At 45.0% G+C, this 60,948-nt stretch overlaps 1 protein-coding gene across 1 annotated transcript; it reads left to right on the forward strand.

Annotated features, from left to right (window-relative positions):
* The first annotated feature begins 25,403 nt into the window (after positions 1–25,403).
* On the forward strand, positions 25,404–54,334 carry CHGB (chromogranin B). The gene is made up of 5 exons (XM_048500193.1): positions 25,404–25,541; positions 44,823–44,869; positions 46,888–46,981; positions 49,962–51,637; positions 53,924–54,334. Exons 1-5 carry the CDS (start codon positions 25,490–25,492, stop codon positions 54,005–54,007), a joined length of 1,953 nt encoding a protein of 650 aa, XP_048356150.1. The 5' UTR covers positions 25,404–25,489; the 3' UTR covers positions 54,008–54,334.
* Positions 54,335–60,948: the final 6,614 nt, after the last annotated feature.

The raw sequence follows: 60,948 nt of genomic DNA on the forward strand, positions 1-60,948 counted from the left end.
AGTTTGGCAACAAGCTTTAAAAAACAGCTCCTTTCACAAAATATTCCAACAGTCAAATCTGTAGCAAATCTAATTCAGCTGCACAGTTCGCTCCAACACTGCTTTTGGCTCCTGCTTGTTCTACAGACACATTAATATTCCCAGCTTTTTATAGAACTTGCGAGCTTGGAATTGGTTTTATTTTTAAATTATCACTTCTGCAGGAGAAAGCGAGACGTTTCTTCTGCAGGTCTTAAGAGTAAATGACATAGTGGGGGTTAGAGCGGTACTTGCTACTTGGGGAATGGCCAAGGGGTTTGCGGTGACTGACAGCAATCAGACGGCAAGATTGGATCTTCGGGTTTTTGACTTAATGCTCTATTTCGTCGTGGGTTCGGCTTGCAGATAAAGCGACAGGTTGTCAGATGGCACAAGAGCTTGTCTACTTGAATATATGCAGCTGCCTTATACTGAATCAGGCCCTTTAAAGTCAGGTCCATTAAAGTCAGTATTATTTGCTCGGACTGGCAACAGCTCTCCAGGGTCTTGGGTAAAGTTTTTTCACATCCCCTATTTGTCCAGTTCCTTTAGCTAGAGATGCCAGGAATTGAACCCGGGACCTTGGGTCACTATCCACTCACCATAAGCCGCGGGGTCACCTCTTTAAAAGCCACGGGGGTCCTGGACGCTCCCCACATCTCCGGCGCTCACTGCGCGGCTGCCAGGGATTTACCTCTCTCCCGCCTCCTGGCTGCGCGGCAAATTAGCTCCGCTAAAAAGAGCAACTTTTAAAAAAAGCTCGCGGGTGCCGCGGGAGTTGTGGGGAATTTCGGCTGTTTCGCGGCGTGGCATTGATTTGCTGTGACGGCGCAGCTTCACGCATTAATCAGGGAACAGGGAGCGCCATCTTGTTAAGTAAAGGGGTGTCCCGTCTAAAAGTCGCGGCGTAGTGATGACGTAGACACGATGTCGACATCCAGTCGAAGTCACGGCTTCACGTCTCAACTTGTTCTCCAAAGCCCGGTGGCCGAGCAGAATGGAAAATGTCGGCGCCGAAAGCGAATGAGGAAGTACAAGAGGCGTGCAGTCGCGGTAGCTGGCTTCTGCTTTCACTTCCAAACACTGCTGATGACGTGTCTCCACAGAAAGCGCAGCCAACGATTTACTGCTGACGTCAGCATGTGCCGACGTCTTAATAGAGAGGCTGTTAGCGCCTCTTTGATGACGCGCTCGCGACTCCAGCACAATGCGAACCTCATCATAAAACAACCTCTTTCCCAGCCAATCACACTGGAGACTACCGCCCACCGACTGGTCACGCCACTTTCTCGTAACTCATGACGCACATGTTCGACGGCCAATCGGAGCGCTCCATTCCCCTCATTGCAACGGAACTCCCGCTCTTTGCTGCCCGCGTTATTTCAAGAATTGCAAACGTGTGGGGAACAAATGTCTCCGTGGTCAGAAGCCACGGAGGCTTTTCATTGCGGGGTCGCAGCGGCGTTGCAGTTTAGTGAGGTAAGTGGGTAGTGGCCCCTTCTGAATATGAGGCAGACACTCTACCAGTGAGCCACAGCCCCTCTGCAAATAGCAACTCTAGGGTCTCAGGTAGAGGTCTTTCATATCACCGAGTGTGGTGGTGTAGTGCACTCTAATCTGGAGAAGCGGATTTGATTCCCCGTTCTGCCGCTTGAGCTGTGGAGGCTTATCTGGTGGACCAGATTAGCTTATGCACTCCAACACACGCCAGCTGGGTGACCTTGGGCTAGTCACAGTTCTTCTGAGTTCTCTCAACCCCACCCACCTCACAGGGTGTTTGTTGAGGGGGAAGGGAAAGGAGATTGTAAGCCCCTTTGAGTCTCCTTACAGGAGAGAAAGGTGCAGTATTAATCCCAACTCTTCTTCTCCTTCTAATATCATACTTCCCTGCTTAGATGCTTTCTGTTTGTACCTGTACAACAACAGGGCTTGGTTGACTCATTAATATGCCATCTCTATTACTGTTCTTTTTTTCTATTTTCAATAAAAATTAGAATAAAATAAGAATAAAATCTTTTAAAATAAGGTGCTTCAAATATGGGAATCTGTCAGTTGATTATGGATCTGACTTGCTGTGTTGAATAGAGAGATGTGGATAATGTTTAATGGATAATGGATAAAGTTATCGCCAAGTGGATAACCAGCAAAAAGTCATTTGCTCTCCTCGAGCATTTGCCATCAACGCAATTACATCCAGGAAGATCTTTGATATAAAGATGAACGTAGGAAGGCATTCTTCCTGATTATTCTCATTTTGAAATCATTAAACCAATTCTGATGGCACCGGATGTCTCTCTTCTGCCCCATTATTCTCTCTATCACCACAAAGCATCTTTCCGTGAAACGTAGCATTTAATTTCCTGTCTTTGACACATTCTCCAAACCGTTCTATCTCAAATATGGGTGGATCTTACCTAGACTGACCAAAGCCTTCTGCCAACTTAAGTGATTCCTCCGTTGAAAAACGAGTTGTTTGTTGGAAGAAGGCTTCTTAAGCCAGATGAAGGCTCTTGGGAGGAGCATTAGATCATTACTACTTTTCAAAAGTCTTCTTCAAAGAGAGGGCTGTATCTAATATAAATGTCTGCCTTTCCTTGTGCTTCCTATACCACTGTTTCCATGTGTGAACTGGCTTGCAGGTGTTCTCTTAATTTGCCCCCTCCCCACACCCGCCCACTCACTCACTCACCCACCCACCCAATAGATCCTTCCTCTCAGTGGCGTAGATCCTTCCTCTCGGTGGCGTAGATCCTTCCTCTCGGTGGTGTAGTAGCAGTGGCATAGTGGTTAAGAGCAGGTGCACTCTAATCTGGAGAACCGGGTTTGATTCCCTGCTCTACCACTTGAGCTGTGGAGGCTTATCTGGGGAACTAGATTAGCTTGTACGTTCCAACTAATGGCAGCTGGGTCACCTTGGGCTAGTCACAGCTTTTTGGAGCTCTCTCAGCTCCACCCACCTCACAGGGTGTTTGTTGTGTGGGGGAGGGGAAAAGAAAGGAGATTGTAAGCCCCTTTTAGTCCCCTTATAGGAGAGAAAGGGGGGGTATAAACTCTTCTTCTGCTTCCTCATTCCTCAAGTATGCTCAAAACTTACCTACCTTTACAAAAACACCATTGATCTTGTCTCTCTTGTCAGCTGTCACCCTAACCCCCTATTCACTCTTAATCTCCAAGTCCTTATTATATTGACGTGTACTGAGCAAAGTTTGACGTCATCCTCCAACTTAAGGAACCTTCCTTCAGGGGAAGAGTCAGTTCATTTGAAGGAAAGCTTCTTAGTTGAAGGGATTTCTTCAACCTAAGGCAGAAGGCATGCCATCTTGTTCACTGCCGTCACTCATTTTTTTTGGGTTTCCTTACCCTGTCAGTCCTAGTGAATGCCTGTTGTAGTCTTTTGAAACTGCTTCTATCAAGTTTTCCTGTCATCACCTTGCCAATTCAGTTTTTAGACCTTATTCTTCTTGGTCTGACATTTCTTCCTTGATCTCAAGTTGGTTCCTCTCTAACTCAAGTTGGTGCGGTGAAAAAGATTGCAAACTTCTAAGACCTTTCTTTTCCCCCACCACTCTATCTACCAGTGATGGATACTGTTTCCTTCCTGTCGCACAATTCATGCCCGCTAGAATAATCTTTGATTCATCCATTTTTCTTCATCCTCCCATGCCAAATCCTGATCCTTTCTTTTTAAGATGTCTGATCTGTTTGTTTTTTTCATCTAAAGCTCTTTAGATGCAGCTTTTTGCATATACCCTGTTTCCCCTAATATAAGACATCCCTGAAAAATAAGACATAGTAGAGGTTTTGCTGAAGTGCAAAATATAAGGCATCCCCCGAAAGTAAGACATAGCAAAGTTTTTGTTTGGAAGCATGCCCGACGAACAGAACACAGAAAAATAAGACATCCCCTGAAAATGAGACATAGTGCATCTTGGGGAGCAAAAATTAATATAAGACACTGTCTTATATTGGGGGAAACACGGTAAGTATGGTGGATTTTGCATCAGTGGCGTAGTAGTTAAGAGCAGGTGTACTCTAATCTGGAGGAACCAGGTTTGATTCCCCGCTCTGCCGCCTGAGCTGTTGAGGCTTATCTGGGGAATTCAGATTAGCCTGTGCACTCCAACACATGCCAGCTGGGTGACCTTGGGCTAGTCACAGTTCTTCGGAGCTCTCTCAGCCCCACCTACCTCACATGGTGTTTATTGTGAGGGGGGAAGGGAAAGGAGTTTGTAAGCCCCTTTGAGTCTCCTATAGGAGAGAAAGGGGGATATAAATCTAACTCTTCCTTAATCTAATCTAGACCCACTGCATTTTTGAAGTGGCTTGCCCAGCGTTCATGCATTATATCTGTTTGTGCGCACATCTTCCCATGTTGCAAATATAAGCATTGCCCCACATCTGCAAAAACATTTTTTGCAATCTTGTTTTTACTTCTGCATTTTGCATATAAGTGTGGTGGATTTTGCATCACTTCAATTCATTCACTCATGTGTTGTGGCAGTCCATCCATCCACCATTCAAGTGCGGTATGTGTCTGTCATACTATAGTAACTTTTGTGGTTTCTTGCCCTTTGCTGACAAGCGTGCTGTTTTCCAGACTCTGCACCATGGTTTGCATGATGGGATACCATTCTAAATCATGTCCATACTCCACAAATGATTGACCTTGGGACAAGTGGGAAATATCTCAGGTTTCTGCTGACAGAAGTGACTGTCAGATCAAAATGACGATGCCATGTAATGAAAGGTCTATTCAGATCCTAATTCTTCATGATGTAATTCCCAAATGTCAGTACTGGGCCTAAAATTCTGCAATGGACTACAGCAAAGGTCCTTTGAAGTGTCTATTTGGATAAAATTTCTCCTCAATGGATATGAGTGTTGTGAATCAACAGTCTCAGTTGATTCTATGGTTTCCAATTCATGAATAAGTATACTTTAAACCTGGAAAACAAGATGTGTCCAGCTTCAAGATACAAATATTCAGGTGGAGGCAGCCAGTTCCTTTTTTGGGGTTGTACCAACATTTGACAGCACCCATAAAATATGAGGTGGTGTTGTTAAAACTGGGAACCAAAGGAAAGGGCACTGGTGGCATTTCACCAATGGTTAGAATTGCTGCTCAAGAACATGAAAGTGTGGATAACTTTTTTTCCCTTTGAGAGTTAACTGCAGAACCAGAGAACATGGGTTCCACTGACAGGCAACTTCCAGGTCAGAGAAAAGAAAAACAATAAAACATTTGCTTGGGAAATTGACGGCCGTTTTGTTTTGAAGAGAAGAGTGGATCTCTCAATTATGGTTTAATCTGCACAGTCCTGTCTTACTGCAGGTAAGTATGTTGACTTTTTAAGTACACTGAGACATCCCTTATTAAATTGATTTTTTAAAACATGCTCAAAAATCTGCTACATTGTGGAATTTCAAGGAGGTTGTGAATTGGAAGATATGAAGGCCAGATGTCAGGATTTTCACTGATTAGTCTGCTTATTATCTGATTTCTCAGGGTCAAAAGACTCATTAATGAGACATTCGGCGGCCTTTACAAGTCCCCACCGACACCTGGATCAGACATAGCCCTCCATGGTTTGGGAGAGTATTTTAAAAAACTTTTTCCATTTTGCTGGTGCAAAACCCCTTCTCCTGAGTTATTATTAAGTCCACCAGGAAGGGGAGGAGAAAAGAGAAGAGGAAGAAGAGTTGGATTTATATCCCCCTTTCTCTCCTATAGGAGACTCAAAGGGGCTTACAAACTCCTTTCCCTTCCCCCCTCACAACAAACACCATGTGAGGTAGGTGGGGCTGAGAGAGCTCCAAAGAACTGTGACTAGCCCAAGGTCACCCTGCTGGGGAAAAGAGTTACACCTTGCTCTAGTCATGACCCATCTGCAGTTGTAATTAATAAGTTGTTGCAGGTATATAGCAGGGCTAGATTTCTGAGGGATAATCCCAAAGAATGTTGGAGAGCAAGAGCTTTGCGCTTTGCTCAGGAGAAATTGGTACTCTTGATCAAATAATCTAGTCTTCAAGCGATGGTAAATCTCCGGAGCGGTGAGCATTTGTAGGGCCTCCCAAGAGAAGCCCAAAGAAAAGATCTTTTTTTCAATATGTAGCCACCATTTCGAAAGCTGAAGCTCTCTCATTTCTAACTGGGACAAACTGTTAGGGTCAGTGCAGAAACATGTGTTGGAGTGTACAGGCTAATCTGAATTCCCCAGATAAGCCTCCACAGCTCAGGTGGCAGAGCGGGGAATCAAACCCGGTTCCTCCAGATTAGAGTACACCTGCTCTTAACCACTACGCCTCTGCTGGTGCAATATAAGTGCCTGCCTTTTTTTTCTTATTAGGCTAATATCTGTTGGGATTAGGAGATTGATCACTACCAAGGAAATGTGTGAAAGGGTTAAAGAAATCTCCCTAGCAGCATGACCCCAATCCAAATTAACCCTTTGAGGTATATTTCTTAAGGTTTAAAATGTCGCAAGGAAAAAATCCATGTAACATGTTACTTGATCCTCAGACTTTGTTCCATATCTACATTCGGGCCTTGAGAAACAATCCGAGTAAGGGAACTTTTTCATCATTGACGCAGTTCTTTTACCAGAACGTGCTACAGATTCTTTCCCCAAATCCGGGATTCTTTTCATTGCCTGACTTGAGCATTGGATCTATCTTGTCCGCCCCAAATGCAAGGAGACAGCTGTGAAGGAAAACTAGGGAGATGCAGCCTACAAAAACCGTCTTCTGCTCTTTCCTGCAGAAATAACCCTTCCTTGCCATTCATGCCGAGTAAACATCTTTCTCTGCCTGCAGGACTTTGTAAGCCTCTGTCTGCATAAGGGAGGATTTCTGCCCACTCAGTTTTGAGATTCACTAAATTATACATTCATTTTCTCTCTGGCTCTCAGCCTCTGCACTCGATGTGAACAGATGCAGATATTTGGATAGTGGATGTTGCTGTAGCACTTTGTGCAGCTCTTGTCAAAATACTTGTGGGGAGGGTGCAAGCAAGACACAGAAGAACCTCCCAAAGGAAGGTTCCTTGAACGTTGTCCTGTGGCCCTTTGCCAAAGCTACACTTGTCGCTGTTTGAAGCTCCTATGCCCAAATTAAATGAGACATAGATGAAGGAAGGTTGGGTCTTCTCTTCCTTCTCCAAACAGGAAGCAGGGAAGGGTGGATAATTTGGATTGGGGGCTGCAGGTTTAACCCTCTGGCCAATGTTCTTTCCCCAGTCCCCAAATTTTAGGAATGTATCAGTTGTGATGGTTCAGATCTGACTTTGGGATATCATCATCAATATTTGTGTGTGGATTTGCAAAGAAGGAACTAGGACAGGGGTCTGCAACCTGGGGCTCTCCAGATGTTCATGGACTACAAATCCCATCAGAGGCTGATGGGAATTGTAGTCCATGAACATCTGGAGAACCTAGGAGATGTGAACTGGGAATTTCAGCCTTGTCCCATATCGTCAAAGTGTGTTATTTTAAAATCTCCCTTAGGTCACTTCTAGAAATGTGGGAGGAACTGATTCTTGCAGAGACTGCCTGATGTTTGTTAAGTAAAGACAGACTCCACCAGGCGACTGAGTGCTGATCTATTTGGGCTTTTTTTTAAAGAAGGAAAGTTCTAATGAAAGGGATTGCTTCAACTGTCTTCCCCTCGGTGATTCTATGGCCCCTTCTGCACGGGCCAATGAACACGGGTTAAGGGCGGGAAGAAACCCATGCTGGGCAAGAAGTTTGTACGGTTCCCACCCCTAACACGGGTCTAACCCGCCCCTCACCTGCACTAATAGCCACAGGGCGGGTAAATGACAATTGTATATCCATGATTCTTTCGGGGAAGGCCGGGCTGGAGCTGCTGCCAAGTGAACAGCCCCGCATGGGACCCACATTACTTGGCCGCGGTGTTCTTGTTCCCTCCCCCTCTTGCCCCTCTCCTGCGTAGCACCGACCTGGAATGGCTGTGGGGGTCATCTGTGGCCGTCTGCATTGCAACGCAGTGGAGAGGACCGGGGACAGCCACAACAGATGCGCCTCCGTGCAAAGGTGCATTGCCCAGCCGCGTTGGCTCCAGGGCCGCCCACCTGCCCGGCGCCATGCAAAGGGCCCAGGGCTGCACTGGCCTCATCTATCCCGGCTGCACCCCTTGTTAATTTTGCTGTGTGGAAAGGGCCTATTTTTTAACACTTAACAGTATTTGGCTATGCCATGGCATGTGGTTACTAAACTGAGCATGCAGCAGCCATCTTGCGCACTATATAAACGTATCCCCTTTCCATGTTATGTGCAGGCAACTCTTGATTAATTTTTAAAAAGACTCCTTTCAAATAGACTTGATTCAGTGCGTTCTTAGCGGTCTGCTATTTTTTTTTAATGCTGGTCTTTGGTAGCAAGTGCCTGCGCTTTGCATGAATGGGATCTGCTAAAGCAGCAAATGTCAGCTTTAAGTATTGAAGGATATAATTGCAAGCAGAGTTACTCCCTTCTAAATCCATCGGCTTCAGCAGATTTGGAAAGATGTAACTAAGCTTAGAATGGAACGGTAAGACCGAAGGTATAATTCAAGGAAATGTCCAAAATGTCACTGAACTAGGATGGCTAGATCCAGTCTTGGCCCAGTCTCTTGTTCTTTACACAGGCTTACATAAAACAAACTTCTCTGATTAGCAGCGGGGCTTTCCAATTCAGCTAGCTGAGATCCTCTTAATTGGGAAAATGGAGGCAGAAACTGTAATTTTCTGCATGCAAAGCATGCGCTCGGGTACTGAGCTAAGGGAGATCTTTGCAGGATCTATTTCTCCCATCTTATTAGTCAAATCACGAAAAATGTGCACGTGCCAACCCTCTTCATACACTACACAGAACATTGAATGACTTGAGTTGTATTCATAGAGATCTCCAAAGAAAGAACTGAATGGTAATATATACTGGGGTGCTTGCAGGCACCCAGTCTGGGGCCCAGACTTGGTTCTGTGGGTTAAGGCAAGAAGAAAATCTTTACCCCTGGTTATTGCTGTAAATCTACATCAAAAAGTCCCTAGAGCAGACCAACAGCCTTGGGTTTTGGCTTGCTCCTGGCATCCCACTGGTTATCCTTCCGAACACCAACTCTCCAAGAACTTTCCCCATAAATTAAAAAATCAATCTACCCCTAAGTCTTTGGTACCTTTTTTTCCATTTAATTTCATTTCATTACCTTTATTAGGCATAGGATAAAACAGCAATCAGACTGACAATAACAATAGTAGGAAAGGTTATTAGGTGATCAGCAGGAGTGCGCAGTTGTTGATAGAGCTGTTGCCAAAAACTTTGCTACGTCTGCAGTTCTTTTAGTTCGGCAGTCATTCAAAAGCAGACGTAGCTTGTCTTGGTCAGAAATGGCAAGACATGAGTTAATATGAGGTTCAATGTAGAGACTCCTGAGTTCTGTGTGGCGAGAACAAAACAGGAGCATGTGAGCAGTTGTTTCCACTTGGTTGGGCGAACATTGACGAGTTCCTGCTTGTAACAGGACCTGCAGGAATCTGCCACGGAGAACTTCAGAAGGGAGGACATTTAGATGAGTTTGCATAAAGAAGCATCTCAGCAATGGGGATGAGAGATTTTTGAAGTAGGCCGGAAGGGATCCATCAGGTGGAAGAAGGCCATAGCTCAGTGATAGTGAACCTTTTCGAGACCGAGTGCCCAAATTGCAACCCAAAACCCGCTTATTTATCGCAAAGTGCCAACACGGCAACTTAACCTGAATACTGAGGTTTTAGTTTAGAAAAAACGGTTGGCTCCGAGGTGTGCATTACTCAGGAGTAAGCTTGGTGGTAGTCAGTGGCTTTGCTTTGAAGCAACCGTGCAACTCTTCCAACAGGTGAATCACAACCCTAGGAGGGTTTACTCAGAAGCAAGCCCCATTGCCAGCAACCGAGCTTACTCCCAGGTAAAGGATCGTGTTTTAATTCTTTGCATGAAAATCAGTGGGGTTTAACAGCGCTTAACAGGGTTTCCTACACTGCTTCCCCAAAAGTAGGTCTTAGGTTTAATGCTAATAATTGAGCCCAACGGCCCAGGCCAGTTGGGGAGGGGGACACTCTGTTTGCGCGTGCCCACAAAGAGGGCTCTGAGTGCCACCTCTGGCACCCATGCCATAGGTTCGCCACCACTGCCATCGCTCAACGATGAGCAAGGCCTGTTATTTTTAGACAGCATTTTTTGTCTTTCCGAATCAAGTCTGCCAGTGTGGCTCACCAGATCTTTCCTTCTATGTGTGATTCTATTTACAAAAACACTTCCAAAGTCAAAGTCTGATAGAAGACCTTCATTTTATTTTTAAAATTCCACATTATATGTACAGGTGTGGTAGTGTAGTGATGTTCCTGGTAATGATTCAGCACGCCTCAGTGTACCTGTCAGCGTTACCATAACAGCAAGGCTTCTAATTTCATTAGCATGATTGGCCTCTCTTATATAGCTGTATAGAAGATAACTTGGGGGAGCGGGGAATTGATAGAGATCTCCCACACGGCTCCAGAAGGAACAGCAGGGATGGAAACTGTAATGCTGTTAAATCACAATCATCTGGTTCACATGTCATCCAGGGACATCATCCATCATAGAGGCAGGTGTTTTATATCTGACTTGGCTATTTTTGAACGATGCCCATCAGCTTAAGTGATGCTTGGGAAACACGTGTCTGTCTTGCAGAAAGTAGTAAATGTTCAGACAATCACATAGAATGAACAGAACTAAATACTCCCCACCCCCAATTTTATTGGTGAATGTTCTGTTTTTAGGAAATAAATGGGGATACCTTTTAGCAGTTGTGGGTTATGAGTTTCTGTCATTCTCCCTTGCTTCCCGTCCGTCGTGAAGTGGCAATTCAAAAACGGTTTCAGCCGCCATTTCCCTCACTGAGAACTTACCCACACAAAAGAGAAGGCAAAAATATCTATTGGAGCAGGCTCCGTTGTCTGAAGGAACAGAAACTTGACCTCCCCGCCCCAAAAAGCACACAGTTTTTTTCTACTAACAGATTTCAAAAGGCCATCCATATCCCAAAACTCCTGGGTTTCATGATTTCCTTTGCCTCTGTAGAGATGTTTGAATATGAGATGTTTGAATATGAGATGTTTACAAAACAAATTCCTCAGGAAATTCAAACCCAATGCTGATTCCCCATCCATACCCCGGGGGGTTCTCAGGTCTCTGCACTAGTAGGTATCTTGGGATAATGTTTTGAAGCTGTTGGCCTAGGCCAGTGGTGGTGAACTTTGGCACTCCAGATGTTATGGACTACAATTCCCATCAGCCCCTGCCAGCATGGCCAATTGGCCATGCTGGCAGGGGCTGATGGGAATTGTAGTCCATAACATCTGGAGTGCCAAAGTTCACCACCACGGGCCTAGGCACTTTCCCTCATGATCAAACAATCTACATGGCAGTCTCCAGTGGCATAGTGCCAACAAGGTGGGTGGGGTGTGACACCCCGGGCGCACACCAGTGCAGGAGTGTGGCAGGGGCACAGGGCACGTGCGCACCCTGAGCGCAGTTCCCCCTCACTCTGCCCCTGGCAGTCTCTTTATTGGGTTCGAGCTCTGCTATTCCCAGAGGGAGTTTGGAGGCCTGGTCGTGAAGGTGAGCTGTCTCACGCATACTGCCAGTTCCTTTAGAAATCAGGGCAATTAGATACAGCCTTGCATCTTTTTCAGCCACAGTCCCAGGAAAATGTCTGCTCAAGTTTTACATCAACAAGCAAAGGGGACGAGTTCCATGTCCCTCAGTGTCTAGGTCTCCCAATTATGGCAATGAGCCATTCAGTGCAATGTTTCTTGTCAGCCACCATGTGGCAGGAGAGAGCAGCACCACAGCAGGTAGGTATCCACTTGCAAATGGTCAAGGCGGAGGAAGGAAGCAGAAGCCGCCACAGGATACGTGGGTGGGAGCAGGAAAGGAATATGAGCATGGGAAGTTGGGCTACCACCATTCAAGAAGGATATTGACAAACTGGGTCTACAGGACAGCAGCCAAAATGGTAAAACATCTGAATTCCATGCCCTATGAGGAGCGGCTAAAGGAGCTAGGTATGTTTAGCTTGGAGAAGAGAAGGTTAAGGGGTGACATGATAGCCATGTTTAAAAATTTGAAGGGATACCATGTTGAAGATGGAGCAGCCTTGTTTTCTGCTGCTCCATAGACTAGGACAAGGAGTAATGGATTCGAAGTGCAGGAAAAGAGATTCCACATAAACAATAGGAAGAACTTCCTGTTGGCCAGTGGAATACACTGACGGTATGAGCCTCCCTTCAGAACAGGTAAAGTTGCATATTTGAAAGCTTAAATGTGCTTCAGCAAGGAAATGAGTCAAAGGCCCTTCCCGCATTACCTAAAATAATGCATTTTTAAATCACTTTCACAACTGTTTGCAAGTGGATTTTGCTATTCCGCACAGCTTCAAAGAGCACTGAAAGCAGTTTGAAAGTGCATTATTCTGCATGTGCGGAATGAGCCTAAACACTTCAGTGGACCATGATGGAAGTCCACTGTCGTATTAGTGGTGTGGGAACAGTGAATGTAGAGACACCCCCCCCACACACACACACACAGAGTTCAATTAATTAAGAGGCATGATTCTGGTTTTTTGAAAGGTGTGTTATGTGGCACCTCCCCCCCTTGGAGGCTCCCCCTTGGTGGTCCCCCTAACTGTAACATCTGTGGGACCTACCGCTCCCCTCTTGGGAGGGTTTAGCTGTTTGACCATATATTGTACACTAGAACACTGTTTTAAAATGGCTTTTAGCTGTTTTAATCTTAATAGAGCCATACAGATGTTTATTTATATTTATATTTTTTAATTGTTTATGTTTTAAATTGTGCTGTACCTATATAATTAAAATGTTGTGAACTGCCCAGAGCCCTCCAGGGGAGGGCGGTATATAAAACTACTACTACTACTACTACTACTACTACTACTATTATTATTATTATTATTATTATTATTATTCATAATAATAATAATAATAATAATAATAATAATAATAATAATAATAATAATAATAATAATGCAAAATGCAGATTGTGCAAAGAAGCTGATGAAACTGACGCGTCCCCAGCTGCTGCAAGTTATCGCCCGCACTCCATACAAACAGAGACACAACCCAGTGGCCAAGATGATCCACTCAACCATGCAAGAATTGCCAACATAAGAACAGCTGAAGAAACTGGCGGGGAACACGTCCGAGAAAGTACGGAAAATGAGAAGGTCAAGATCCTTTAAATATCGACATAGCAGTCCCCCCGTGACAGCAGGTCAGCTGAAAGAACACGAAGGTCACTAGATACCGCGATTTGAAAATTGAGCTTTCAGTGTCTATGGCACAAACCAGCTGAGGTCGCCCCAGCGGTAATCGACATGCGTTGGCCAACCCTAAAAAACACGAGGGCAGCACTGTTATCTTCTTTGTTCGACAAAATTAACATCTGTCAAATTCAGAAGGCAGCCCTGCTGGGATCCACACTAATAATACCGACAGTTACTGTAACTTCCAGGCCTCGGGTGAGGCTCGAATTGTAATGAAGGCCAACAACCAGCTAAAGATCTGGCAACTGTGAAATCTACAATGATAATAATAATATATGCTTTCCAACTACTTGAATAAGGATTCAGGGCAGACAAAAGAAAACACTTCTTCACACAGTATATATGGCCATATGTCAAGGGTGCTTAGATTCTGTATTTCTGCTAGCAGGGGGTTGGACTTGATGGCCCTTGTGGTCTCTTCCAGCTCTGTGATTCTATGATCCAGTAATGGGCAGAGGAAGGGAGGGGTCCCCTGAGCATTCTATGCCCGGGGTCCCCCAAATCCTGGCACCAGCCTTGGCTGCTTAGAAATAAATGCACAAGCTTCTCCCACGGATTGCTGGTGGGGTGGTGGTGCCACGGCTTTATCTTTTCACACATGCAGTGAGAAAGCTTGTGCATGAATGTGCTGTGAGGAAGAACTGGAGTGCACGCCTCTATAAAATGGAGGGGGTTTTGCCAAAGCTTTGCTATGACTTTTCGTTATGAAATCCATAAAAATCATGAAGGGAGAAATTGTTCCACAAAATGTGAGAGGAGACGGTAGAGAGGAGTGCAATGCAGAGCTTCAGTGCAGAGCAAAGAGCAAATAAATGTCGAGATGAACTGTTCTTTTAAAAAATGCTTATCTACTGAGCTCCTAATGGCTCCTGTGGAGATACTATGTTATGATGCACGTCGAGGTATCTTTAATTTACAGGGCTGAAATTAGCCTCGGTGAATCTTCTACCACAGTTTAGCAACTCTCCAAAGTAATATTATTCTTTATTGAGCCTCGGCCTTATTTAGAAATGAAGCTCTATAAATATTTAAATGTGTGAATTATGGAGGCAGCTTGGCTAGTGCAGGATGCTGAGGCTATGAAAAGGGAACTGGGCATTAACAGATAAATCCCTGCTACCCGTTGTCTCTGCCTAGATCACCAATCTGAAATAGGAAAACAGCAGTATGGTTTTGTTAGCATATCACCCTGGTACAGCGGGGGGAGGGGGGGTGCTTCTCAGGTCCCCCTGCCCACTTGCCAGCCTAGAAAGGTGATGGCATTACTGAGATGGGAGCCCCAAAGAATTGTTTTCTGGTTCTCTTGCTTTCAGCCTGTTTGTCATGTCAGCATATTTCCAGCTTCGCAGCCAAGAAAGAATGTGTTCTCAATATGATACAGCAGCCCTGCCGAATGAATGCTCATTTCATCCGCAAGACTCCTGATGTCGATGCCTCCCCTGATTATCTTAACACAGATACTCCCTTCTGTAACTAACTTCTTTTGATCACCTGACAGCTCACCTCGTTGTTTCTTCACCAATCCACCTGGACAATACAACCTCCTAGAGCCGTGGTGGCGAACCTTTGGCACTCCAGATGTTATGGACTACAATTCCCATCAGCCCCTTCCAACATGGCCAATTGGCCATCACTGTCCTAGAGTTATCCTGGCATTCCCCAAAGGCTGGCCTGACATGCCCAGGAGTGGTCCTTCCCCCTAAAAATCCCCCACCCTCCAAAAAAACCCTTTGTCCAGCGCCACTGACATCTTTCCGTCTTTATTGCTGCAGCCATCACATTGCACACCCTCCCTCAGAGCCAGATCGCCAATGTTTGAACCCCAATCACTTCAAGCGATCAAGTCAGATATTATCGACATGTTTCCTCTCGATTGTTAGACCTGCAGTCTGTTCATGGATTCACAAATCCCATCAGCCCCTCACAGCATGGCCAATTGGAATTGTAGCCTATGAACGTTTGAGAGCTGCAGGTTGTAGACCCTGCCCCAGAACCCTATTTCTATTCCAAAATCTATTTTTTCCAACCTATCTATATTATCTTAGGGACTCTGTGTGCATGTTTGCTGAACTGAATAAGATGCTTGTGAACCTCTCATCCCATAATAAAGACTGTCAAAATTTGTGTCATATTCTGTCTGTGGATTTTCTTCTGAGAGGTGATCTTTGGTACACTTGGTACTAAAGATTCATTACCCAAGCCTCTTGCAAATAAGGTCTGCTCTTAAGCTAATTTCCACCACTATATTGAAAGACTTTGTCTCCAACCTGTGTAACAGTCTACTGTACTTTCTTTTTTTTACAGATAATAGGATTTCCCTTTTTTTAGGACAGCAGCCTCAGCTCTGCCCATAAGAATCAGTGTAGTGCAGTGATTAGTGTCAGACTAGGATCTGGGAGACCAGATTTGAATCTACTTTCCACCTCATGGGAAGTTGGATCCTAGCAGCTTTTCCACTGGGGCAAGGGACGAGGGAGGTGTTACCCAGTTCTAACCTCATGGCTCTGCCTCAAAGGGCCTTTGGTCTACATGGGTTCCCCTGATCTTCAGCACAGTGATCAAAGGGGAATGTCCTTCTAGCTTGATGCAGAGGCTAAGAGCAGTTGAATATAATCTGAGAACCAGGTTCAGCTACCCGCTGCTCCACATGATGCCTAGTGAGTGACTTTGGGCCAGCCGCGAAGTTCTTTCTAGACTCTCTCAGCCCCACCTATCTCAAAAGTGCCTGTTGTGAGGGAGAGGAAGGGTTTGTAAACTATGTTTGAGAGTCCTTAGGGAGGGTGGTAAGGGTGTAAAATGAACTCTTCTGTTATTCTTCTTGTGACAGTGGGAGCTTTGTAAGAGCCAACCCAGGGACTGCTAGAGCTGCATCTGGGGTCTGTCAAAAAAGATCAAATAAACCTTTAATTGGCATTTAAAAATACAGAGTCAAGAACAAACAAATAGTGCAAGATTCTGAAATACAGGGGAGGATCAACATACCAGAACCTTTCCCAAGAAATCTGCAACCATCTCCAATATCACAGATGAGCTATTATTTAACAAAAAATAAGCCCAAGGATTAGGAACAGAATGCTCAAACAGAAGAGGTGGATAATACAACGAAAACCAGGGTCTAACATCGGGTGTATTTGGGACAATCAAATAAAATGTGCAGCATCGTCTCAGGAGTATTGGTGTAATGAGAGTAAACACAGTCTTGTTTAGGGGTCCTCGAAAAATCCCCTTGAATAAAGGCTGTGGGGAAAGAGTTGCACCCAGCTCTAGTAAGGGCCCATCTTTGTTTGGGATGGAATGAAATCTTTAAATAGCAGGCCATTTGCACTGAAGAAGAAGAAGAAGAAGAAGAAGAAGAAGAAGAAGAAGAAGAAGAAGAAGAAGACGGCGATGATGGTGATGATGATGATGATGAAGACGAAGACGAAGAAGAAGAAGAAGGCGACGGCGACGGCGACGGCGACGGCGATGATGATGAAGACTACGAAGACGGAGACGACGACTTTATTTACGGTCAATGACCAAATATGCACTTCAGTAGGAATAATACCAAAGTATGTAGGTGAGGATGGGACCCTAGCTCTTTGAACCAAGAGTTGAAGTTCTTGACTAAAGAGACAGGATTTTATAGTTTGGAATATTTCGTTTTGGACCAGCATGAGCAAAACATCCCAGGAAAGGCCTAGGGTGATCAGTTTGTTCTCAATACGGATTCCCCAATCGGATCGTTGAATCTCGGGAAGGGTAAAATAAAGATAACTATTTGCATCCATGGAGAAGCAGAGCCTGGTCAGGAATTTGAAAGTGAGGAGCCAGGCTCTTGTAGATGCCAGCTTCTAGACGTAAAGTTGCGTATGTCACGCAGCGTGGGACTCCAAAAATGTGATAAAGAAAGTTCGGTTGGATTTTTTTCTAGAGAAGGAGCCCAGCCACTGATCCACAGAGGGATCCCGTATAGCAGTTGCTGTATTATTTTTGCATTAAATAACTTTAATGCCGCTGGGATAAATTTGCCTGGGGTCTGTCTAATTTACAGGGTTTTGCTCAACAAGAAAGGCAGTCAGGGATGACTCTCCAAAGTGTATGTAAAGCGACATCAAGTCTCACCCCACTTACAGCGACCCTAGCAAGAGGCCTTCAAGGCAAATTGAGAAGCAGAGGTGGCCTGCCATTGGCTTCCTCTGCAGAGTCTTTCATAGTGTTCTCCCTTCCAATGCTGACCCTGCTCAGCTTCTGAGATATGACAAGAACAGGCTATACCAGTGATGGCAAACCTTTTTGAGACCGAGTGCCCAAATTGCAACCCAAACCCACTTATTTATCGCAAAGTGCCAACCCAGCCATTTAACCTGAATGCTGTTTTAGTTTAGAAAAAACCGGTTGGCTCCCTCTTCCTCCGCCCCACCCGCTCGAGCAGGGGCCAGCCTGCTCTAGCCTCCAGCAAGTCCCACGTGTACCACTCTGTGCCTCACTAGCATCTCTGCCTCCTCTGCACACACCCCCCTCAGGCACCAGCCACCCAGAGCACAGGCACCAGGCCCACCAGCCGAGTCCTCCCTGCTCACCGCAGTGCGCACATGTAGTGCTCAGTGGCCCAGGCCAGCCTAGATGTGGGTGTGGGTGTGGGTGTGATTTTCCACCCCCCACGACAAACTCTGTGTGCGGTTGCCCACAGAAAGGACTCCGAGTGCCACCTCTGGCACCCGTGCCATAGGTTCGCCATCACTGGGCTATACCATGCCACCTTTCTTGCCGGACTCTCTGATACTCTGGAATGAACAGGGAAGAAGCTCCATGAAGGACTTTCATTTTCTTGTGGTCCCAACAGCTGTCACTTCTGCTCGGGGAGCAAGCTCCTCCCTTCATAAAGGGCCTGACCCCACTTTAATCGGTCCTCATTATTTATGAGAGAGGCACAATTAGTGAGAGACTGCGCCTTCTCTCAGATGACTTCTGAGCCCTCATTAAATTTAAACCATAATTTATTGCTGTGTTAATACACTTGCTGGTTCAGGTTCCATGACAGGTTACGGCCTCTTTTCTTTTGTAAACAGATCACCTGATCTATCATTGCCAGAATGCAGATGGGGAAATTGGCACTGATTGATTCCAGACGTGACAACCCCAGATGTGAGGAAGATGTTTCTGATCAGATCAAACCACTGTCACACTGTAATAAATATAATTCAGTCTTTTAAAACAAAGCTGAGAAGCAGAACCCCTTTTTAATATCATTGGGGGGGGGAGTTAATTCTGACGTAGATCTCAATCTTTTTTTTTCCTTTTGGAAATCACACATAAGCATCTTTGCAATAAAGATGTTACATCTATTGCCCAGAGCAAGCCAACTCAGCTAAAGAGCTGTCAGCAGAAGATGTGAGAAATGGTGACATTTTTCAGGATCAAATGTGTTGAGAATAACGTATTGTTGAAGGCTTTCACAGCCGGATTCAACTGGTTCTGGTGGGTTTTCCGGGCTGTGTGGCTGAGGTCTGGTGGATCTTGTTCCTAATGTTTCGCCTGCATCTGTGGCTGGCATCTTCAGAGGTGTATCACAGAGAAAAGTCTGTTTTACACTCTGAAGATGCCAGCCACAGATGCAGGCGAAACGTTAGGAACAAGATCCACCAGACCATGGCCACACAGCCCGGAAAACCCACCAGAACCATGTCGAGAATACATTTCTGGAAATACTGTATTTAATTCAGTGAACTCCAAAGCTCTTCCTTCCTTCCTTCCTTCCTTCCTTCCTTCCTTCCTTCCTTCCTTCCTTCCTTCCTTCCTTCCTTCCTTCCTTCCTTCCTTCCTTCCTTCCTTCCTTCCTTCCTTCCTTCCTTCCTTCCTTCCTTCCTTCCTTCCTTCCTTCCTTCCTTCCTTCCTTTGTATTGTGGTATGGATTCACTGCCAGTGGATATAGTTTTGGCTGCAAGTGTTCTTTGCATTTGTATAGGTCTGCACAATGAAGACTGACAGCTTTACACCCATGCACCTTAAGTTTGCATCCAGTTTTATATCCATGCTGCTTGAGTTCAAAGATAAGATCTGTAACTACGCATAAGTTGCTATGTACTGGGCTGGATCCAGATTAAATTTTCCACTAGGAGAAGGTGCTTCCACAGAACAGAACTTCTGAAGGGCATTTGATGAAAAGATATACTTATTAGCAGAGATGCGGAAGTAACATCGGCTCATTCCGCACACGCAAAATAATGCACTTTGAAGCTGCTTTCACAACTGTTTTTGCCATTCCGCACAGCTTCAAAGAGCCCTGAAAGCAGCTTGAAAGTGCATTATTCTGCGTGTGCGGAATGAGCCATCCAGTGGGAAAGAAGAGAGTCAGAGATACCTTGAGTTGTTTTATATAAAAGTTTACTAATTTGAAAGGAGTAGGATTACATGGAATAAAACAAATGCTGTACTGCTCTGTAACATATTTACAGTGCCAACTGTACACTTAAGACTACATCCTGCTCTTCCTTCCTGCTTCTGTCTGTCCATGTGGTCTTCTCCACTGAAACAAAGAAAACAAGTTAACTTTATACCTTCTGATTTACGTGCTCACTAATATGTAAGCAATGTCTATCTGACTGACCAATAGGTAATCGATAGGTCAACTCATTACAATATCACCTCAGCATCCTGTTTACATACAAATACAGTGGAACTTTGGTTTTTGTTGATAATCAGTCCGAAAAGAATTGATGAAAACCGAAACCGATGAAAACCGAGGCAAACTTTTCCTTAGGAATCAATGTAAATCCAATTAATCTGTTCTAGGCACTCCAAAAAACATACCAAAAACACATTTTTTGGTGAATAAACATAGGGTTTAATGCAGAAAACAGTAACAAACAATAACACTAGGATCAGCTTCAGAGCCAGTGGACCAATGTCACACCAGAAAACTGTCCAAAGAGGTCTGTTTCTGATGCCTCTTTAAGATTTGTCTGAAATGGGGCAAGACATTGTCATTAAACAAGTTGCAGACACGGCCTGCAACAGCTTTGTCCGGGTGATTTTTCTCCACAACCCCCTGCACCTTACTGCAAATTGATGAAAACTGAGACAAATTTTTCACTGAAAAAATCAATGAAAACCGAAGCTGATGAAAACCGAAGGCAATGAAAACCGAGGTTCCACTGTACATACTTCTTCATATCCCCCCCTCTGCAACAACAAACCAATATTGTTTATTAGCCAAAGGCCTTATATGCATATGATAGCTTTGAGACTTCAAGGCTTTGCAGGGCTTGATAGACAGAACTGTTCCGTCACGATTATGGTTGAAAACAGCAATGGTATATTATTATTATTATTATTATTATTATTATTATTATTATTATTATTATTAATTATATTTATAAACCGCCCTCCCCTGAAGGGCTCAGGATATGACTGGTTGGCCTCCTTTTCCCCCAGCTATCTTCTCCTTTCCCTTTTCTCACAGTGTATGGTGTGAATTCTGCAGCCTTCTGCTGCAGCCCATTGATCCCCAGAATGCTACCCTGAGGGATAGGGACCCTCAGGAAAGGCCTGAGGGGCAAATTTGGGCATCTGCAGCTGGAAGAGGGAATTGCCAGAAATGATCCCGCCCTTTTGTTAGTGAAAAAATTCAGCCAGGACACAACACATTGTCAGCAGGAGCCTGTCAGTCTCCCAACAACTAAATTCAGACACGCATGGGAATGATTTGTTTTGGTTTCACCACCCTCTTCCAGACCACATATCACAGTGATGGCAAACCTTTTTGAGACCAAGTGCCCAAACTGCAACCCAAAACCCACTTATTTATTGCAAATTGCCAACACGGCAATTTAACCTGAATACTGAGGTCTTAGTTTAGGAAAAGCGATTGGCTCCGAGGTGCGCGTTACTCAGAAGTAAGCTTGGTGAAGCAACTGTGCAACACTTCGAATTGATGAATCATGACCCTAGGAGGGTTTACTCAGAAGCAAGCCCCATTGCCAACAACCGAGTTTACTCCCAGGTAAAGGATCGTGCCCAGGCCAGCCTAGATGTGTGTGTGTGGGGGTATGATTTTCTGCCCCCTACACATGATGAACTCTGGGTGCACATGCCCACAGAGAGGGCTCTGAGTGCTACCTCTGGCACCCGTGCCATAGGTTCACCACCACTGACATATCATGTAGGAAGCTCAAGCAAGATGTGCTTCTTATGTACCTGCTGGTGGTAGCTGTCCCTCTCTAGTGTTATGAAAGTTATTCAGCGCAATTTTTTCAGGGATGATGTGACCACTTGATCCACACAAAAGGCATGGCAATTTTTCCATGGGCTTTGGCGAGATCACCCACGATTTGGGATCACCAGAATGGGCAAAATGCTTGTAGCGTGCCATGCTTCCAACAATGCTTTCAACTGACTTAGTACATCCTTTGCTTGTGAAAGCTCCGGTCTTGTTAGCTCTTTTGAGTGGGAGTACCAAACAAAGGGCCTGTCCCACTTCTTCCCTAACCGTTTCAAAACCATTAGGAATGGCCTCTCTCTCTCACCCTGCTTTTGGCGTAGGGCGGCAAATGGTGATATGATGGCATAGCATCAGAGTAAGCTCATGAAACTGTCTGTTACTATAGTAACAATATCCAGCTTGCCATCAAGGCCCTTTTTGTAGATATCAAAGGCATTCCGAAGAATAAGGTAGTTGGATCCTTGTAAGTTGTGGGTGCCGCTTGGCCTGGCGGAATGCTCTGCCAAGTGAGATCCAGGCCCAGCAAGACTTAGTACAGTTTTTCAGGGCTTGATGGACGAACTGTTCCGTCACGATTATGGTTGAAAACAGCAACAATATCTGGCTGGTTGGCCTCCTTTTCATAGAATCATAGAGTTAGAAGAGACCACAAGGGCCATCAAGTTCAACCCCCTGCAATCCAGGAACACACAATCAAAGCACTTCCGACATATGCTGATCCAGCCTTTGTTTAAAAACCTCCAAAGAAGGAGACTCCTTTCCCCCCATCTATCTTCTCCCTTCCCTTTTCCCACAATGTATGGTGTGAATGTTGATTTTTATGAGGGAATTTTGTAAAAAAAAAAAAGTGTTGTTGACCCCCTTAATGGAAGTTAATGGTGCCAGGAAATTAGACAAGAATGTTTCATCGATCTAATTGTTATTAATTGAAGTTGTAAATTGCCCACAGCCTGTACTGGGGAAGGTAGGAAGGAAGGAAGGAAGGAAGGAAGGAAGGAAGGAAGGAAGGAAGGAAGGAAGGAAGGAAGGAAGGAAGGAAGGAAGGAAGGAAGGAAGGAAGGAAGGAAGGAAGGAAGGAAGGAAGGAAGGAACTGTTGTTTTTAGGATAGTGTGGGACAAGTCACAACAATCTGCTTTTCACCATGGAGCTATTCGAGAGTCATATAGTATCATAAAAATTTTAATGCAATGCCCACTAGAAGTACCCAGAAGTAGTTTCAGTAGTATACTTACCTGGTAATTGGGATCTAGGACAGTTAGGCTGTTGTTGATGTTTTCAATTATCTTGTTCTAAAACTATGCTGAAAAGACCCTTGTAAGTTTTGATTTTGTTCTTGTGTGTGCTAGGAATTGTTTTCCCAATTTCTCTCAATGGCATCATTCACATACTATAATAAACAGACATCGCATTGCATCAGTAGCTTTCTCCAAGGACCCACTGATACACTTATTCAAATATTGCTGGGATCTAAGAACATTGTTTTGTGTTCCAAGAACAAGAGGGAAATAATAGTGGGAAGAGGGAAATAACAGTGTTCTCCTACAATGGACTTAGATCCAGTGGAGATTTCCATACACAAAAGAAGATTTCCATCCACCTGTTGCTGCAGTCCCAAATGCCCCTGAAATGCTGTCCCGGGGGGTAAAGCAACCCACATGAACAGAAGGGTCTGCAGCAGAAGGGGAGGACATTGGCACAGATATTCTTCTGTTGGATTGAAGCCATTGTATTCCATTTGAATAGACTGATCTTCTGCTTCTCAAAGTAAGATCAGCAGGAACTCAGTTGGATACATCACTTATTCTAATAAAACTTGGGGGAGGGTTGGCCCCTTGTTTCGTTGACCTCAGTCCCTTCATGACTATGTATAACTGACCTCAGAAATAACATTCCAAAGGGATCGTTTACCTTGAGGATAACTAGATTTGCTATTTTACTACTGGTTATTGACAGTGAGAGAGTCAGCATGATGTAGTAGTTAAGTGGACTCAGTCTGGAGAATTAGGTTTGATTTCCCACTCCTCCACATGAAGCCAGCTGGGTGACCTTGGGCCAGTCATAAACTCTCATCCTAACCTACCTCACAGTTTGTGAGGATAAAATGGAGAAGCGGTGGACAATGTAAGTCTCTTTGGGTCCCCACAGGCAAAAAAGGCCAGGCATCAATGAAGTAAATAACATAGGTAAATATGGAAAAATCATATGTAATTAATAGAAACAAGAATAAGAATGATTACACACACACACACCAAACACCAGTGTATTCTCATAGCTGGAAATTGTGATTACTTCTATACTCTGTTTCACAAAATGATGATAGTAGGACTGTAAATTCCTCCTCCACAGAACAAAGCAGGCTGGACCTTCTTTGTTGTAGAATGCTCCTTCTGAGTCCTAGTACCTACCTAGCCCTGCCCTGCCCACGTTTGAAAGTAAAAGTGCATTTTGGCATAAATCCTCTTGTATCAAAGTACCAGGTTCAATAATGTACAAAATAATGATTTTGACAAAGACATCGTGTAAAAGTGAATAATAATTCTCATATCCATTTGGGACTCTATTCTAATGCTGAAGCATACAATTTTCTCAACTGCTGCATCTCAACTGACCTAATGGTCATCTTTCTGTGGAACAAAATATAGTGTCCATTTCTGGATCCTGCCCTGCTTTGGCAACACCACACTGCGTCTTGGCTGTACTGGAGCTCACCTCATATTAATAGCTGTAGACAGTTTGCAGAGAGACATAAGAGGTTTGCTGCTGTTTCTTGTTAGTATTAGAGCATGGCGAGAATAGGACAAGACTCTTAACCTGAAGGGAAGATTGTGCTGGTCATTTCATTCTCCCCAGGAATAATCAACTGTAGGAAAGAGAAGAAACCCTTATATAACCCTACTGTCCACCTCAGCCTCTCTCTGGGATTGGTGTTCCATCATAACAGATGTTTAAAAAAGAGGCTATCATCGTGGCCGGGGCTTTGACTAAAATACTCCCAGTGGTGTTGTGCATGTTTATTGGCTCATCGGCTCAAATGAGCAAAGGGAACTAAACTTGATGTCTGCAGGGGCTTATTTGGCACAAATATCTCCGCAGAGAGCAGGGCAGGGGGAGTGTTTGAGCCCTCACGGATGAATGAAGCTGGAGGAGGAGGAGACCGTCCTTTCTGTACAGCGAACCCGGAATCTCCTAAGTTTTGAGGGAGCCCTTTCCAGACAGGTTCTGTGCAGGCTTTCTCCGGGTGCACCCCACCTTTCCAGACATGGAGGAAGGAAGGATTATATTACTCTGTGTGTGTGTGTGTGTGTGTGTGTGTGTGTGTGTGTGTGTGTGTGTGTGTGTGTGTGTGTGTGTGTGTGTGTGTGTGTGTGTGTGTGTGTGTGTGTGTGTGTGTGTGTGTGTGTTAGAGAGAAAAGGGGAGAGAGCTATTCCTGTCAAAGAGGAATTTTTGGAAATCATGCCTGTCGGGGGAAAGAGAGGGTTAAGGAAAACTGCCTAGCTGTGAGACGCTCAGACATAAACGAAAAATCCTTCCCTATCCAAGTCCTGTAGCATACCCTGGTGAAGATCTTACTGCACTCGAGCTAGCTGGTAATTTCGCGGGAGAGAGGGAGGAACTCAAGGCAAAGATGATCAAAGGTGAGGGGACAGATCGTGGCTGGGGCAGGGGATACTCAGTGCAGGGGCTCGCGGAGAATGCAAGCTGTCTGCCTTCTGCCTCTTTCTGGCTATCCCGGGGACTCTCCGCCCCGATCCGCCTTCCCTAGGGGTCCTCCGATGACGCAAACTCCTGCCCCCGCCTGGCTCTGGCGTGTCCCCCCCTCCTCCCTTAAATAGCGTGGAGCTGCGGCCAGGAGGCAGCTGGTGGCGAAGCAGCTCCAGCCCTCGCCAGCCAACCCAGCGCCTCCTGCCCGGCCATGGCGTCTTGCCTGGCGCTGCTCAGCCTCCTCGGAGCCGCTGCTCTGGCAGGTGAGTGAGGGGCGGCGGCGGGGGGGGGGGGAGATCAGCACCTCGGACAGCGGGGAAGATCAGCACCTCGGACAGCAGGGCAGATCAGCACCTCGGACAGCGGCACGGCCGCGCAAAGGGCAAGCGGGAGATCAGGGGAAACCCCCCCCCCGCCCCCCATGCAGCGTCTGCACCAGATCTTTACCGCAGGGAATACCTCTCCCCAGTAAGTCTATGGCTCTCTCTCAGGGATCTGGCAAGGTTGCTCCATTCATCCGTCTCCATTCTCAGTCATTCCCTCCCCCACGGTTTGTTTTTATTCACATACGGAGCGATATACTCACTTCTCCCGAAAGAATCGGGGGTTCTCTCCAATGTCCAGAGGGAGCGCCAACATTCATCAGCTTCTCCTCCTCAATGGGAACGGCAGGCGATGTTCTCAATGTCCAATCAGGGGAATCAGCCCAATCAGTGTGTTCCTTGCGCTGCTGAGAAGTTCTCGTGTGTTCAGCCGTCTGCTTGTCATCTGGGTTGGGATCTCTTTATGGCAATGGTGTGACTCAAAGCAGCGTAAGGAAAGGTGTGGTTTGTACAGTGTGTGTGTGCGTACGAGCGTTTTGTTGCACATTGCCATGTATGCATGGGGAGAAGTGATGGCATGACATGCTGAGAATCTGTGTACAGTAACTGATTTGGCATGCACAAAATAGTTGATTTGGAAAACACACCCACATGTTGATCAAAACTATATCAAGGAAAAGTGCTCTTCTCTTAAATCGAGCATCTGATAATGGTGAAGATAAGTTTATGCATTTACATCCGGACATGGGTAACAACAGGTGATGTGGCAATCAGCATTTTCGCACCTTTGTTAATTATCTTACAGTGTCTGGCCAATTTGATCAGCAAGGGCCGTTAAATAGATTATTAATTACAGCCCAACGAGGACACGCCAGATGTTCAAAATGATGTCTTTAAATTAATTATGTTGTATCTCATTAAAATAAATATCCTTGGAATGAGGTTTACCAGTCTCTAAAAAGAAACTGTCTCATCTGGGAAAACTGTACCCTTTGCGGATGCTTTGCCATGTTTTCCCCCCAGCCCTGTGGCAACTGTATTGAGGATACGCCCTTACCCTTTGAATGCAATTGAAGCAATTGATCACAAGTCATGGATTACAAGCTGCTTAGGTTTCAAGCAGAGCAAAATTGAATACAGAGTGAGGGCCGGGGAGGGATCCAATTTATTCTTGAGTGGATCATTTCTGTTCAAGGCAAGATGGATAATTCTTTGTGTGAAAGTCTCTGCAATGCTGCCTGTGAGGAATGGGCACTTCACCAGAGATTCAAAGAGATGTGAACTCTACAGAATGGGTGGTCATAAAGTATCAAGGTAAAGGGTATTTCCATGGAAGCAAATGGAAAACAACACCTCTTTGATAGATAGAACCAGTGTAGCGTGGTGTTAAGGGTGTCTGCCCATTCATCTGTGAAACTCGCTGGGTAACTTTGGGGCATATTCTCTCTCTCTCTCTCTCTCTCTCCCCCCCCCCCCCATCCTCTGTGAGCTCCAAAATACCTCACAGGATTATCATGGGGATAAAATGGGGGAGGGGAGCATTGCATATCTGAGTACATCACTCCTAACTCAGTTGCAAAAAGGCAGAACATAAAATGCAATCAACATTCTTCTTAGACAATAATGTTGTCCATACAGTTATTTATTATTATTATTATTTTATTAAATTTCTATACCGCCCTTCCCCGAAGGGCTCAGGGCGGTGTCCATCATTCAAATAACAGTTAAAAACCATTTCACCCCAATCCCAGTTAAAACCATATACAAATTATAAAATTCAAAGTCCCGATGGCGATTAAAATTATTTCCCCTTCCCCCTTCCTGCCCCCCCCCCCACAGGAGGCCAGATTTTTCCACAGAAGTGAGATGTTATCCCGGCTGGCCAAATGCCTGGCGGAACAGGTCCATTTTACAGGCCCTGCGGAAACTCTGTATGTCCCGCAGGGCCCTGATCTCACTTGGGAGCCTGTTCCACCAGGTAGGGCCACAGCTGTAAAAGCCCTGGCCCTTGTAGAGGCCAGCCGGATCACTTTGCATGAGCTTCCTAGCTGATGCTGAGTGGGGAGACCATCACCTCAGGTCCTATGCCAGTCACTTGTCTATCTCCCTAAAGAAAACAACCTTGCTTCTGAAAACACATGCCAAACTAGATCTCCTTTGCTGGGAAGGAGGAAAAAGAACAGGGAGATTGAACTTGACGAAGGGCTAAGGAGGTGCGGAAGCATTAGCACAGTCATAGAATCATAAGGTGCAATGCTACACAACACTTCTTCCGTTTTATAGAATCTGCCACCACAGCTCTCCACCCACTCAGTTAGCAGAACTGTTGCAGCAATATCAGTGCCAGAGCCTCTACAGGCAATTTGGAGGGAATTGTGTGCTGAAGGGTTCTGCTGAGATTCTCTAGGTCAGTGGTTTTCAAACTATTGATCTGGTTCTGAAATGCAGCCAATATGCTGGTTATGCTGCATAAACACTAAGCTTGAAAAATAAAACATTGTTAAATTTATTTGCTTCATTTATACCCTACTTTTTCCCCAAATGGGAACTCAAAGTGGCTTACATTGCTCTCTCTTCTTTCTTCCATTTACCCTCACAACAACCTTGCAAAGGTAGGTTAGACTGAGAGTGTGTGACTAACCCAAAGTCATCCGGCAAGTTTCCATGGCAAAGTGAGGTTTCAAATCTGGACTAGCCCTAGACTAAAACTCTAAATACTACACCTCACTGGCCCTCTTATACATTTGTTTCATGCCAACTGATCTGGGATTATTGTATTTCATGCAAACAACCCCCTATCAGTTGTTTTGCAAGAGGCCCCCACAGTACATTCAGTTTATAAGTTAGCCCACACTTCAAAAAGTTTGAGAACTGCTGCTCTAGACTGAGGGATCTATGTCCTATGGCTTCCGTGCTGGGCATGGGACAGAGACTGTTCTTGTCGCCGTCACAGATACACTCCGTATGCAGCTTGACTGAGGTGGATCGGCACTGCTGGTATTGCTAGATCTCACCGCAGCGTTTGATGTGGTTGACCACGACCTTTTGGCCCACCGCCTGGCTGCCTCTGGGGTGTGGGGCATTGTCCTTCAGTGGATTGTCTCGTTCCTCCGGGGCCGGAGTCAGCAAGTGTGGTGCGGGGATCAAGCCTCCTGGAAGTGCCCGCTTCATTGCGGTGTGCCCCAGGGGGCGTTATTATCCCTGCTGTTATTTAACATCTATGTACGACCCCTTGCTCAGCTGGTACGGAGTTTGGGGCTGATTTGTCATCAGTATGCTGATGACATGCAGTTCATTCTGTTGATGGAGGGGGGAGCGGTCACCGCCCCTGCTGCTCTACAGCATTGTTTGGAGGCGGTTGGTGGTTGGTTGCAGCAGAGCAGGTTAAAACTGAATCCATAAAAGACGGAGATCCTCTGGCTTGGCCGTGAGGGGGGTGGCGGGACTTTCCAGCTGCCAGTGTGGGAGGGGGTCACATTGGCGCCGACCCCCTCCGTTCGCAGCCTGGGGGTCCACCTGGATTTGTCACTTTCAATGGAGACCCAGGTGGCCCATATAACCTGAGTTGCATTCTTCCATCTTCGTTAGGCCCGGCGGCTGGTTCCCTTCCTCTCCCAAGCAGACCTAGCCACTGTGATCCATGCAACAGTCACCTCCAGGTTAGACTATTGTAACTCGCTCTACGCGGGGCTTCCCTTGTGTTTGATTTGGAGATTAAAACTGATCCAACATGCAGCGGCATATTTGCTCACAGGCAACGCCATCCGAGATCATATTCAGCCTGTGTTGTGCCAGCTGCATTGGCTCCCAGATGAGTTACGAATCATCTTTAAGGTGTTGGGGTTGACCTTCAAGGCCTTACGTGGCCTGGGACCCTCGTATCTTCGAGACTGTATTACCCCATATGTCCCTGCACAGCCTCTCCGCTCGGTGGAGGCCAATTTACTGGGGGTCCCTGACCCCTCAATGATGAGACTGGCCTCCACTCCTGCCAGGGCCTTTACGGCTCTGGCTCCGGCCTGGTAGAACACTCTTCCTCCAGCTGTCCGGGCTCTGCGGGATCTTGATGAGTTCCGCAGGGCCTGTAAGATGGAGTTGTTCCGCCAGGCCTTTGGAGAGACCAGCTGCTGAATGAAGTGCCCCCTTTTTGCCCCTTTTACATCTGGGTCCCCTCTATTTTAATGGGACCCGCCGTTCATCCCTCCTGGGGAGGATTTTAAATATGGGTTTTGTTGGACGCCTCTTACTGTTTTAACCGCTGTTTTAAAAGGTTTTTAGTAATTGTATTTAAAATTGATGGAGCCAGTGCAATCTGTAATTTTATTCATACATAGTGAATCTGTGCTCCCTTGTTTGATTGTACTGGAATTCTATGTTGTACACCACCCAGAGCCCCTTGGGGATAGGGCGGTATAGAAATTCAAATAATAAATAGATGGATGGATGGATGGATGGATGGATGGATGGATGGATGGATGGATGGATGGATGGATGGATGGATGGATGGATGGATGGATGGATGGATGGATGGATGGATGGATGGATGGATGGATGGATGGATGGATGGATGGATGGATGGATGGATGGATGGATTAGATGGATGGATGGATTAGATGGATTAGATGGATTAGATGGATGGATGGATGGATGGATGGATGGATGGATGGATGGATGGATGGATGGATGGATGGATGGATGGATGGATGGATGGATGGATGGATGGATGGATGGATGGATGGATGATAGATGGATAGATGGATAGATGATAGATGGATAGATGGATGGATGGATAGATAGATAGATAGATAGATAGATAGATAGATAGATAGATAGATAGATAGATAGATAGATAGATAGATAGATAGATAGATAGATAGATAGATAGATAGATAGATAGATAGATAGATAGATAGATAGATAGATAGATAGATAGATAGATAGATAGATAGATAGATAGATAGATAGATAGATAGGTGGGGTGCTAAAATACACCAAAGGAAACTGAACAGGTAGTATTGCTGCCTGACCCATGAAGTGTATATAGACAGATTCTGTGTTTATGAGACAATGTGATATTGAAGAGGGATCAGAAAATATGCTTTATTGATCTGTACTTGCATCGAGAGGCATGAGAGTCTTTTTTCAGTCCTGAGGAAGTGTGATCCATAATTAATTGAGCATGAAATGAGCAGATCATCCAGAGAACTTGTCTTTATTCCAATTTGCCAAGAATATTCCCATTCATGGTTATCACAATGGTTATTAGATAAAGGACTACTAATGATCAGTAACATTGTATTACAGAGCCTAAGCTGTCATTGTGTAAACAACATAGAGTAGAGGTAATTCTCTGTATAGTATAATAAAAATTTGGAGGATTTTATATTTGGAGATCCCTTTGCTACACTATAGCCTAGTTACAGTTTTGTTTGGGCTGCTAGAATAACCACTATGAGAAATTATTGGCAGACTGTCAAGAGATAGTCACCCTTGAGAGCCAGCATGGTATAGTGGTTAAGAGCAGGTGCACTCTAATCTGGGGAACAGGGTTTGATTCCCTGCTCTGCCAATTGAGCTGTGGAGGCTTGTCTGGTGAACCAGATTAGTTTGTACACTCCAGCACATGCCAGCTGGGTGACCTTGGACTAGTCACAGTTCTTCAGAGCTCTCTCAGCCCCACCCACCTCATAGGGTGTTTGTTGTGGGGGGGAGGAGAGGAAAAGGAGATTGTAAGCCCCTTTGAGTCTCCTTACAGGAGAGAAAGGGGGGATATAAATCCAAACTCTTCTTCTTCTTCTTGTATAAATCAGTCTGACAGTTTAAACATCAGCCTTTGATCAGGTCATGTGAACATAAAAAAAGCCATGCTGGATCAGACCAAGACCCATGAAGTCCAACAGTCCAACCAGGTGCCTCTAGAAAGCTCCCAAACACTCAACACGTGTACCTGGAGCAAAATTCTGCTTCCTGGGGTGTCATCTAAGTGTAGAGAGTAACACAGAAAGGGCCAGATAGGAGGGGGAAAGTCTTGCTCATCTTTGAAAATCATCTTTTAAATCATGTTCTTGGCTGGCCTATGCTGGTTAGGAGGTCAATGGTCCAGTTTCCTATGACCACCTGACTGAGAAGAGAGTAACAATGTGTGACCCTTTATACCACAGGTGTCAAACTCGCGCCCCTCCAGATGTTATGGACTACAGTTCCCATCATCCCCTGCCAGCATGATGGTCCATAGCATCTGGAGGGCTGCAAGTTTGACACCTGTGCCTTTATACCATCAGGAACAGCAATGGATCTGAAACCATCTTGTAGCATCACTTACCTGATGCTTTCACTTATGCCAATTTACCTGTCTTAAGTGTACTTTAGGGAATTAGACTTTGTTCTTTTAATGCACCTACTTGCTTTGTCTTGTATTTAAGACATAGTGTTTAAATACTATCGTGCTTTTAATAAAGCCTGTTGCTTTTTATTGGTGTATTCAACTGCGTATGTAAGAGTCCAAAGAGCCTAACCTCGGCTGAACTATCAGAAGGGGATTTATTCTGTGGTTTCAGATCTGAGACAGGGGAATTAAATCACCCTGGTATGTTGGAAAAACACAGATTTTTTTTTTTACACAGGCAGAGACGTTAATGGGGTTAAAGGGCTTCTTCAAGTTGTTTTACTGAGAGGGCAAAGAGAGGCAAACACTTTCCAGTAATCCAAGCGCAAATAACGTGCAGATTTATGCCAAAGCCCTAAAAGCATCCTGTATATTAATTCCTTATTGTGAGTTGCATAAAGGACTCGCAACCAATCAGTTTTCAGATTGCAGAAACATTTTGGGTTGTCTATGCAGAGTCAGTGGATGGGGAAATCCTACATCGAAAAGAAATGCACTATTAATGTTCTATCATCTCTGTGGATGGCGTGAAACTAGATTCTCCGTTGCAAGCATTATTTCACCCATCATTAAACATTCTTCTCGCTGAAATAGTGCTTAATGGGAGGAGAGTGTTGCTGTTGCTTTAAGATCATTTTTCTTGACCCTTTTAAAAAAATCTCATCTTCTATTTGTGGGAGATTTGAATTGTCTGGTTATTTGTTTACGGCTGAAATTTTGCAGGTCAAATATTGAACACAGAGCTGAAGCAGCGTTGCTTTCGGCATTCATTTTAAAAACCTGGCGTTGGCAAGTGTCAGATTGATGGTCCAGCTCGCCTTTTCCCTTTCCTCCAGCAACAACAAACAGTAGCTATTGTAGAGGGCACATTTGTGGAATGATCCACTCATTTGGCTTCTGGCAACCAGAGGTTTAGAAACAGCCAGAGAATGAGGTTTTGATGCAATGGTAATTTCTGTATTGCTTGTAACTTTGAACTAGGCTAATTAATCAAGACACAGCCAGGAGAGCAACGTGAAATTCCCCTCCTAGAATGCAGGTGTTCCCCTTTAGTGAACACCTCTTCAGAGGAAAAGATTTAGGCTCCTTCCATATCTTAATATTTACAGCCCTGTAAAATCTTAATATTTACAGGACCTTTACAGCCTTGGCCCCTGCCTGGTGGAACACTCTTCCTCCAGCTGTTCGGGCCCTGCGGGATCTTGGTGATTTCCGCAGGGCCTGCAAGACGGAGTTGTTCCGCTGGGCTTTTGGAGTGTCCAGCCGCTGAAAGTGCCCCCCCTCTTCCATTTTTATGGAATTAGGGTCCATTACCATCTGTTGGACCCACCCTTTCTTTTCTCCTCTCGGGAGGGTTTAAGAGGGATATTGTGGGCATTGTTATGTTATGTATTAATTGCTGCATTTTTATTTTGTATTATTTAGAGATTAACTTATATTTGATTTTATGTTTATCTGTATTTGACTGTCATATTGTTCACCGCCCAGAGCCCTTCGGGTGTTGGGCGGTATATAAGTTGAAATAAATAAAATAAAATAAAATAAATATCTGGTGATATTTAATCTTGTAGTTCAACAATGCACTGAAAATTTTGCTTTGTATACTAACCTGGTGGGTAGTGGGTTATTGTCCCTTCTAATACTAATGTCCATAGTCTAATATTGGGGCAGTCATATGGGGCCAATTGCCACCAACAAAGCATTGGGTTCTGGGTGGAGTCCCCAGGAATATGGAAAATAATATTGATGCATTTCTTCTTTTTAACAACGGAAATGAAATGAAAATCTCCCCTTAACCTGAGAAGCATTGTATAAGCTCTCTAGATCTAAAAAAATGCACCCTGCTGAAGGGGTCTTGAGAATCAGCAAAGGTGTTTGTGGCTCATTCCGCACATGCAGAATAATGCACTTTCAAACTGCTTTCAGTGCTTTTTGAGGCTGTACGGAATGGCAAAATCCACTTGCAAACAGTTGTGAAAGTGGTTTGAAAATGCATTATTTTGCGTGTGCGGAAGGGGCCTGTGTAAAATTGAAGGGAAGTGGGGAAATTGGCCTACTCCGGTCCTTGTGAAGTCGCAGTATTCTGTAAGGGGAGATTTCGATTGAAAGTAATTTTTCAGTTATTGATTCCCCTCAGCAATTCCTCCCAGACCCCCACCTCGCCATGCATTAGTAAATGAACATTGCAGTTCTATGGAGTTACTCCATCCTAAGCATTTTGAATTAAATATACTTAGACTGGAGTAATCCTGTATAGGATAGCACTATAAGACATTCTTGGTTAGATATTCTTTGTTAGACTATGAGGTTGCTTTCCTCTGTGTTTTGACACACACACACACACACACACACACACACACACACACACACACACACACACACGGAGCCTTTTTTTTCTAAGCTAAACTTCCATTTAAATGAATATTTTTGAAGTGGGAATTCCTATTCTGTTTCATGTTATCTAAAATTGAGTACCAAGAACACTCAGAATTGTATTTGTCAGAAATGCATGCAAAGCAATATAAGGTTATGAGATTATACTTATTTTTGGATTCACTGGCTTTATTTTCAAGTTTCCCACCCAATATTTTTGAGACTGCTTTTTTCCAAATTTTATGTCAAGAAGTAGGGAGAATGTGGGGAAGATAAATAAGAGGAATTGAGAGAACAAAGGCAGGGAGCAAACTCGTGGGTCTAAGAGCTCTTGCACTCAATATAGATCATGGGGTCTGGGAGAGAGTCCACATTTTGGCAGTGTTTCTCTCAAAAAGTTTAGAAAGATCAGTGGGGATGATGAATTTAGGAAACAGCTTTAAACAAAGTCACCCCATTAAATCCCAGAAGCCTTATGTTGCTTGCTCTGACTTGCAGTGACTCTCTAAGGTCTCAATATTCCTGCCTAATCCTGCTGAGATCCTTTAACTGGAGATATCAGAGACTGAAAATGGTGGAACCTAACTTATGCAAAGCCGTTGCTGTGCCACTTAATATTTCAAACCAGCGTTGCTTTCTGAAGTTCTGTACCGATTAAGATGCCATAATTTTCTTTTTTGATACGTGGAATCTTTTAGATGTGTACAGTCTTCTGACAAAACATCCCTGCACAGTTTTGTTCTCTTAGCAGGAAATCACTACATTCGTTCTTTGCATGTTTCCATGGCAATTAATTCCTCCTAGTAATTTTGCATTAAAAGGAATTATTTTGTTTGTAAAATAAGTTAGTATTAATAGGTGTCTCCTAGTTCAAAGTTCCTCAGTCTCCACAAATGAAGGGATTTTTAAGGAGATAGGAAACAGCTTCTCTCCCCCCCCCATCCCTTGACACAAAAAAAAATGTGATTCTGGTTTGTGATATACTTGGCTTTCTCGCCAGCTTACTCGCCAGCTTACTTGGCTTACTCGCCAGTTCCATACATTGGACAATTGCTGTTGTATATGATTAACAGTGTACTCATTTAGAAGAAGAAGAAGAGTTTGGATTTATATGCCCCCTTTCTCTCCTGTAGGAGACTCAAAGGGGCTTACAATCTCCTTCCCCTTCCCCCCCTCACAACAAACACCCTGTGAGATAGGTGGGGCTCAGAGAGCTCCGAGAAGCTGTGACTAGCCCAAGGTCACCCAGCTGGTGTGTGTGGGAGTGCACAGGCTAATCTGAATTCCCCAGATAAGCCTCCACAGCTCAGGCGGCAGAGCTGGGAATCAAACCCGGTTCCTCCATATTAGATACACGAACTCTTAACCTCCTACGCCACAATGTCACTCTAAGTAGATCTACTCAGAATTCTTTTCCGGTCTTTTCAATGGAGCTGACTCCCAAGAATGTGCTCTGAGGATTGTATTGTAAACATACTAAGCATGCAGTTCCGTTTGCCTTGAAAACTGATGCAGATCGATCCTCAGCTCACAAAGTTAATATACATGTAAGCATCAAAGTTGAACCATTCCTATCTCTAGCCCAGTTCATTAATTCAATCTGGCAGTGATTCTCCAGTGCGAGTTTTTCCCCCACAGGCCTGCTGGGGAGGATTCTTTCAAGATTCTTGTAACTGAAATTGGGACTGTGTGAGGCATAAGCTCCACCACTGAGTTAAAAGTCTCTCCTGGGCTCTCCTACTGCAATTAGTCTGACATATCAAGTAGACAGTAATCACAAGAAATATTCTTGCAATATTCTGCTGTGCATATTCTGAGTTTGAATGTGTTCTGGAGCAGATCTTTTGAACATACTGTACTTTTTTCCACCAAAGGAACTCAGGAGATGGGTGAATCAACCTGCTACATCTGCCTGGATCTTCTTCATGGTGGACTGCTCTGTCAGGGTCCTAGTGCCTTCCTGCCCCCCTCCCAATTTTCATGCAGCATCTCACAATCTTATTAGAAGAAGAAGAAGAAGAAGAAGAAGAAGAGGAGGAGGAGGAGGAGGAGGAGGAGGAGGAGGAGGAGGAGTTTGGATTTATATCCCCCCTTTCTCTCCTGCAGGAGACTCAAAGGGGCTTACAATCTCCTTGCCCTTCCCCCTCACAACAAACACCCTGTGAGGTAGGTGGGGCTGAGAGAGCTCCGAGAAGCTGTGACTAGCCCAAGGTCACCCAGCTGGCGTGTGTGGGAGTGCACAAGCTAAACTGAATTCCCCAGATAAGCCTCCACAGCTCAGGCGGCAGAGCGGGGAATCAAACCCGGTTCCTCCAGATTAGATACACGAGCTCTTAACCTCCTACGCCACTGCTGCTCTATTAAAGCACAGCCTTCATCAAAATCATTATTCCCTGCGCTATTAACTACAGTACTGTGAAGAAAGAGCATTTCTAGTGCCCTGGATGGCTAAACAGGACTTACCTTTCTCTATAATTGCATCCACTTTTTTGGTTCCCATTCAGTGGGCTCTGTGCTGCCACAGGAACCAAAATGGCGGGCGCAACTGTAGAGAAAGGTAAGTCTTGCTAATAGCCGTCTGTTAGACCCTGCACAAGAATCTGCATGCCTTGAAGTGCGGAGACACGCTGCTGCAACTTCCACCACAGCACGCACGATCGCGCTTGGTTCTTTTAGCGGAAAACGGATAGATCTTCCCGCTGACCCCATTGTAGTATTTGTAGAAGATGTATAGCCCATTTTTAAGTACATCCAGTGGTGGGATTCAGCAGGTTCGCACCACTTCGGCAGAGCCGGTTGTTAAAATGGTGCTTGTAAACAAACAGTTGTTAAATTATTTAAATCCCACCAACAGAACCGGTTGTTAAATTATTTGAATCTCACCACTGAGTACATCCTACTAAGTCCATTGGCTTCCAAGGAGAAAGATGTAACTCTGCTTAAGATGGAACAATGTGCTGAAGAAGATCCAATGCTCGGCTTCTGTACTTTTCAGGAGATTCAAAAGATTCAGAAAACATCATCCAGGAAAGAAAGTCGACATTGTATGGCAGTGATGGCGAACCTATGGCACAGGTGCCACAGGTGGCACTCAGAGCCCTCTCTGTGGGCACGCGCAAACAGAGTGCCCTCCCCCCCACATCTAGGCTGGCCTGGTCCGCTGGGCTCAATTATTAGCATTAAACCTAAGACCAAGTTTTGGGGAAGCAGTGTAGGTAACCCTGTTAAACGCTGTTAAACCCCACTGATTTTCATGCAAAGAACAAAAGCACAATCCTTTACCTGGGAGTAAGCTCAGTTGCTGGCAATGGGGCTTGCTTCTGAGTAAACCCTCCTAGGGTCGTGATTCACCCATTGGAAGAGATGCACGGTTGCTTCAAAGCAAAGCCACCGACTACCACCAAGCTTACTCCTGAGTAACGCACCCCTCGGAGCCAACTGTTTTTTCTAAACTAAAACCTCAGTATTCAGGTTAAATTGCTGTGTTGGCACTTTGCAATAAATAAGTGGGTTTTGGGTTGCAATTTGGGCACTTGGTCTTGAAAAGGTTCGCCATCACTGTTGTATGGCAATGCTACACTTTCTACACCTCCCAGTGCAGAGTTCATGCGAGGGGAAAGGTGTGCCCAGAGGGAGCTGTGCTCCGGGAATTACAGTGCGCAAGCAGATGTCCCTGTGTGGTTCTTTGCCAGATGGCCGATGGCAGCTTTTGATGCTTAAATTTATGGTGCAGAGAATCTGCTTTTAGCTTCCTCACATCTGTGGTCTCTTGAGTGCATCAAAGAGTTCTCTGTTACTATATAGAACATGTTGCACGTTATTCAGTTTCCCTTCTGCTTCAGCCAATCATGAATGAAGCATAGAAGAGGCTAGTTGAGTTAGGGCCGTAAAGAGACCATCTAGGTTTGTGTCCTGTTTCCAAGAGCGACCAGACAGATGCTTCCTAAAGCAAACAGAGCCACAGCTCTCCTCTACACTACTGTTAGTCAGAGGCTCAGAATCTCAAGGTTCATCTGCTGTGGCCAATTCAGATTGAAATCTCCTTCCCCATAAAATTAACTTATCCGCTTTACTAAGCAAGTGGCCATTACCATGCCTCATAGGCTATTTTCCATCATATAAGTGTGACCTCATTTTTTCCACTCTCCATTTGAGAACACAATCTTGTAGTTCCATGTTAGACCCATCTAACCAGTTGTCTGTGTCTATTTTTTAATCAGCCAGCCGGTCAGTGCCACATGTACTTTTCCATAGTTGCACTTAACCATAGGAGCAGCAGTGGCGTAGGAGGTTAAGAGCTCGTGTATCTAATCTGGAGGAACCGGGTTTGATTCCCAGCTCTGCCGCCTGAGCTGTGGAGGCTTATCTGGGGAATTCAGATTAGCCTGTACACTCCCACACACGCCAGCTGGGTGACCTTGGGCTAGTCACAGTTCTTCAGAGCTCTCTCAGCCCCACCTACCTCACAGGGTGTTTGTTGTGAGGGGGGAAGGGCAAGGAGATTGTAAGCCCCTCTGAGTCTCCTACAGGAGAGAAAGGGGGGATATAAATCCAAACTCTTCTTCTTCTTCTTCTTAAGCACTTGTGATTATTTATTTATAACCCATTTTTCTCCCCAACTACGACTCAAAGCAGCTTAGAACAGTGGTGGCAAACCTATGGCACGGGTGCCAGAGGTGGCACTCAGAGCCCTCTCTGTGGGCACGCGCAAACAGAGTGCCCCCACATACACACATCTAGGCTGGGCTCGATTATTAGCATTAAACCTAAGACCTAGTTTTGGGAAAGCAGTGTAGGTAACCCTGTTAAGTGCTGTTAAACCCCACTGATTTTCATGCGAAGAACTAAAGCATGATTCTTTTCCAGAGAGTAAGCACGATTCTTTACCAGAGAGTAAGCTCAGTTGCTGGCAATGGGGTCATGATTCACCCGTCAGAAGAGTTGCACGGTTGCCTCAAAGCAAAACTACCGACTACCACCAAGCTTACTCCTGAGTAATGTACGCCTTGGAGCCAACCATTTTTTCTAAACTAAAACCTAAGTATTGAGGTTGAATTGCTGTGTTGGCACTTTGCGATAAATAAGTGGGTTTTGGGTTGCAATTTGGGTACTCGGTCTCGAAAAGGTTCGCCATCACTGTCTTAGAATGTTGGCTTCCCTCCTCCGTTTCTCCACAACAACAACAACCCTGTGAAGTAGGCCAGGCTCCGAGTTTGTGACAGTAGCAAGGTTACCCAACAATCTTCCATGGTCAATATGGAGATCCAATCCCTGTTCTCCTAGGATCCTAATCCGACACTATCCACAAAGCCACACCAAATTCTCAAGAGAAAAAAAGAATACCTTTCAGCTTGAGGTGGAGAATGCCCCCACTCAGCTAGGCCTGGCAACTTCATGTTTTTTTTATTTAGGTAGCCTCAATGTATTTTTATTACTGCAAACGTGATGGAGTTTCAAGGGGACATCGGCAGCCTAGAGTCAAGAGGCTGGAGGGGAACAACGTAGAGTACGCAACATTTTTGCTGATGTGTTCAGGTTTTGGAGCTGGCCGTTAGCCCAGTGGGACCATACAAGTCTTTACGTATGCACTCTACACTGTTATTTGATATTCTTATTTAAGGCAAGCAGGAATCGAATGAGAGACAGCTGCATCCTAACACTAGCATCACATGGTAATGGTTGATAGATATATTTGGGTAAAAGTAATTTGTCGGAAATAGCTGCAGCAACGATTTAGTGGTACATAAGCCTTAAGAGGACTGTTCCAATGTTTTATTCAGTGAGCTTCCACTCAGCTTTGATATTATTGTTACCTCCTTTATTAAGCCCTGAATATTATATATCTTTGTCACACCGATATTTCTTAAGTAAAGGTTCGGCTGCCAGTGGCTTTTGAAAAGATTGGATGTGCGTTGGAATTGAAACAGGCCTTATGGAACAGGACAGTCGATACAATCTTCATTTTCAATCTGGGGGTGGTTAGGAATTGGATTCTGGCCCCAGTACTTGATCTTGGAGGAACTGCTCGAAATGACAGCATCTAATATTGTTCACTGTGTTGAAAGGGTTTTTTTCCGGCTCACTGCAAATGAGCCCAGTGTCAGATGGATTGCTATTATCCACGCACTCCCTTTTTTCATTATTAAAAACAGCTTCAGCAAAAAAAAACAGTTTGCTTACAGTGGTGGCACAAACAGCATTTGCTCTTCTGGCTTTGAACCAGGGACGTTGTCAGATCAGTCAACCACACTCATGGAAGTGAGCAGCAAATGGGAATAAGGTGGGAAGGCGGTGGCACAGCAGGGGTGTACTACCCTAGGGACGTGGGGATATCCATGTCCCTGGGCAGCATGCCTTTCGGTCATGTGGGGGGGCGCTTGACACTGGCCCACATGACCACACGGCGTGCACCCCAGCTGCATGCTACGAAGCCCTGCCCCCAGGAACCAGCCTGCAGGGGGGCGGGGGGCGGGACTCGGAGGAGGGTACCTATGGCGCCTGCCAGGGCTGCCGAGCCCCATCCCCCGCCACCTCCACACAGGCTGGCTTTCAAAAGCTCTCAAAAGCTGGCTTTCCTGCATGGAGGCCAGGGGGCATGACTCAGGGGTGTGGCCCTGCATCCCCTGCGCTCGAGGGCGTGGCCTCGCCCCCCCACCTCCATGCAGGAAAGCCTGCTTTTGAAATCTTTCAAAAGCCCGGTCTCCCGCATGTAGGCTGCGGCGTGGCTCGAGGGCGTGGCCCTGCCCCCCCCCCCCGAGGCCCCCCTCCATGCAGGCCAGCTTTTGAAAGCCAGCCTGCAGGGGGTGGGGGGCCCACCCTGAGTTACACCCCTGAGTGCAGGGGGAGTGGGGGGCACCTGGAGAAGGAATTGTCTCCAGGCGCCATTACCCCCGCCCCATAGGCCTCTGTGGCACAGAATCAGGGAAGAGGAGCCAGAGCTGCTGTGCGACAGGAGGGCAGAGAAAGTGTCATTCCCAGAGCCACCCCCATGACTTATTCTTCAGGTTTTTTTTTAAATTAGTGCTGTAAGTCACAGATGATATAAATACTCAGAAACCTGATCATCATACTTCCCTCTCCTTTTGTGAGTGTTTGAATCCAGGACACTTAATTTTTTAATAAAGGTTTATATCAATCAATAGCCAGTCGCAGGACAAATAATATTTTTTTATTGGTGATGAAGGATCATTAATATTAAAATTATTCAGGCTTACTAGAACAACAACAAAAAAAGACAAAACTATTTTTATTGGACCAGACCACTTGCAAGGGGAAAAGGGAACCAGCTACCTAAGTCTAAATAATAAAGGGCTTAGAGGTGGTGATATACCCATACTGGCCGCAGATTCAATGAACTGCAAATACATAAAATAACATATGAGAGAGTGTATGAGTTTGAGGTGCTGTTCATGTTTCTATGTTTTGCCTTCTTTCATAGCTCGAGTTAAAAACAGGCAAGACTGAGGCCTACTGATTGGAGGCTCTGGAAGTGGTTGATTGTTACTTTTTTACCTCACAACCTTTTCCTGAGGAGCTCAGGAGGATATAGAATTGTGGCCCCCAACATGACACCTGTGGGTGCCATGGTGCCCACTGATGCTTTGTCTGGTGTCCACTTGCTTCTTTCCCAAAGCAAAGTGACAACTTCGGCTTTTCTGTACCTCACTGTAGCAGGGAGTGGTTCAGAGGAATTTAGGAGGCACTACCTTTGTGTTTGCAGAGAGCACCCATTCAGAAATAAGAGGACCCACAACTTAGAAGTTCCCAGTGTATTGTAATTGCTCTCCATGGATGGCAGCCATTTTGTGACTGGCCTTATTCCCTTGTCAGCCATTTCGTAGGGCACCCACAGCTCCCTTTCTCAAAATTCTGAAAGTGTCCATAGCAGCCATTCTCAACCATCTCTGCCTTGGAGACTTTGAATCAGGTGGCAAGGTAGCATAGAAATATTTAACATACATACGTGCAGTGGTAGGATTCAAATAATTTAATAACGGGTTCCAAAAGGACTCAGTGGTGGGATTACAACCATTCTCTGAACTAGACAAAAAATTAGCTACTGGTTCTACCGAATAGGTGCGAATAGGCTGAATCCCACCACTGCATATGTATGTATGTGTGTAAAGTGCCATCAAGTTGCAGCCAACTCCCTCTAGGGCCGTGGGGGTGAACCTTTGGCACTCCAAATGTTATTGGCCATGCTGGCAGGGGCTGATGGGAATTGTAGTCCATAACATCTGGAGTGCCAAAGGTTCGCCACCACTGCTCTAGGGCTTTCAAGACAAGAGACTAATGAAAGTGGTTTGCCATTGTCTGGCTCTGTATAACAACCATGGACTTCCTTGGTAGTTTCCCATCAAAGTATTAACCAGGGCCAAGCCTGCTTAGCTTCAGGGATCTCATGAGATTGGGCTAGCTTGAACCATCCATCCATCTATGCTTAAACCAGCCCAAGACTGATGATAGGGGGATTTGCAGTCTGTTAGACATGTAGGTATGAATGCTGGCAGGTTGGCCACCTTCCTGAGTAAATTAGGCCACTCGCCTAATTGATTTGTGGGTATTACATGAATACTGAATAAAACGATCCCGGAACTGCATGCTGGATGCCTGCTAACTCTCCAGTGCTTTCTTGTCCAGTGTTCTCTTATTGGTTCTGTTGGGTTTTCCGGGCTGTGTGGCCGTGGTCTGGTGGATTTTGTTCCTAACGTTAACCCCACCCGCAATACAATGCACTCAACCACACCTTTGCATAGCAAATTCCACCCAAACACTTAATGACTGGTTCCTCACCCTGGGGCATGGACAATATACCCCACTAAACTTTCCCTTCTCACTTAGACACAGTGTGAAACAGACTTTTCTCTGTGATACACCTCTGAAGATGCCAGCCACAGATGCAGGCGAAACGTTAGGAACAAAATCCACCAGACCGTGGCCACACAGCCCGGAAAACCCACCAGAACCAGTTGAATCCGGCCGTGAAAGCCTTCGACAATACATTGTTCTCTTATTGTTTATTTATGTATTCATTTATGTATTTATGTATTTATCTGTTTATTAATCAATCAATCAATCAATTATTGAGTTTTATATACCGCCCTACCCCCGGAGGGCTCTGGGTGGTGCACAACATAACTTCACAACAAAACACCACCAGAACAGATGGAGCAAACAACAAATACAGAATATAATAAACAACACAGGCTCCATTAACTATAAAAAACTAAAAAACCCATTAAAATACAGCGGTCAATACAATAAAGCAGCGTCCAGCGATAAAACCAAAGGTGAGATCCAGCAGGTTCTCACAGGTTCCCGAGAGTAGGTGACTAATTATTTGTGTGTGCCGAGAGGGGGTTACTAATTGGCGATTTTGCCACGTGATTTTTGCCTTAGTTACGCCCCTTCTCTCAGCAGTAGCATGCAGAACTTGAAGCAGCCTAGCAGGAGGTGCACCGGCGTGCGTGGCAGCCTGCCCCTGCGTGCATTCATTTCCCGCCCAAGGACCGACACAGCGGCTGCGTCCTTGCCACAGCCCCGCCCAGGAATGCCCCGCCCATGGAATGCCCGACCACGCCCCCGTCGTGCCCTGCCCAGCCCCATTGGCGCTACGCCACAGTTTGAATCCCACCACCTGGGACCCTGTTACTAAAATGTTTGGATCCCACCACTGGATAAAACCCTTACTGAAACACTCACTTTCCTCTTATTTAGGGAAACTGAAGGAAAGATGAAAGGTGAAGCAGATAATAACAGAACCCAGAATTAGAGCGGCGGGGTGGGGTGGGGGCATACATGCACACTGCAAACTGGAGAGGCATGGGGCACTTTCTCCCTACACCTTGCAAAACATGTTTTCAGTGCTGGCAGGCAAGAAACATATGGAACCATCTGAATTTTGGAGCAAGGATTGTAACCCACAAGTGGAAGGAGCCAGGAGAAGCAGTCTGTTGCTCCCAAAGTCTTGGGAGCCTCAGTATAAAGACTGGAGTGCTTTTTAACTGTAGTAAAGTGGCTTGAATGATCAGTCTCTTTCTCACAAACACCTCAATATCTGTGGAGAGATGTGTTCTTCTGCCATTCTTAAAATAGTATGTCAATTTCCACTTAGAAGACCACATGCTGATTGCCAGCATTGTGCAGTGATTAAGAGCGGGTGGATTCTAATCTGGAGAACTGGGTTTGATTCCCCACACTTCCACCTGAGTGGCAGAGGCTTATCTGGTGTACCAGATGCATTTCCACACTGGGTGACCTTGGGCTAGTCACAGTTCTTTGGAACTCTCTCAACCCCACCTACCTCACAAGGTGTCCATTGTGGGGAGAGGAAGGGAAAGGAGCTTGTAAGCCAGCTTGAGTCTCCTTACAGGAAAGAAAGGTGGGATATAAATCCAAACTCTTCTCTTGTTCTGCTCCCTTTTGTTTTCCTGTCTGTAACCACTGAATTTTTTCCCCCAAAGGTGTTAGATCAGCACCAGTGGAAAAAGATGATCGTGTTGAAGAAATGGTGAGTAGAAAAGGTATTGTTAACATGGAAACTGAGCCAACATGTTTTAAATTGCCTGTCTCTGATTAATATCCCCATCCTAAACTTTTATAAGTGGAGCTCCACCACATCCTGGGATTCCCATTTGTTCCAATGGAGGACAGCTTTTCAGATGCAAAGGGATGAACTTTCACAGCTGCCTCCAATTGAAAGCAGAGCTCTTGTGGTCAGGAGAGCTCTGTGTGTATGGTGGAATCTTGTGCTCTCAAGTATATTCAGCACATGTTTTCATTGTACAATGTAATCTGTTCAAATTAGCAAGTGACGCCAAAAGCTCTATTTTAGTCTATTATCCTGGACATTATTAGGTTGCTGAAATCCCACTGAAAACACTGGAAAAAGCAGCCTCATGTGCAGAATTTCAGCCATAATGTACAGGGGCATGGTTCAGATGTTATCAGTGGTGGGATCCAAAAATTTTAGTAACAGGTTCCCATGGTGGTGGGATTCAAACTGTGGCATAGCGCCAATGGGGCTGGGCGAGGCATGACAGGGGCGTGATCAGGCATTCCGGGGGCAGGGCATTCCTGGGCGGGGCTGTGACAAGGTCCTTGGGCGGGAAACGAATGCATGCAGGCGCAGGCTGCCACGCATGCCGGTGCACCTCCTGCTAGACTGCTTCAAGTTCTGCGCGCTACTGCTGAGAGGAGGGGCGTAACTAAGGCAAAAATCACGTGGCAAAATCACCAATTAGTAACCCCCTCTCGGCACACACAAATAATTAGTAGCCTATTCTCGGGAACCTGTGAGAACCTGCTGGATTCCACCTCTGGATGTTATGCAAAACCATGGTTTAATTAGATAAACTGTGGTTGATGTGATCATTCAGAGGTCATTTACTCCACTAACTGGTTAGGTTACGTCAAACCAGTATCTGCAACCAAGGTTGCTTTTTTAACCATGGTTAGTCTAAAGTGGTTTTTGCACAGCTGGGATCCAGCAGGATCTTTGTGGGAGAAATAGAAAAGGCAACAAAGTTATGAATCTTCAAGTCAAATTCTGATTTCATAAACCATAGTTAAAATAAGATGGCTTTGATATGCCTAATAAAGGTCAGTTGAAGTTGAAGTTTAAATAAGATGGCTTTGTTCCTTCTCGCCAAAATGTCTCCTTGCCCTTATCCTATTTCTGGGGAGTTTAAAATTCTAATGTTTGATGCTTCAACTTAGAAAAGCCTCTGGTGTGATAATCTCTGAGATACCCCAGTGTGACACTTTTGTGTAGGACAAGAGAAATAATCCAATTAGCACTCTGAGTGGTAAATGTTCTGTATAAACAGACCAAAGATGGATGATAAAGTAACTCGCGGCCCTCCAGATGTTATGGACTACAGTTCCCATCATCACCTGCCAGCATCATGCTGGCAGGGGATGATGGGAACTGTAGTCCATAACATCTGGAGGGCTGTGAGTTTGACACCTGTGAAGTAGGATATTCTAATTGTTAAATAAGAAATCCTGTTCAATGATTAGTTTGAGAATGTGGGATGGGGTGGGTAATCTCATTGGAAGAGATCTGAGTTCTGGGCCCATATGTTGAAGTTCACCTGAAAGCCTCATCTGCAGGTTCCTCTGTTCTCAGAACACCACTACCCCCAATTCTAAAATATACATCTACTTTGAGCATTAAAACCAAACAGAGAAAACCCACTATAATACGTCACTAATTCCCCCACATACACACTTTGTCCTAAAAACATGTTTGACCTACAACAAATTCTGTGCATTTTCTCATCCTTAGAGAAAAGCCTTGGTTTAGTTATCTCAAGAAGGTTATTCAATTGCTCATATGTATATATGTATGGTTGGGAGAATTATACACTGTGTGTTACATTAACTTAATTTTTCTTATTGTTAGAAGACAAACAATTCTTAGTATCAAATAAAACTTCAGTCTGGTGATGACTTCAGATTCTGACGATGGGCCGTTCTCAGAATTCTTAAAACACCCGTTTCTCCCTTAATTCCTTTTTCCTCCAGGTGACACGATGCATCGTAGAGGTCCTTTTGAATGGTCTATCAAAACCCAATGCTCCACCAATCAACCCCTTGTGTAAGGAGTTCCTGAAGAAAAGTAAGCACCAATCTGAACCGTGTGGCTAACACCACCATGAAATGGACAGATAGGAGAAAAGTTCGCTCTTGTTAATTGCTATTTCTTCTCTGCAGAGAACAGAAATTCCCTTTGAGAATGACCAACTGGCCTTTAATTCAGGCTTTTGTACTTTATGCCACATTAACAGAGGAAGTGATAGTCTCTTTGGGAATGCTCCAGCTTCAATTTACACAAAGATTGCTAAGATTGTAGCTGGGATGCTGCTATATCCATGGACAGCTAGAATCATAGACTACCTCCTCCATATCAATCAAGGATCGTGGCACAGAGGAGATTATAGGTAGCTGAAACACCCCTTAGTCCAGGGGTCTGCAACCTGTGGCTCTCCAGATGTTCATGGACTACAATTCCCACCAGCCCCTGCCAGCATGGCCAATTGGCTATGCTGGCAGGGGCTGATGGGAATTGTAGTCCATGAACATCTGGAGAGCCACAGGTTGCAGACCCCTGCCTTAGTCAAATATGGACAAGTGTGGGGATTGCAAATACAAATAGAACATTCTGGGAGAATTAATGCTCAGTGGCCAAGTCCATGTAGATATGCTCAAAAGCATTCATCGTTTCTAGGAGTCACATGCTTAGGTGAACTGGTGTGGTATATAAGAATTTGGAAGGTCCCCACTGTCAATTTTTCCTGTACCTCAACTCTAGTGTATAACTTAAGGGCAAGCCATTCAGTTTCAGCCCAAACTCCCCAACTACAATATGAGGATGATTTGAGGAGAAGTGATGGCTGAATGGAAGAACATATGCAGAATGTCCCAAGTTCAATCCCAGCCATCTCCAGTTAAAGGTAGAAGGTGTTGAGAGACTCTTGAAATTTATGGAGAGTCATTGTCTATCAGAATGGACAATACTGAGTGAGCTGCATCAATAGTCTGACTTGGCACAAGGAAGTTTTATATATTCACCCTGATAATTTGCACTCAACATCTCTGAATCTAGTACCCCAACTGATTTATCTCACAACAATCAGGGTAGCAAAGTGGTGGTAAACTCTATTTTCGTTATCCTGACTCTGTCCAACTCTTCAAAAATATCCATACAAGCTTTCTGGAGCCTCTTGAAAGGTACTCAAAAACCTGAAAAGACAGGTTAAAACAATGTTTTAAATTAAACAGAATGAAATGAAATTTATTCAGGCAACACTATCACTGAAGACTTTCCAGTGGGAGTATCAGTAGAAGACTAGGTAGCTTTACAGCATGTTAATTTGCAGCAGAGATTTTTGTTTGCTGTTTGCATGCAAGAGAGGCAGGGTTAAAATCAATCAGTCAAATGAGCCTTCTAACATTTTCTTTCTGGAATTTAAGATTTCTTATTTCATAGAGAGGGGTATTTTTGAAGGAAGTTCATGAATGTGCCTCAAACAAGCAGGTGCGTTCTGAGGCAGTCTGGATGCCTGTTCAATTTGATAGGTTAAGTGTTCAAATGGGTGCAGCAGTGGCGTAGGAGGTTAAGAGCTCGTGTATCTAATCTGGAGGAACCGGGTTTGATTCCCAGCTCTGCCGCTTGAGCTGTGGAGGCTTATCTGGGGAATTCAGATTAGCCTGTGCACTCCCACACATGCCAGCTGGGTGACCTTGGGCTAGTCACAGCTTCTCGGAGCTCTCTCAGCCTCACCTACCTCACAGGGTGTTTGTTGTGAGGGGGGAAGGGCAAGGAGATTGTAAGCCCCTTTGAGTCTCCTGCAGGAGAGAAAGGGGGCATATAAATCCAAACTCTTTTTCTTTTTCTTTTTCTGTTTCTTCTTCTTCTTCTTCTTCTTCTCCTCCTCCTCCTCCTCCTCCTCCTCCTCCTCCTCCTCCTCCTCCTCCTCCTCCTCCTCCTCCTCCTCCTCCTCCTCCTCCTCCTCCTCCTCCTCCTCCTCCTCCTCCTTCTTCTTCTTCTTCTTCTTCTTCTTCTTCTTCTTCTTCTTCTTCTTCTTCTTCTTCTTCTTCTTCTTCTTCTTCTTCTTCTTCTTCTTCTTCTTCTTCTTCTTCTTCTTCTTCTTCTTCTTCTAATACCATATCAAAGGAAGAGTAGTTCCAGACAGCCCTTCATAGATATCTGCAAGTATGAACATGGAAGAGTTGAACTGATACCATAAGCACACAATTCACTAAGTGGAAACTAATTTTGAAAGCCCCAATGGTGGTCTGACCAAAGGATAAAATGGGCAGCTTGACGAAGTTATAGGCAATAGGCTTGGTACAGATCAAAATAAATGTCTACATTGCTCAGTGAGTAATTAAATTGTGGAATTCAGTGCCAGAGGATGTAATGATGGTTACAAGCATAGATTACTTTAGCTACCAGCTACTGTGACTAAAGGAAACCTTCTCATTCATGAATCCTCTGAGTATCAGTATCAGAAAGCAGCATCAGGGGGTATTGCCCTCAATGCCCTGTTAGTTGGCATTCCAAAACAACCGGTTGGCCACTGTGTGAGAGAATGCTGGACTAGATGGACCACTGGTCTGACTCTGAAGGGCACCTTTTGTGTTCTTGTGCTAGAAAATGGTGGCTTGTTATGGAAGTAACTCGGGAACTACAGTGGAACATTGCTAAGATGCTCACCTTTGAAAACCAAAATTACAGTCTCCTTTCAATGCTTTTGCGGTCAAATGCTTTGGCATTTATGTATTATTTTCTTTTTATATGGCAGAATCCCTGATAACAGATGCCCATTCTCTCATTGTGTACTGGCCTGCTGTGTTCTGACTGAACGCAGGCCTATGACACATTGTTAGGTATTCAGCTGGCATCAAAAGAAGAAGCAATCCATAGGTTCTTTCTCTTTATCAGGTCCTCAGCTTTCCAGATGAGCAGTCAGGAGGGGGAAGGGAGAGAAGGGGAGATACTCAATGATGGAAAGCAGTTTTGGTCAAGGGGTGCAGACTCAATTGTACACTCAGCCTCACAAAAACCCACAACTTGTTTTACTCATTTTGTTTAGGCAGCCAACAAAAGCCAGAAAAGAAGAGGGTAGGCCAAGACATAGAACTTGACACAAGGCTCTCAGAATCCAAACAACTGGACAGACCACCTGAAGGGACTGAGAAGGAAGGACTGAATGCAGATGAACTTAAAAGACTGGCCAAAGACGATGAAAAACGGCACCCAGAGGAAGGAAAGCAAGAGGGGAAAGATGACCAACAAATCGCCTCCCAAAGGAGTTCTTATTCTTATGATGAAGCACACGAAGAGGAAAAGAAGAATGAGGGAGAGAAAAGAAATGAAGAAGATGGAAGCTATACAAGAAATCACAGTGAAGAAGGAAGCAGAGAAAAGAAACAGAATGAGGAGGAGGAGCATGAACCTCTTGACAAAAAGTCACTTTCTACGGTTGGAAGGGTGGCAGAGGACGACTACAAACATTCTGTGGACCTAAAACTCTCTGAGGAAAGTGTAGAAAGCCAAGAACAAGGAAACCAGGAAAGCAAGGAAGAGGAGGAGGAAGAAGAGGAAAAGTATCACCACAGTTTTCATCGAGAATATGAAGACTCTTATGAAGAAGACGCTCAGGCAGAAAAACGAGACCACAAACCAAGACATAACCACCGGAAGACCAAGGTGGACAAGTCCACTGAATATAGAAGACATCATAATGGTGAAAAGAGGGATTCCCCAGAAGAGTTAAGTGAGGAAGAAGATGACTTCTGGGATAAAAGGAGCCACTGGCCCAAGCACTATTACAACACAGGACATCGTTATGAAGAAAAGAGAAATTCTGAGGAGATGCATGACTCCGAAGAAATGGAGGGAAACAGCAGGAGTCAAGAGTACCTGAACAAAAGGCATCACAGCAAAGAAGAGGAAGATACAAGAGCCCACAGTAGAGAAAGTGAAGAGAAACCGCTCTACTATGAGAGAAAAAAACTCCATGATGAGCCACAAAAGGGAACAAGACACCATTATGAAGAAAGGAAGAGTCACGGGGGCTGGGATGAGAAACGACATGTTGGCAAAAAATGGCAGCACTTACAGATGGAGGAGATTCCAAGGTCACCGACCGTGGATGTAGATGAGGGAGAGCAGAAGTTCTACAGGCCAGAAGAGGAGATCAGGGAAGAAAAACGGCACTACCCTACTGTCCTCGAGGAAGAGCTTGAAAAGAGACGCTACAGTGAGGGGAAAAAGCATGGTCTTAATAAAAGGACATTCCTGGTTGAGGAGGGCTATCCAAGAAGCCACTATCTCATGCAGAACGTGAAAAGAGCTGCGGCAGCTTCGTACATCCCTTACTACCAGCAGCTCAGGTGGAAGAATAGGCACGTTGACAAGAAGGACGATATGGCCGACCCATTTTGGGAGAGTGCAGAAGAACCCAGGTCCCGCCTGGACGAGAGAGATTTCTTCCCTGACTATAATGACTATGAGCTATGGGGGCAGAAGCAACTTCTGGACAGCCTGAATCACAAGCACAATGAGAACAGCCGCCGTGAAAAAATGCACAAATTTGACATGAAGAGAGAGTACAGCAGGATGGACGAACTCGCCCATCTTCTGAACAACAGGAAGAAGTCCGCTGAGCTTCCAGAACTATATCATTCCAGCGAAGATGAGAAGAGGGGACACATGATAAGGCGCAACGAGGGCAAACTCAGTCAGAGGCCTCTGACGCAAGAGGAGGTACTAAGTTATGATTTGATATGAAAATTTAATGGAAATAGTTTTGGCTTAAAATCAGAGCTTAATTTCAGCAATACGCAGATGCTTGGTGACATGTAGCAGAGAAGTTGGTTGGATTCTGCTGCTTTGGTAAATGATGCCTTCACCTGGCGGAAGAGACTCTCTTGCATGAACAGAATGGATTTGCAGGATCCAATCCAATATAGGTAAAGCCCTCCCTGTTTGCATCCAGATAGCATAAGACACATTACCATGAGTGACTTGTGGCTGACCATCTGTGCCTTGAACATGGCATTTTCTTGTACTCTTTTTAGAGTCCCTTCTACCGACCAAGATCATTCCTAGGGTTGTGGAACGTGTGAGGAGGAATAGCTAGGGTTTGGGGGCTCTAGTAGGAAGGGCAGGAGAGGACAGTAGGCCATTCCACATCTCAGAAGCTAAGCAGGGTTGGGACTTAAGGGAGACCACCAAAGAAGACTCTGCAGAGGAAGTTAAGGACAGACCACCCCTGGTTAATCACTAGCCTTGATAGCCCCTTGCTGGGATTGCCATAATTCAGCTGTGATTTGACGGCCAATTTGGAACTTCATGCTCAGATGTGGAACCCTTTCTAATATTTTCAAAGACAGCCCGCCCGGAGCACATCACAATAACCCAACTCGGAGGTTAAAATATGTATTATGAGAGGCAGATCCATGCGCTTCAAGAAAGCATGTTGCTGATGTTCCAGAATTAGTTGAAAAGTGCACACCCAACCACAGCTACCACATCAACATCTAATGGCAAAGCTGGCTCCTAAAGGAGAAGTCCTTAAATGTAGACCAGTTCTTCTGGGGTAGTATGAACCCCATCCAGAACAGGTCACTAGGGTTGCTGGCTCCAGATTGGGAAATACCTGGAGATTTTGGAGGTGTAGCCTGAGGAGGGCAGTGCTTTGTGAACTGATCTCTTCTCACCTGGAGATCTGTTGCACAGTGGGAGATCTCCAGACACCACCTGGAGCTTGGCAACATATTAAAAACCAACTCCTGAATAAATTGGACTGTCTACCATCAACATCTGTTGTATGTGGAGTCTTGGTTTCGAAGCCCTCACCCAGACCATTATTGGCTCCAAATAGGACCTCCTTGCCTTACCAGATAGGATCTGAAATAATACAGTTGGGTGTCACTAGTATGTTGTTGATGCCCAAAACTCTTGTTCATCTTCCTGAGTGATTTCATTGGTGGTGACTTATGGCTTTTTCACTATGTTGTTCCTCTTGGTGTTGTGCATCTGATAGCCTTCAGGTTTTTTGGTTATGTGATGTCAGCTCTGGCTCCCCCTCTTCCTGATAAGTTTGTGACTTGGTGGGTGTTGGAAACACTGGACAAGTGCTATAGGCGATATGATGTGTCCATGCAGTACCACATATAGCAGCGATAGCGAACCTTTTCGAGACAGAGTGCCCAAATTGCAACCCCAAACCCACTTATTTATCGCAAAGTGCCAACATGGCAATTTAACCTGAATAATTAGGTTTTAGTTTAGAAAAAATGGTTGGCTCCGAGGCATGCGTTACTCGGGAGTAAGCTTGGTGATAGTCGGTGGCTTTGCTTTGAAACAACCGTGTAACTCTTCCAATGGGTGAATCACGACCCTAGGAGGGTTTACTCAGAAGCAAGCCCCATTGCCAGCAATCAAGCTTACTCCCAGGTGAAGGATCACGCTTTAGTTCTTTGCATGAAAATCAGCGGGGTTTAACAGCGCTTAACAGGGTTACCTACACTGCTTCCCCAAAACTTGGTCTTAGGTTTAATGCTAATAATTGAGCTCAGCAGCCCAGGCCAGCCTATATGTGTGTGTGGGATGGGGGGGCGACTCTGTTTCCGTGTGCCCACAGAGAGGGCTCTGAGTGCCACCTCTGGCACCCGTGCCATAGGTTCGCCACCACTGACATATAGGATACCTCCTGTAGAATGGAGCAACTTTCCCCAACCTCCCTGAGACGCAGGAACATAATTATTGCAATACAATACCATCAATCCCAATTCTACCACATTTGATCAATGCGATGATAGGCCATTGGAAAGGCACACTTTGAGGAAATTAACATATGCAAATGAACCATGACCAGATTTTTTCCTCCACCTGGGCTGTGTCAACCAGCCCTTTGATGTAAGCAAGAACTGCTGTTATATTAACCCTTTGAATCTGTAGCACAATCAAATGTTCATAATAATTTAAAAAGGGAATTTAGTCTGTCATTCCAGGAACTATAATGATCTCCTTTTGCATGCTATGCAGGAAAAAGAATTGGAAAATCTGGCTGCTATGGACCTGGAGCTACAGAAAATGGCGGAGAAGTTCAACAATAATCGGCAGGGATGAATTTTGCCTGGCATGATGTGGGTATGGTGAAGTATAGCTTTATTGACAGTAGCCTTTAGTCACTGGTAAAATCACTGCCATCACTGATGTTCTCCTTCCCTTCTTAACAGAAATGTCGTTCACTGTGCACTAAATATATAACAAATTACATAACTGCATCTTTCTGTTAAAAATGTGCTAGGAAGATCAGATTAGCATGAATCCTAGCAGATAAACATACATCCAAGGCAGATGTTTTAACAAGCGTGTGGCAATAACTGTGTTTGTGTTATTCAGAAATGTACTATTTGTCTCTTTATTTGAAATAATAAAAACCATTGTCCAAAATATTGCATGGCTGTCTTCTTTGTGGAAAGTCATGCTAGTCACAGGAAGCAAACTTATACTACTTACTTACTTACTTACTTACTTACTTACTTACTTACTTACTTACTTACTTACTTACTTACTTACTTACTTATTTAGGTGCTTATATTTTGCTTTCCCCCCAATGGGGATGAAAAGCAGCTTACACGATCATTCTCCTCACTCCTCCAATTTAACTTCGCAATAACTTCCATGGCAGAGAGCAAATTCAAACTTGGTTTTCCCAGATCCTTGTATAACTACTATATTTATTTGTTTGTTTGTTTGTTTGTTTGTTTGTTTATTATTGGGTTTTGTATACCGCCCTACCCCTGAAGGGCTCTGGGTGGTGAACAACATAAACCACATAAATACAATAACCCTTAAATACATTAAAACAATTTAAAACACAGCAATCAGTAACAAACAATGTCCGCAATAACCCTCATTAAAACCCTCCCCAAAGGGGGGAGAAACGGGTCCCATAGGTGATAAGATATCCAGAAGTGAAGAAGAGGAAGAGGAGGGGGCACCTATCAACGACTGGACACTCCAAAAGCCCGGCGGAACAACTCCGTCTTACAGGCCCTGTGGAACTCACCAAGATCCCGCAGGGCCCGGACAGCTGGAGGAAGAATGTTACACCAGGGAGGGGGCAGGGCTGTAAAGGCCCTGGCCCGCATGGAGGCCAGCCGCATCATTGAACGCAGAGGCCAAGTAGGAACATATGGGGTAATATACTATACTAGCATGGGGCCATCAGTCAGTTGATGAACGCCACAGTACTTTATTCGACAGACCCTTATCACCAGGATGGCATCTGTGCGGGAGCATATGGGGTCAAATGTCCCTGGGCTGCGGCCATTTAGTCCCTGGGCTGAGGAAAATTGCCCCCCACACCCCTCTTCTTTTCCCCCAGGTCCATGTGATGACTTTGAGATGACCTGGTGCAAAACAATGTTGTTTGGTCATGGTGGGGGAGGGCGGCCGCCAATGGGGGGGGGGGGAACGTGGAAAACTCAGATTTTGCACCAGGCTACATTTCCCCTAGATACGCCTCTGCATCTGTGCCCGAAGTTTGTACACAAATAGAATGCTATGTCCGCATTTGGATTCATACCTGTGGATGAGGTGGCAGGGTCAACATGCTTGGACTCAAAACAGGAACCATTCAGCCCTGCTCCCTCTCTCTTCCCACTGCCTCATCCACTGATTCAGGTGGCCAAGAAGCTAATACTTTGCCTTGTGCTCACTGGTGCCTTGCTTCATCCCTGAGGACCTCTGGTCATCCAATGAACATGCAATAAAACCGTGACCTATGGCTTTGTTTGGGTGGCAGATCTGGAACATTTACGCATTGGGTTGGTTTCATGGTGAGGTAAAAATCTGAAATGGAAGCAATTTTTGAGTATGTTATAGTGTGGATCTGTTATAGTGTTAATCTGCTAAACACTTCAGCCTGAAAAAAACCCAGATTAGCCAGAGTTTAGAAGCTAAGCAGGATGGGCCAAACGACCTCTGCTCATCGCATGCCTTCAAAGTAGTTGTGACTTATTATTTTGTTAAACACAATATATTTATTTCATGTCAGATAGATAGATAGATAGATAGATAGATAGAGAGAGAGAGAGAGAGATAGAGAGAGAGATAGAGAGAGAGATAGAGAGAGAGAGAGAGAGAGAGAGAGAGAGAGAGAGAGAGAGAGAGAGAGAGAGATAGATAGATAGATAGATAGATAGATAGATAGATAGATAGATAGATAGATAGATAGATAGATAGATAGATAGATAGATAGATAGATGACCTCGCTGCATAGATGACCTCGCTGCAACTACCAGTTTGGCTGCATTCCAGTAAGAAAGTGTGTTCGCCAAGACTGATCTGTATGCTTTTAATAAACTTTGATGCAAGTGTTTAACGTACTATACAACTTTGTTTTTGCCTCAAGCCCTTTGTCCAAAAGGACTATTGTTACTAAGTAGCCCTAATAAAGATGAACTGTGACGTGTTGTGTCATTTTATACCAAGTAGCCCTAATAAAGACAAAGTGTGTTGTGTTATACTGCCAGCTGAGGCCTGTGTACTTCATAGGTCTTTGTGGGTACAGATAGAGGTACCTCCTGTACCAAACTTCACCAAACCTGGGTGGTATCATCAGCAGGGTCTCCTGAAGATACTCTGAAATTTTGGTGCTGCTATCTTAATAATTGCACTCCTAACAGCAAGCATTCCCCAAATTTCCCCAGATTCTCCTTTTAAATCCATCCCCTTTGGCATGGATTTAAAGGGAGAATCTGAGGTCCCCAGTTTAAACATTGAAAGTGATGCTGTTTCACGGTGGGGGAGAGTCCACCCCAAAACAACATCACTTTCATTGTTGTTTTAACTGGGGACCCCAGATTCTCCCTTTAAGGTGGATTTAAAAGGAGAATCTGGGCTCCCTAGTTTAAGCACCATTGAAAGTGATGCTGTTTGGGGGTGGATTCCAGCATCACTTGTTTAAACTAGGGAGCCCAGATTCTCCTTTTAAATCAACCTTAAAGGGAGAATCTGGGGTCCCCAAATAACATTGAAAGTGATGGTGTTTCCCCCAATCGGGGGGACTGGATACAACACCATAAAATGTTTTCACAGCAGTAATAAAACATTTTGAAAGCATTTTGAAAACGTTTTCAAAAAAATTATTTTTGCTGTGTGGCATGGCCCATTGCTGCTGTTCAGATTTGTGAGTTGGGGCATGTTCTATAATGTGATGGTGAGTTTAGAACGACCTGGTGTGAAAAATCAAAGTTTGGTCACGGTGGAGGAGGGTGGCCGGCCATGAGGGGGGTGGGGCTCAGCTTTTGTCCCAGGGCTCCATTTTTCTTAGATACGCCTCTGCATTTGTGGCAGTATCCACTCCTACACTCTCAAAATTCTTCCGGGTTAGAGGGCTTCTGTTCTAACAGATTATGTGCCCAGAACTGTGTTTCAGGAACCATTTTCTCTTTGTTAACCAACTAATTAGGAGCAGCTTTTGGGCTGCTACAACATAAGGTAAAAAAAAGGACTGCATTGTTGTAAGCTGTATTGTCAAAGCTTTTTGGAGAGTGAGAAAGGAGTGCTCATTAACTGCTGTGCTTGATCAAACACCTGGCAAGGAAGAAGTGCCGGGGGACTTTCTCTTTCTAATTGATCATTTAATTTATTCTTCTTAAGGAAATTCTGACTCTTCTCGTAATCTTGATCCAATGAAGAGTAGCCAATCCTTGCACTGAAAAATGTTTTCTCTATTGCATGTTCAAGAAACTATTGGGAGGGGAATAAAACTATTTCCCCCCATCAACAGTTGCCTGTTGAACAGAATGCTCAGTGCAGGACTGAGAGGGCAGGTTGGTTTTGTTTTGTACCTATGTAGGCCACCTTGTCCACCGTGCCCAGTGGCAAACTGTGTAGAAGACAAAGAACCAACAGACTTAACCCTTGGGTGAATGGCAAAGCTGCAATGGGGTGGGGGTGGGGATGTTGCACCCCAGGCACGTGCCATTGGCGTCATGTGGGGGTGATAAATTGCCCCCCTGGAGCCCCTGTCCCAGGGGCGGGGCGAGGGCGCAGGTCATGCCCTGGGCGCAGTTTCCTCTCCCTCCGTCCCTGGGTGAACATCTTAGCCTTATGGACTTCACAATGACTGCCCTTAACTGAGGTGGCATATAAAGCAGCAGAACCCAGTACAAAGAATTAATTGCTTGACCCCAAGGTCTCAGTGGGGCCTCTCTCTCTCTCTCTCTCTCTCTCTCTGTCTGTCTCTCATTAATAAACATGAGAGGGTAAATTAAGACCTTTAACTTTAAGATTCCACCAAACATTTTCTTTTAAAGTTCACATCCTTGTATACTTGTTGTTCAGTCCATTTCAGCTTTGGACAAAGCAGACTACGCCAGGGGTCTGCAACCTGTGGCTCTCCAGATGTTCATGGACTACAAATCCCATCAGCCCCTGGACTTACAACATATGGGCCTTGGCTCTACAGCACAGAATAACATGAGTCTGAAACTTTCACCCATTAACAAATTAAAAATGTTGAATTTGTAAAAATGGACACATCTAGGAAACATAAAAGAGGGCAGAACTGGTATCTACTGGTTTGTGAGAGTTCACAATGAAGGCCCAGATGTTTTCACAAGGCCCTAGAGTTGACCTAACTACACTCGATTACCACCATCTTGGCTGCCACCTATTGGGCGTTAGAAATACTGCCTAATATGTGGTGATGGAAAGAGCCATCAAGTCACATCCAATTTATGGTGACCCAGTGCTGTTTTAAATGCAAGGGACATTCAGAGGCGATTTGCCATTGCCTGTATAACCCAGGTGTTGCAACTAAAGACGAGCTCAAGGGCTTCTTTCTTAATAGACTCCTCCCTTTCCACTCCCCCACCTCTTGGTGTAAACAGAGCAACTATGTTCATTGCAAAAGATTAAGAGGGAAATGCTGTGACCTGGATGGGTCAGGCTAGCTAGCCTGATCTCAATAGATGTCCCTGGTTAGTAATTAGATGGGAGACCACCAAGGAATCACAGGGTTGATGTGTAGAGGAAGGCAATGGCAAACCACCTCTGTTAGTGGTTGTCACAAGTCAACTGTGACTGGATGATACTTTATACATACAAATCTCCAAGCAAACAGCCTTGTGAAATATTTATTTATCCTCACAACAAACTTGTGAAATAAACTATAAATAGCAAATAATCGCAGGCCGCTGCGGAATTGGAATGCATGCTCCTTTCCTACCTCCACACAGAATGAGATTTTCTCATGTTAGCTCATAATTAGTAAGTTGTCGTCATGCCTATAAACTGCTTGGTTGTGGCAAATTGCTGACCGTTTAGCTGCAGGCTCACAACAATTATTGTCAAGGTGCTAAAAATTTCTCAGAGCTCCAACAGATGAAACAAACCAGAGGCTCATTCCAGCCATAAAATGCAAATTGTAGGCCATACAGCTCAGTTTGCCTGAGAGCTCTTCAGCAAATGAGTATTTAACCCTTCAACTCAAACCAATCCTCAAGGAAATTTCAAGCAGAAATTACAATATAAGATTACTGAATTTTAGTTATTTCACAGTGGACCCTATAGGGCTGTTCACCGGATCCCTTCCCGCCTTCGGACAAAGATAAAAAGACTCAGATCTCCATTTCTACTCTATTGGGTCAGACAAAGGGTGATTTCCCACTGGCGATTAATCCTGGGATAGTCACCCGGAATATCCAGGTTTCCTTGCGACCTCCCCTCTGACGAACTGCAAAACACAGTTCAATTCCGTTTCTGGCACACACACACACACCCCCGCGCATCATGGGATTTTCCTGGACCTGCTTGTATATGCACCTTTTTGAAAAAACACTCCAATGGGAGCTAGCAGGAGCTGGGGGCTGCACAATTGAGGGTGCAAAATTTTGGCCCCCATGAACCAAACTTCACCAAACCTGGGTGGTATCATCAGGGGAGTCTCCTAAAGATACTCTGAAATTTTGCACCCCTGACAGCAGGCACCCCCCAAGGGGCAGGCCTAGACGTCTTCACTAGAAACATGCTGCAGTGAGGATGGTGGAACCTGGATGAAAAGGTGCTGATTCTTTTGAAACTTGGTTGTATCTAGATTAAATTTTCAGGGGGAATTTGGCCAAAGGGAGTTTTGACTCTCAAAGGTTTACACCCTGAAACTCTTGTTAGTTTTTCAAGGAGGTGTGTGTGTGCCTTGAAGTAGGCAGGAGACTTTTGGAGGTCGTTTGTCATTATCTGCCTCCACCTGGACTGAGAAAGTTCTGAAAGAACTGTGACCAGCCCAAGGTAAGCCAGCAGGCTTCATTGTGGAGGAATGGGAAGTCAAACCCAGTTTTCCCAATTAGAGTCCGTTGCTCTTAACCTCTATGCCATGCTGACTCTTTAAGGAGCTACACAACTCAAATCAAACTGTACCATTGCAGACCAAGATGGCTACCATCTGCAATTAACCCTTCAACTGCCACTTGATTTTACCGCTATAAACAAGTCCCATCCCCCCATTTTGATATTAACATACCATTTAAAGGTCATGTCTGTTCAAAACTAGTCTCTGCTCTGGTATTTTAAGGAACAGAGAAAGCCAGTGTAGGCTGAAGTGTTCAACCTAGCACAGCCCTAAAGCAAATTGAGGCCACACAAGCCTATAACTTGCATTTTGTCAAATGTGATCTGCATCTGGTCTGTTGGAGTCCACACCTGTGGTTTATTTGCCAGGGCTACCAGTATGTCCAAAGTCCATGTCAACAACCTTGTAAAATTTGAATAAAGTATTAACAAATATGCGTAGGAGGTTAAGAGCTCATGTATCTAATCTGGAGGAACCGGGTTTGATTCCCAGCTCTGCCGCCTGAGCTGTGGAGGCTTATCTGGGGAATTCAGATTAGCCTGTCCACTCCCACAAATGCCAGCTGGGTGACCTTGGGCTAGTCACAGCTTCCCGGAGCTCTCTCAGCCCCACCTACCTCACAGGGTGTTTGTTGTGAGAGGGGAAGGGCAAGGAGATTGTAAGCCCCTTTGAGTCTCCTACAGGAGAGAAAGGGGGGATATAAATC

Source organism: Sphaerodactylus townsendi, linkage group LG01, assembly GCF_021028975.2.
Source record: "Sphaerodactylus townsendi isolate TG3544 linkage group LG01, MPM_Stown_v2.3, whole genome shotgun sequence".
Classification (NCBI taxonomy): domain Eukaryota; kingdom Metazoa; phylum Chordata; class Lepidosauria; order Squamata; family Sphaerodactylidae; genus Sphaerodactylus; species Sphaerodactylus townsendi.

Bases quoted from the DNA above. Each gene is read 5' to 3' on its own strand.
- CHGB (XM_048500193.1), top strand. From the start codon at position 25,490: ATGGCGTCTTGCCTGGCGCTGCTCAGCCTCCTCGGAGCCGCTGCTCTG. The intron at 25,542-44,822 runs GTGAGTGAGGGG...TTTCCCCCAAAG, and splicing joins CGGAGCCGCTGCTCTGGCAG to GTGTTAGATCAGCACCAGTG. The intron at 46,982-49,961 runs GTAAGCACCAAT...CATTTTGTTTAG, and splicing joins TAAGGAGTTCCTGAAGAAAA to GCAGCCAACAAAAGCCAGAA.